Source organism: Dasypus novemcinctus, chromosome 10 (genome assembly GCF_030445035.2).
Source record: "Dasypus novemcinctus isolate mDasNov1 chromosome 10, mDasNov1.1.hap2, whole genome shotgun sequence".
NCBI classification, from domain to species: domain Eukaryota; kingdom Metazoa; phylum Chordata; class Mammalia; order Cingulata; family Dasypodidae; genus Dasypus; species Dasypus novemcinctus.
The window spans coordinates 96,300,176-96,372,264 of NC_080682.1; the positions used below are offsets into that span (position 1 = coordinate 96,300,176).

The 72,089-nt window shown below is 37.8% G+C and overlaps 2 protein-coding genes and 1 pseudogene across 2 annotated transcripts; 1 reads left to right on the forward strand and 2 right to left on the reverse strand.

Moving 5' to 3' along the window:
- Window positions 1–5,182: 5,182 nt before the first annotated feature.
- LOC101437634 (olfactory receptor 52P1-like) lies at window positions 5,183–6,136 on the forward strand. Its single transcript, XM_004450594.1, has one exon. It carries the CDS (start codon window positions 5,183–5,185, stop codon window positions 6,134–6,136), a length of 954 nt encoding a protein of 317 aa, XP_004450651.1.
- An 8,493-nt stretch (window positions 6,137–14,629) lies between these two features.
- On the reverse strand, window positions 14,630–15,573 carry LOC101435090 (olfactory receptor 52A5-like; annotated as a pseudogene).
- Window positions 15,574–29,574: 14,001 nt separating this feature from the next.
- On the reverse strand, window positions 29,575–30,510 carry LOC131280314 (olfactory receptor 52A5-like). Its single transcript, XM_058306426.1, has one exon. It carries the CDS (start codon window positions 30,508–30,510, stop codon window positions 29,575–29,577), a length of 936 nt encoding a protein of 311 aa, XP_058162409.1.
- Window positions 30,511–72,089: the final 41,579 nt, after the last annotated feature.

The window sequence follows — 72,089 nt, forward strand, 5'->3', positions numbered from 1 at the left end:
GTGTTATATTATAGTGGAAGGGTTATATTAATAATTCCTACAATTACAGTGCTTATTTAGAGTATACTGAGAGTTGTAATATACAATATTTTTACTGATTTAAAAAAAATGACCTAAAACATAAATAAAAAGGTACAGTTCAAAATCAACAGAGGAGATACACATAGTTTTTAAAGAATACTTGGATAACCCAAGAATATAGGAAATATAAAAGAGGTCCCCATGGTAAAATTGAAGTAATTGGAGGAATAAAATAAGTAATGTAATATAACATTATAGCTACAAGCATAATATAACTATATATGAAACTACAGTAATATGAATAAATAGTTGAATAAATAAGGAATGGGAGAGAAGAGACAATTTTCCTTTGTGATGAATTCCAAATAATTTATACAATTACATCTTCCTCCAGGAGGTGGAGTTTAATTCCTCCCTCCCTTGGTTGTGGTCTTGAATTAATGATTGCTTCCCTTAGACAGAGAGGAAAAGAGAATACAAAGAGAGAGAGAGAGTAACTTTAAAGTGGAATGTGATAGGAAATATTACATTTGCTAGGTGTCTACAATTAACATCATACAAAGGTTAACAGCCTGTACCTTTGATAATCTTTCTTCATTTCTTTAAATCTTTACTACACTTTAACTTTCTAGCTTTTTTCTCATGTAATATGTGGTTTAAGTGTCATCTCATTGTTTTATGTATTGTTTTACTTTGTTTGTACTTCCAACCTTACTAAAGGTTTTGAATATCCATTTGTATGCTGGAGAGTGCTTTGTAATTTTCTTTTTTCCTGTGAATTGGTAGTCAGTTTCGCTGATTTGCAGAAATTCTTAGATATTCTTATCTCAACCTCACTTGCTACAGGCATTGCAAATATCTCCTACCAATTGATCATCTATCCATTACTTTTGTTTACGGTGTTTTTAGTTCTAAAGAGATCCTTAAATTTTACTAAATGCCATCAAAATTTGCAGTCTAGTTGGTACTTCGGGAAATTTTGTTTTCCTTCTCCACTTTACGATTATCCTCCCTCTACTAACTTCATTGCTTTAACTTTGACTTTTTGGTCTTTCATTAGTTTGCAGTCCACCAGTCTATATGATACTATGTATGGAGCATTATATAGGTTCTTTGCATCTATTATTTTTTTAAAATTAAAGCTCTTTCTCTCTTTTGTTCACATTGGATATTTACTATTGATCTATTTTTCAGGAAACTGTCTTTTTCCTCTATTTCAGGGGTTCTTAGCCTTTGCCAGTGTGGTGGAAAACCAGGGTCCTCTTACTAAGTATACACTACACTGTGTATTATTTAATAAATATATCACACACTCACCAACACATCCCCCCAAGAATGCTTTTTTGAATTTCAATTCAAGCTCACAGACCCCTTGTTAGGAACTGCTGTACTCTAGTATTTTTATTTCTACCAGTGGATTTTTCTGTCTTGCTTAATATTGTATTTTTCTTAATATTTCCATTTAATTCTGTACAATATTTTCTATTTCTGTCTTAAGGCTCTTAATTTTTCCATTTGTTAAAATAGTGTTTGTGAATGATGATTGAATGGTTTTATAATAGTTGCTTTGAAGTCTTTCTTAGATAATACCAACCTCTGTTCTTGGTTTTGGCATCTGTTCATTGCTTTTTCCAGTTGGATGAAGAAATTGTGGTTTTTCATATTCAAAGTAATTTTGGATTGAATTCTGGACAATTGCTAATATACATTTTTAATTTTATAATTGTTTCATATTTACAGAAACCTTTCAAACATAGTCCAGAATTCTCATATAAACCTCTTCAAATTTTCCCTATTAGTATCATTTTATGTTATCATGATGCTTTTGTCAAACCTAAGAAATTGACATTTGGATAATGCCATTTACTAATAGTAACAGTAATAGTTTCATCCCCCTTAGAGCCCTTCATACTCATGACTGTGCTTATGAGCCTGTGCACCTGATAAGAACTAGGCCTAGAGCTGCAGGGTGCCTAAGAGTTACCTCCTGCGAGCCTCCATGTCGCTCAAATGTGGCCACTCTCTAAGCCAAACTCAACATGTAAATGCATTACCTTCCCCCCAGTGTGGGACATGACTCCCAGAGGTGAGCATCCCTGGTGCCGAGGGATCACTACCAAACACCAGCTGGTGATGTAACTAGAAAAAGACCTTAAATAAAAGGATCAACTCAGACCAGCAGAATATCTCAGCCTACATGTAATATCAGGTGTTAAAAACTGCTTTTTGACCTTGAATAAAAGGGGGAAATGGAAAGGACAAATGAATTTATGTGACTATGAGTCTTCAAAAAAGAGTCGGGAAATCATCAGAGGGGTCATGCTTATGCATACATCAGCAGGGCCCCTGTCTTATTTTTAAACCATTCCCTCATATACAGATTGTCCTCGATGCTGCAGTGTCAAATGAACATTTGGATTATATTTTATTCACGTCTTACAATGTATCATGGAATATGGGATAGTATTCAATATAAAGCAGGTAAAAGTAAAATGGGAAAAGGTATGTAAATATATAAATTATACTGTACATTTATGAGACTTTTATAAAAATATAATGGGTATTTTGGACTCAAATCATAATATTTCGGGAAGGGCTACAGAAGTATCTGTGACAACACAGTTATATAATTCATGCTAGAAATAATTTTGAAAGAATATAGTCTAAGAAAGATGAGGTGAATGAAAGAATGGAAGACAGTCAGTAACTATGACTGGACTAATCATCTTTGGAGGATCAGATGCTTGAGCAGCAAAATAAAAATCTGTGAAATTCTTAACTGTCTGTAATATGTACAGAGGCATCTAGCTTCCCTCAGAACTTACTGAAAATTATGGTTTCCATTCCTATCTTAAGTGCTCACAGGCTGATTAAGAAGACTGTTATGAAATAAAGAGACAGAAAACGTAAGGTAAGAGATGTGATCGAAATTTAGACTTAAAGGTTGCTTGGTGTACTAGAGATAAAAAGATTCAGGCAGCATGAATAATGTCAAAGTGTTTAATTAAACATTTAATGCTGTCCCAGGTGTAGGCAAAAAAGCCCATTGTGGCAGAAGGAATATGGTGTTTATATGGGTCAGAAGCAGATGGAATGATAGTGCCAACAGAAATTTTGAGAGGTCCAGGCAGGTATACTAACTGCTTTGATAAACTTTCTGCTGAAGAAAACATGAAGAAAGATCTTATTAAAAAAAAAAAAAAAGATTTCTCCATTATTTCACCCAAAATAAGCTTGGGAGGAGAGAGAGTAGACTTTCTGGGGGAGTGGGGTGGGAGTACAAGCAGACCAGACACTGGGGGTTGCTCTTGCAATTTTGGCTATATTTCAAATACCGGTGTCCTGGCAAGAAGTAGCCTGTTGAAGAGGAAGTCACTTTATTTCTTTTTTAGTATACATTAGAAATGTTTTCACCTTGTAAATAAGTTTATTGAAAATTAAAACAGTAAATTTTAGATATTAATGTGTATTTACCAAGAGCAATTATGCTTGTTTGTAATCCTCAGTAGTGTTTCCTAGCTAAAGTTTTTGTACATATTTCTAGGTATGTTACTTTGCTCTTTACCCTGCCAGATTTTTGCCTATAAATAGCCATGTCATTTCCAGCTTCGTGTATGTTTGTTTCTCCCAGAACCAGGTATAGAATGTAACTGGGCTAAACAGGTTTCCAAATAGAAAAGGAATTATTCAAGGATTTTGTAAAATGCAAAAGTTTAATAAATACTTGGAATCCTTTTTTACGTTGAACATTTAATATTTGAAGATTCTGTCCTAAGTTCCTATGTCTGTCTGGGGTTATAGGCTGCATCTTTTATATAGCAATTTCCAAAACCTCTAATTTCTGTGTTCTGGCTGAAGTTAAGTTCTGAACTTTCACTTTTATGATATGTTTCATGATGATTCATATGGCACCTCTCAATTCCTTACAAGAAAACGCCTCAGCTGTTCACTTCACAGGCTGAGGTTAGCATAAGTTTAGTGAGAGCATGCACATATCATAGTCACAAGGTATTTTCTCACACAGATATTATGGAAATCCAGACAATGAGGCATTAAAATTAGAAATATTTATCAATATTTTTTAAGCTTTTACATTAGTGAATATTCAGAAACAAAAATCTAGATGCTGGGAACAGTTAGGTATTAAAAAGCTTGCTATGAATAATGGGGTGCATATTCTAGAATTATGATACTAGTTGGAATATGGGTCATAGAAAGAAAGATCCAGTTTCCTCTGAGACCAAGAGGGATGGGTTGGAGTTGTTTTGCTCTTCACTGATATTTGGCTGGATGGAAGAACACAACCAAAGACAGGGATGTACAGGTAGTACTCAAGAATTTGCTGAAAATAGACTGGGTTTACTTCATCTCATTAACGTATTACGTGCTTATTTTCAGAAATTTTAAATCACATCAAAGTATGAAAAAATAAAATCTTAATTTTTTTTTTCTGTTTTCAGCAGTTCTTTTCACTGTTTCCTATATGGCTGTACAACTTGTCCAGCTACATATTTCCCTAGGGAGTTAGTCTGAAATCGGGGCATATTTGCCCCTGATTGATGATGAGGCATTTATCGTCTTAAATGTGCACATGGTTTGATTTTGTGTTGCAGCTCTTAGGAGACCTTATTCTGAATTCCTGATTATCCATTTGTACCATCTGTGGATAATAGTATTGTTAAATTAGTAATTACATTTGAAGTATCTTGTAATTATTGTTTGAGTGTGTGTTTATGTGTGTGTCTTCATATTTGATCTCAATTTTCTTGAGAAAACAGACCTTGCTTTTTTTCTGATAGTTTACATCACAGAAACCAACACTGACTTAGGCACAAAGATGTGACTATTTTATTATTCATGAGCTCCCTTAGTTAGAAAAAATGGCAGAGAATAATAGAATAAGATTAAGAAATAAGAAAACATCTGAAATATACTACTCATCTTATTTGCAGATGAAGATGCTGGAGCTCAGAATGATGAAGTGACTTATCCAATAAATTACGGATATCTAGGTGAAGGACTAGCTCTTTAAAAAGGCTATTACATTATGCATCTGAGATTTCCACATGCAGGATGGTGGAAGATGCACTCTGTCATTCTTTCTGTCCACCGATTTGTCTGGCAACTTCCCAACTGATCATGCAGCCTCTCCAATTATAACATGGCAGACAATGCTACCCATCACTACATCTCATCTTTCTTCCTGGTTGGTGTTCCTGGTTTGCAAGATTTTCACTGCTGGATTGGCATTCCTGTCTGCCTCCTCTTTGCCCTCACCCTGCTGGGGAACAGTGTAATCATTATTACTGTCCGGCTAGAGCCAAGCCTCCACCAACCTATGTACTTCTTCCTTTGCATGCTGGCAATGAACGACATGGCTCTTTCATCTTCCACAGCTCCCCAAATGCTTGGGATCTTCTGGTTCGATGCTCACAGGTTTGACTTTAATATCTGCCTCGTACAAATGTATTTTATCCACACATTTTGCATTATCGAGTCAGCCCTTCTAGTTGCCATGGCCTTTGACCGCTATGTGGCTATTTGTATCCCACTACGTTATACAACCATCCTCACAACACCCGTGGTCCTCAGGATGGGTCTAGCTGGTATGACTCGAGCTATCCTTATGGTTTTACCCTGCCCTCTTCTCATTAAGAGGCTACCATATTATACGAAATATATCATCAACCACGCCTATTGTGAGCACATGGCTGTGGTAAAACTGGCCAGTGCAAACACACTTATTAACAGAGCATATGGCATCTCTGTGGCCCTTTCAGTGATGGTTTTGGACCTAGGACTCATAGCCACATCATATATCAAAATTCTCCAGGCAGTGTTTCGGCTCTCATCTCAGAATGCCCGCTCTAAAGCACTGGGCACCTGTGCTGCCCATGTCTGCACTATACTTGTTTCCTACACACCTGCACTATTTAGTTTCTTAACACACCGCGTTGGCAAGAAGGTACCCCCAAGTGTGCACATAATCTTTGCAAGTCTGTATCTTCTCGTGCCCCCCACAGTCAATCCCTTTGTGTATGGTGTCAAGACCAAGCAGATCCGCGACCAAGTTGTGGGTCTCTTCTTCCCAAGCAGAAAGGTTTCTCAAAACTAATATATTTAAATACCACCCTGTATTGGATGAGCTAGGTTTATGCAGTCATAGTACATTAATGAATAGTTGTAACCTTGTTCTCAAAATGTTACTGCTCAATTTAGTTATGACTTGCTGCAGGAATAGGTGATATTCTGCATTTATTTGTCCCCCACCTCCCATAAAATTTTCATGTTTTCAGTTTTTATTTTAGAAGTAAAACAATGCCTCACTTTTTATTTATTTAAACTTTCAATTGATATTTTTAATTATTTGCTACTGGCATCATTTTGTCATACCATCTATTTATGATTATTTTATGCCCACATGACTAAGCCCACTGTTTTAAGAATTTAGAAAATCTCAATAATTTGGTAAATGCAATTTTTGAAAATATCTTCTTGTCCAATTCAAACTGTCAAAAAATATAGATTGAATGCTCCCTTGAGTAAAATAACATTATTTTAAAGTTTTTTTTTCACTTACTATAAAAATAACAATAATAGTATAACACTCAAATAATGAGTACTGTAAGCCTTACCATTTTCTAAGCCTTTTAAATGTATTCACTCATGTAATCCACAAAGTTACCCTGTGAAATATATTTTAGCATGTTCTCATTGTACCAATTAAGAAATGGGGCACAGACAGGTTCTATGCATTATAAAAGGCAACAAAACCAAGGACTGTGGCTTTAAAATGTGTGCTCTTAATTATTATGCAATAATATCCACCATGATGGCGTCTTCACCATATTATACATTTATGAATATGGAAGTTTATTCCACTATTTTATATTTTCTTTCCTTTACATCTACTCTTCTAGATATTGCTGTGTATTATTTGAGCCTCCCTCAAAGTTTTTGTGTCCAGTAAATTCTATTACCATCATTTGATAAACATCAAAAAAGAACTACTATTTTATTGGAGACATACCCCATCAATGCAGTCTGTTAACATTATGATGATGCTTTCCAGGCTTGAGAAAAAACTGAGGAGTCTGAAAATCTTACTCACATGAAGTTCTCTTTTCTTCTATCCTCAGTCAATATCATTTTTATTTTTGTCACTTCCGTGAAGTATTGAAATCAAAAACACACCTTTATATTCAGCTGAACAATTCATTACTTATTCAATTCAGAACTTTATTTTATTACATATGGTGTACAGAAAGTACCTTCAGATCTTCAGAGCATCTATAAATGCTCTGTCCAAAATGCCGTTTCGCTTTTAGACCATTTTCATGGGATAAGGGTCCTTGAAGTTGGAAATTAATGATTTTTGGTCAAGATTATATATTTTTTCAAGTGCATCATGAACATTTGTCTGTTCTTAAAATGAATAAGTTGTTCATCCTTTGGTATTAGTGTATTTCTGCAATAGTCATATACTTAATTATTTATTATATTTATTATATTAACTTTCTTGCATGAATTAGAAACTACTGGTGTCTTAAACTGCCCTGCTCTGCATCATATGTTAAAACAAATTCTTCAGGGAGAAGGAAAATGATATAGATAGAAACACTTTTACATAAATAGAGAGCATCAGAAAAGAATAAATGAAGGGAAAACAAATTATTTTTTATTTACTTAATAAACGTTTGTTTAAAGTAACAGAAGTAACAATATCTTGGATAATTTCATCATATGGATACACGAAATAAATAGCAACAATCTTATTAGGGATGGAAGGGATTGCGAATACTCTGTTACAAGCACTATCTGAGAAGTTCTATCATGTTATTTGGAAGGGGGTGTGGATTAGTTTTAAATGTATATTGACAATTCTAGGGCAACCAAAAAATTATAAGATGAAGTATAATTGAAATGTTACTATATGAAATTAAATTGAATCATATCAATTGCTCAATTAAAACCAGTGAAGGCAGAAAATGATGGGAAGGAAACAAAACAAAACAAAACAAAAAGGCAAGGAACAAGAGTGACAATAGAAAACAGTTAAAAATATAGTAGATATAAATCTAATTATAGCAATACTCACTTTCCCTGTGAATGGTTTAAATAGACCAATCAAAAGACAGGGATTTTCAGAGTGTGAAAATAAACGAACAAGACAGGACTTGACTATACATTGTCTACAAGAAAATTGCTTTAGATATAAATACACAGGCACCCTGTCTATGGGCCTTATTTTGGAAAAAATATGCTCCCCAATATAACAGAGCTAGACTCATTTATAATTTCCCTACAGATGGCTCTTCTACTTCTTTTATTTGAACCTAATATTAGCACTATATTTCTTAAATACATGTGCCAGAGACTTAAATCTTTGGTCTATTCATATGCTGGTTGAGTCCTGGATCTCAGCAGAATTGCAACTCTTACTCTTCAGTTCATTGGACTCACCCAAGACAACTGAAAAAAGGATGATGATGGGCAATGCACATCCCCCAAAACAGAGAGGGTGTGCAACTGCAAGCAAGACTGTTCTGTCCATCTACCCCATGAGATCAAAGTGCCCTCTCTATTGGAGGTGGGGTGGACATCACCACCCCAAAATCTTCAAGGTTATGGAATGAACAAACATAAGTGGGGAATGCACATATGAGCTAAAGTAGACATTATTATTCTAGTAATGGAAGAACTTGTAACATTGATTTAATGATAATGGGCACCAGAGTTTTTGAGGGGAAGAAAAGGGAAGAACAGTTTTAACATGGGGGCATTTTTTGGACATTGGATTTGTCCTGCATGACTTTGCAGTGATGGATATGGGCCATTATGCATTTTGTCAAAACCCATAAAATTATGTGGAGCAAAGTATAAACTAAAATGTAAATATAGTCCATGGTTGTAGCAATGCATCAATATGTGTTCATCAACTACAACAAATGTACGACACTAATGAAAGATGTTTTTAAGGTGGAAAAGTGTGGAAGGGGGAGGGGTATGTTGAAATCTACTACATTTTTGATGTAATATTTATGTAATCTAAATCTTCTTTAAAAAAATAAAGGAATGGAAAAATATATACTATGCTAACACAAATCAAAAGAATGCTGGAGTAGCTGTATTTTAGAGCAAGAAAAAATATCGGGGACAAAGAGGGTAATTAAATAATAATGATGAAGTCAATTATCTAAATTACAAAATGTGTGAGTCTAAAAACAGAGCATCAAAATTTGAGGGAAATACTGAAAGAAATACAAGAAGAAACAGGCATATTCACTATTATAGTCGGAGACATCTGCACACCTCTATTAGTAACTGACAGATCACACAGACAGAAAAATCAATAAGGATATACTTCACCTGAATAGCACCATTAATCAACTTGATCTAATTGATATTTATAAACTATTCCATCCAACAACATAATAATAAATATTTTTCTCAAGTTCACATGAAATAATCACCAAGATGGATTATTTCTGTATACACCAAGATGGATACATTCTAGACCAAAGAAAAACCTTAACACATTCTCCAAATGAAAAATAATACAAAGAATGTTTTCAGACATAAATGGAATTAAAAGAAATATCAAGAACAGAAATAGAACTGTAAAATCTATAAATATTTGAAGATTAAACAGTATACTTCTGAATAACACATTATTTTTCAAAGAAGTATCTGGAGAAAACACATTTTTCAAGTATTTTGGTCTAATGAAAAACAAAATTTTCAAGTATTTTGATCTAATGAAAATGAAAATATAACTTATGAAAATTTGTGGAATACATGGAAAGCAGTCTTAAAGGTAAAATTATAGCATTGCACCCATATGTTAGAAGAGAAGAAAGAGCTAAAAATCAATGATATAAGCTTCCATTTTAGGACACTAGAGAAATATGAGCAAGCATAAGAAAATACATAATAAAAATTAAAACAGATACATTGAATTTAAAAGTAGAAAAATAATAGAGAAAATCAAAGACTACAAATCTATTTCCCTTAAAAGATAAATAAAATTGATAAAATTTTATCCAAGCTGACCAAGAAAAAATTACTAATATCAAAATTGATGCAGTATCATCACTACTGATCTCATGGACATTAAGAGGAAATTAAAAGGATACTATAACAACTCTACTTAGATGAAGTGGACAAATACCTTGAAAGAAACAAACTGCCAAAACTCACACAAAGAGAAAGAGATATTCTGAATTGGTATGCATCTTTTAACAAATTTGAATCAATAATCAATAACCTTTCATAAAAGAAAGGATCAGTCTCTTTTTTCACTGGTGAATTATCCAAAACACTTGTGGAAGAAATAATACAAATTTTCTACCATCTTTTCCAGAACATAGAAGCAGAGGGAACCCTTCATAACTCATTCTCTGAGATTAGTGATACCCTAATAACAAAATCAGATGAATATACTACACAAAAGGGAAACTAGACAGATATATCTCAATACAATAAATGTAAAAATCCACAAAAAATATTTAACAAATCATACCCAACAATGTTTATAGCAGTTTAATAGAGATATTTATGAATTCCAAAAATCGATATTGGATTATGTTTTTAAACTGGTCTGTACCTGGGCATAATTAAATTATGATTAGGACTTTGATTGGCCATGTTAGTAGGGTAGGGACTCACAGATAAAAGACATGGTGAAGGATAGAGTTGGAGGTTTTTGATGTTGGGTCTTTAATGCTGGAGTCTTGAGCTAGAGCCCTGGGAAGTAAACACACAAAGGAGCTTGATTTTGAGGAAAGAGAAGCAAGCCCTGGGAAGAGAGGAACCCTGAGCCTGGAACACAGCAAAACCTAGGAAGAGAGGAACCCAAGAAGCCTGAATTCTTGTCAGATGCTGGCAGCCGCCTTGCCTCAACATGTGGCAAGAGACTTTGGTGAGGGAAGTAACTTATGCCTATGGCCTGTTAACTGTAAACTTCTAACCCAAATAAATAACTTTATAAAAGCCAGCAGATTTCTGGTATTTTGAATCAGCACCCCTTTGGCTGACTAATAGAATGTTAAAAAGAATTATATGTCACAGTCAATGGAGGTGATACAGAGAAACTTCTACAACTTGATAAAGAATATCTGTGAAAATAAAAACAAAAACTACATTTAACATCATATTAATACTTAGTGATGAGAAACTGATGCTTTCCTCCTAAGATTGGGAAAAGGCAGGAATTCCCCCTCTCACTGAACTTATTCAACATCACTTAGAAGTCCCACTTAGTAGAATAACACAAGAAAAGGAAAATACACAGACCTGAAAGGAAGAAATAAAACTTTGTTCATAGATAAATAGGTAAAACCCAGGGGATTTTTATGTTACTGAAATTATTCTGTATGAAACTGTCATAGTAGATATTTGACATTTTGCATTTGTAAAAACTGAATGAGCATTACAGAACAATAAGTGAAACTTAATGTATACAAATTAAAAAATCTTTTAGAAGGTTAGAGGATTCAAAGAAGAAATAAACACTCTGGATATTTAGAGGTAAGCAATGGAAGGAGGCAATAAATGCCATATAGTAATGGATAAGAGTTGGAAACATCTGATATTGTTATTAAGGTATCACTAACCTCAGAGAATGAGTTATAAAGTCTTCCCTCTGCTTCTATGTTCTGGAAAAGATGGTAGCAAATTTTTATTATTTCTTCCACAAGTGTTTTGGATAATTCACCAGTGAAAAAAGAGACTGATCTTTTCTTTTATGAAAGGTTATTAATTATTGATTCAAATTTGTTAAAAGATGCATACCAATTCAGAATATCTCTTTCTCTTTGTGTGAGTTCTGGCAGTTTGTTTCTTTCAATGTCTGATTAGCTTAATTCAGATACAGTTACACAAATAAATATTTATAGATGTGTGTATATATATACATGGATTAGGAGGCATACATATGCTTTCTTGCTTCCTCAGCTGCAGGAAGCTTAAATAAACTACATCCAATAAGAATAATCACGCTAAAGGCCTGGATCTTAGTTTCTAACACCATTCACCCAAACCAAGTCTTCTTTTACAAATGGCTAATTCTAGGACTAGGGCAGGAAAGATACAAGAAGAACGTGAAGCATCTCAGTACCGTAAAGTAGGATGTGTTCAAACACAAATACAAATACATGTGCAGACATGCATACTCATAGATATAAATAATGAAGTATGTCAAAGGGAAACAGGAATAACTGAGAGTGCTCCCAACGGCCAAACTGGAATACTCTTAATAATGAAATAAAGTAGTTTTGGATTATAAGCCAAAGTATAAAGTAAATACCCATGTATCCATACTAATATAAATGAATTATTGAAGAAATAATTAAATGGGGATGATAATCTCCCATGTAGATGAAGTACAAATAATTTATTTAGATACTCTGCCCTCTTAGAGGAGGAACATAAATCCCAACTTCTTAAGTATTGTCTGTATATAGTGATTTCCTTTCAAAGACTACAATATGGAATTAGGGATTTAAAAAAAAATTGCAATGAGAAACTTGACATACTCTCCCCCAGACAGGGATCAAGTTCAAAATCGGAGTGATAAATGAAGTCGATAGTCCGTACCTATGATATGATGTGAAAAAAATGGTACTTTACTGCTGTGATTTTCCTCCCCAAATCCCATAACCCTAATCTCATCATGAAAAAGAACATTAGACAAATTCCAATAGAAGGGCATCTTACAAAATACCTGAGCTGTACTCCTTAAAAATGTCAAGGTCATCAGAAGCAAAGAAAGGCTCAAAAACTATCAACGATAAGAAACTAAGGAGACAGGAAACTAAACACAATGTGTTATCCTAGGAGTTATCTAAAAACATAAACAGTACATTAGGTAAAAGCTAAGAAAATCTGAGTAAAATAAAGATTTTAATTATTAAGTGTCAATATTAGTTCATTAACTGTTACAAATATAACTATTTGTGTAGGTTGAATCATGAACCCCAGAATAATATATCCTTAATCTTAATCCACTCCTCTGGATGTGAACCCACTGAAAATAGGACCTTTTGAAGGTGTTTTTTTAATTAACTTGTGACCCACTTATACAGGATGGCTCTTAATCTCACTACTAGAGGCTTTATAGAGAAGGGAGAAATCCACAGGGAGAAATCCACAGGGAGGTGTAGAAGCAGTAAATCTATGCAATCCGTCAGAAAGAAAGGAGAGGACACCACCGTTTGATCAGCAAGCCAAGGAACCCAAAGATTTCCAGTCACCCAGAATGCTCCAACCCCTAGGAGGAAGCAGGCCTTTAACCTTTAAAACCATGAACCAATCACTTCTTGTTGCTAAACCAAACCATTTTGGTTTTTTTTTGGTTTTGGTTTTTTTTTGGTTTTTGTTTTTTTGTTTTTTTTTTAAAGATTTATTTATTTTATTTATTTCTCTCCCCTACCCACCCAACCCAGTTGTCTGTTCTCTGTGTCTATTTGCTGCATGTTCTTCTTTGTCTGCTTCTGTTGTCAGCAGCATGGGAATCTGTGTTTCTTTTTGTTGCGTCATCTTGTTGTGTCAGCTCTCTGTGTGTGCAGCACCATTCCTGGGCAGGCTGCACTAGCATGGGAATCTGTGTTTCTTTTTGTTGCGTCATCTTGTTGTGTCAGCTCTCTGTGTGTGCGGCACCATTCCTGGGCAGGCTGCACTTTCTTTTGCACTGGGCGGCTCCCCTACAGGGCATACTCCTTGCGTGTGGGGCTCCTCTATGCGGGTGACACCCCTGTGTGGCACGGCACTTCTTGCGCGCATCAGCACTGTGCATGGGCCAGCTCCACACGGGTTAAGGAGGCACGGGGTTTGAACCGCGGACCTCCCATGTGGTAGACAGATGCCCTAACCACTGGGCCAAGTCCACTTCCAACCAAACCATTTTGTGATAATTGTCACAGCAGCTGGGAAAATAAGACACCAGACTAGTGTTGGATTTTACTATAGAAAAACTGGATGTGGGTTATAAGGGTGATCTTTTTACTATTTTTAAAAAATTTGTAAATCTAAGTATGTTCTAAAAGATAAAGGGCATGAAAAACATTTTAATGCATTATTAAACATCTCAAACTTCTTAGTGCTCAGATCATTGTAAGATAGAAGAAAATGTAAGATCTAAAGGGTGATGATAATAATAGGGGTGATGATGATAATCATTATTACAATCATAATTTAGAGCCAAAAAAAGAGTTGGTTCACTATCATTGGAATTACTAACCTTTAGACTGAACTTTTTCTATATTAAAGAATCCCTATTTTTAATATTTTAATCAGAGGCTATACACATAAACGTATGTGTGATTTTAAGGAATTAAATACTTTGAAAGCTAAATGGTCTATGTACAAATATTCACAATTTGTGCCACTTATATCATCTATTGAATAAATGTGATTAGCTCATTATATTCCAAATATTCTCTACCATAAAATTGAAATTGTTAATTAGGAATCAGAGCCTTACTTTATTACATGCAAACATTTAAGTGTCAGTACACAAGGAAATTGAGAAAGTACAGATTCTCACAATGAACAGTATGTTTCTCAAAGTGATTTTTTGTTATCTGAGAAGAAGTAAGTTGAAAGGAAATTAAGAAGTGTCCTTTAAGAGTAGAAGCTTGGACACTTGATCTTGAATCTCTTTGGTCTTCACCCCATAAACAAGAGGTTTGAGCAAAGGTGGAAGAAGCAGGTAAATGATGGACAGAAGAACATGGATGTAGGATGGGATCTGGAATCCAAGCCTGTGTGTGAAGAAGAAGAAAGCCAGGAGATAAACCTCGAGGAAGACACAAATGTGGGCAATAAATGTGTTAAAGGCCTTGAGCCTGGCTTCCTTTTGAGGCAGGTTGAAGACAGTTATAAATATTCAGGTATAAGAAAGTGTGATGGAGATGATATCGAATCCAAGTATACTGAAAGCCATAAACAGTCCATAGATCTTGATTCGAACATCCTCTGCTGCCAACTTCATGGCAGCCATGGGCTCACAGTATGAATGGGAGACCACAGTGGTCCAGTAAAATTTGAGCCGGCATTTGATAAGAATGATACATGGAGTGACAAGAAGGGCAAATCTGAGTGTCACCCCAAACCCAATCTGAGTAAGAAGTTGGTGTGTAAAAATAGTTTGATGTCTCAGGGGATCACAGATTTCCACATAGTGGTCCAGGGCCATGGCCAGCAGAATACCTGACTCAATACACTGAAAGGTGTGGATGAACCACATCTGCAAGAGACAGGCTTCAAAATAGATCTCTGCTAGATGGAACCAGAAGATGCCTAGCATTTTAGGTAGGATACATGTGCTGAGAGCAATGTCTGTTGCTCCAAGCATTGCCTAGAGGAGATATGTAGGCACATGGAGGCTGCACTCAGATTTGATGATGACCAGGAACAAGGAATTCCCAATCAGAACAAAGATGTACACAGTACAGAAAGGAATCCCAATTCGGAACTGCACAGACTCCAAACCAGGGATTCCAAGCAGGGTCAGCGAGGAGGGACGAAGATTTTGCCATTGAGCTTGAACATGTTGACACAGAGCTGCTGATTAAGGCTAGCAGAATTTTTCAGTTTATTCTCTTCTATTTCCTGTTTTCACCTGGATTTATAAAATCAGAGTTTGAATGTGGCTTCAAAACGCATGTTGGCAAACATGATTACTTACTGGTCGGGCAATTAAAGTAAGTTCTGGAATATAGGTATGGGCTCCCAGAAAGGATCTTCTCTGCACGACTCCTCTCCTCCCTTTACCCTAGCAAACATACACACACATGCACATGCGCGCACACACACATGCTCATCTACTCTTGGGCAATCCCAGACTCACTACTGAGAGAAGACACAGTCACTTCTAGTTCATATCAGTACATGTGGTTTGTATATAATCATTTGAAACATCTGTTTGGTTTCTAAGTTAACAGGATTTGGGGAGTTAAGTAATGTACCCTGCGGCGGCTTGCTCGGTCGGTAGAGGTGGGGTCTGGCTGTGGATGAGGGGTCGGTCCAGCTTAGGATGAGGGGTCGGTCCCACTTGGGACGAGGGGTCAGTCCCACTTGGGACGAGAGGTCGGTCCGGCAGCAGACGAGGGGTCGGTCTCACAAGGGTTGCGCGGTTTGGCTGACGGGGTCGCCCGGCAAAGCCGGCAATGAAGGGGTTGCCCCGAGAAGCAGGCGACGAACTGGGGACAAGGGAGGCCAGGCCCTTGTCGGGGGCTCTCAGGACTGGAGGGCGCAGGGCAGAAGAACTACCGTGGAGACAAGGTAAACACGCAAGTCCACTTTATTGAGGGAGAGGCAACAGTTTTATAGGGGCTGGGGAAGGCTGATTGGTGGAAGCCACGCCCTGTTCTGATTGGTTGCCGGAGAAAGGTCAGTGGGCGGTACTGGACGGGGGAGGGGTGGTGATTAGGGATTGGCTGTTGCTGTTGCTGGGGGAAGTGGCAGGGTTTAGTGATTGGTGGCTGCTGTTGCTGGGGTAGAGGGCAGACTGGAGTTTCCCGCCCACGCCTGGCTGTTGCTGCTGTCGGGGGGAGGGAAAAGGGCAGACTGGATTTTTCCACTCACGCATGGCTGTTGCTGCTGTCGGGGGAGGGGAAAAGGGCAGACTGGAATTTTCCGCCCTGCGCCTGCGCAAGGAGAAAGAAGAAGAAGGGTGCCGCCCCACAGGCATTGTGTGGCGCCATCCGGGAGGAGGGGCGGCCGCGGAAGCATGGCTGCCGAGAAGGGGAGACCCGAGGGCACTCTGTGCCCATGCCGAGCTCCCTTCAGGGGTGGCGGTGAGTCTGACCAGCCACCCTATTATGGGGGCAGCGGCTTGGCCTGCCGCGGCTGCTCCCCCGCCAGGCCAGCAAACCACACTTCAGCCCGAGGGGTGACCACATTTCCCCCTTCTTTTCAAATAAGGGCCAGGATGGCAGCAGCAACAAGTAGCCGAGGCCCAAGAGGCAGTAAGCAATGAGGGAAGCGGGGCTGAAGAGGGAGGTGAGTATGATGGGGATATAAATGTACAATTTAGGGGGTGGTATCTTGCCGTTGCAAGCAAGGGTGGCCAATGTCCAATTCTTGTTGATCTCGGTGGCTATAAGACCCATCTGCTGTTAAAAGTCCAGGGTGACCGCGCGTTACAGGTAGTTGATCTCTTCTTGGCAGCGAAGAGCGGCAGAGGCAGACTGTGTGATGGTGTGGAGGATCGCAGCTGTGAGGACAAGTCGCGTCAGGGCACCAGCAGCGGTGGTGGCGGCAGCGTCGGGAGTGGTGGAGACGTAGGCGAGGACAACAGGAAGGCCAAAGTCTCCACCGGCGCGAGAGAGGCCGATGTTAACAGGGCGGGCCGACATGAGGCGGCCCAATCTGCAATGCAATGGGGGTTCAAGCAAAAAAGGAGGGGGGCAGGGGACGATAAAGGACACTTTGGATGGCTGAGAAGAGGAGTGAGGTCGAGACAGGAGGAAGCTCCGCAGAAGTATGGGGAGGCAAGAGTAGAAATGTTATTGGATGCTAGAAAGCAGGCCGCAGGCCGGGTAAAGCGGGTTGCGGGCCGCTTAGCGGGGCTGGAGCTGCTTGAGAGCGATGGCAGGCATGGGGGGCCGCGGTTACAGAAGACTTGGGGCTGTTTCAAAGAGATCTTACACCAGTGAGTGTCTAGGAGACCAGCGAGGGCCCGAACTTGTGGGGCTTGCTTAGCAGATAGGATGTTACCCATTGCTAATGGCCTTTTGGAGCCGATAAGAAAAGGGGCCCTTACCTTGAGTGCGCGGCGATGGGAGCCGAGGTGCGCGGTGAGACGAGGGGTCGGAGCCGGTGGGGCTGCGATGGTGGTCGCAGGCCAAGAGAAGGCCCCGACGAGGGGAGGGCGGAACGACGAGCAGTGGAGCAAGGCAAAGGGGAGCAAGCACAGAGGGGAGGAGGCAGAGGTGAAGGCAGGGGTGGAGGTGCTCAGGCACGCGCTCCTGAGAGTTTTATTGGTGCCTCTTAATCATAGCAGGTCGGTATTAGCCCCCGACATGGAAGGAGAAAGCCATCCAGCGATTCTCCCAGACCGCCGTGGATCGTATGAGGTCACCAAGGTTCAGGAGCAGCAATGCAGAGTGAAAAGATAGGGGTGAGAAGAGAGGAGGGCATAGGGCTGTGGTAGGGTTACTTCAGACGTGCAAGCACGCGCTCCCGAGAAATCCAAGGCTCCTCTTAATCATAGCAGGTCGGTATAAGCCCCCGACATGGAAGGAGAAAGCCATCCAGCGATTCTCCCAGACCGCTGTGGATCGTATGAGGTAGCCAAGGCTCAGGTAGCAGCAATGTTGCACAAGAGAAGTCCCAAGGTGAGAAGAGAGGAGGGGGGGGCCGCCAGGTTATGGAGTGAGGCTGTGGTGGAGTTGCCTTGCCCCACGTTGGGCGCCAGCTGCGGCGGCTTGCTCGGTCGGTAGAGGTGGTGTCTGGCTGCGGACGAGGGGTCGGTCCAGCTTTGGACGAGGGGTCGGTCCCACTTGGGACGAGGGGTCGGTCCGGCAGCAGACGAGGGGTCGGTCTCACAGGGGTTGCGCAGTTTGGCTGACGGGGTCGCCTGGCAAAGCCGGCAACGAAGGGCTCGCCCAGAGAAGCAGGCGACGAACTGGGGACAAGGGAGGCCAGGCCCTTGTCGGGGGCTCTCAGGACTGGAGGGCGCAGGGCAGAAGAACTACCGTGGAGACAAGGTAAACACGCAAGTCCACTTTATTGAGGGAGAGGCAACAGTTTTATAGGGGCTGGGGAAGGCTGATTGGTGGAAGCCACGCCCTGTTCTGATTGGTTGCCGGAGAAAGGTCAGTGGGCGGTACTGGACGGGGGAGGGGTGGTGATTAGGGATTGGCTGTTGCTGTTGCTGGGGGAAGTGGCAGGGTTTAGTGATTGGTGGCTGCTGTTGCTGGGGTAGAGGGCAGACTGGAGTTTCCCGCCCACGCCTGGCTGTTGCTGCTGTCGGGGGGAGGGAAAAGGGCAGACTGGATTTTTCCACTCACGCATGGCTGTTGCTGCTGTCGGGGGAGGGGAAAAGGGCAGACTGGAATTTTCCGCCCTGCGCCTGCGCAAGGAGAAAGAAGAAGAAGGGTGCCGCCCCACAGGCATTGTGTGGCGCCATCCGGGAGGAGGGGCGGCCGCGGAAGCATGGCTGCCGAGAAGGGGAGACCCGAGGGCACTCTGTGCCCATGCCGAGCTCCCTTCAGGGGTGGCGGTGAGTCTGACCAGCCACCCTATTATGGGGGCAGCGGCTTGGCCTGCCGCGGCTGCTCCCCCGCCAGGCCAGCAAACCACACTTCAGCCCGAGGGGTGACCGCAGTACCCCAAATATCTATTTTCCAGTGTTTTTAGCCATGAAGCATTTATTCATTTAGTCAGTCAGCTAGGTAGATGGAAAGAAAGAATACTCCCTATTTCAGGAGCTTTTTAAGTCAATGAGAAAATAAGAAGTTATACAATAGGGTCTTTAACCTCAAGAAAGCCAAGGATTTATTTGAGGCAGAGTCACAGTATAAGCCTAAAAATGTACATATGTGGCATGCAGAAGAGCTTGTAACAGAATATATTAAACAGGACTTTACCTCATAGTTGGATTCTAATGAAATTTTGTCCAGAAATCTGGATAAAACAAAATATTTTAGAGATAATAAATAAATAAAATCAGAAGGCCAAAGGTTGAGCAAGGCAAATTTAGATATGAGGAAAACTTGATACTTGAATCATATCATCTTATAAAAACTTGAACCTGCAAATTTTTTAGTTAATGGAATAATGGCTAAGAATTAAAACTTGCTATGCAATGAATTTCTCCTGAAGAAATTTCCATTAACAAAAGCTCATCAATAAATAATTAAAAAAAAATGTGTACACGAAGTAGCTAATCTTAGTTAATTTAGTTAAATAAATCAAATAATAAAATGAGAAACAAAAATACCTCCAAGGTATGATACAATATTGAAAAGGACACTGTATTTTTTAATGGGATTCTGTTTATAATATGATTTCTTGACAAAAATCACCCTGATTTCATATATTCTTCTTAAGATGGTTATTATTCTTCATTTAAATGGGGTGTGTAAAGTGTCTTGAATTCCAGATCCTCATTTAACCCAGCTTGGCAGACAATAAAGGATAAAGTTTGGCTGTACAAGGTAATGGGTAAATATGTTCAATAAAATGATGCAAATTTAAAGTTTTTGAGGTTGACCCCTTAATGACAGTGTGATATTTTCACAAAATGCTAATCCATATCTTTCCCATTTTATCTCCCCTTCTCCTTTCTTTTTCTATATAAACCACCCTTAGAAATATTACAAGCTTAGGCTCTGGTTTGGTGTCATTTATTCTGTTAATGGATGTGTTAGTATTTGCGCCAATTTATACATTTTCTTGCAATTCCCTTTTATGATATATTATAATCCCCTGGAAATTTACTTTTCTGTCTTACATTGAAATTTACCACACTATTAATATAGAATTCAGTTAAGTTCTCCATCCTTTCATTGACTATAATATGTATACTGTGAGAGGGCTGGGTTAACAAAAATTAAGATGCAAAAATTGAGGCTGTTCTCTTTTGACTCCTTTATTTTGCAGCTCCATTTTAACCCCAGAACTTTGGCCTTATGATTTTACCACACCATGTGTGGATAAATCATGTATATGCTACATATATATCATTAAACTAATAATAATTCTGTTGCTCTATACATACATGTTGGACACTAGCTTTTATTTTTTTATTTATAATGATCAATCTTGATAAAATTAGACAATTTCTATTTCTTTGGGTCTTCACTTTGCTCAAGGTAATTCTTCTCCAAGAAGTTCCATGCCAGATATAGCTATATGAGGCACTCACAAATTGCCCCCTATTTAATTTCAGTATAAACTGAATACTATATCTGAAGACATACTTCTTTGAAAGAACATGAAATTATGTGTATGCAAAAGTTAGATGATCTCCTCCTAGATCATCTTTGTGTTGAAGGATCAATTAAATGAAAATATTAATTCTTTAATGCCCTAACATTTGCTTAGGATGCTTAATAGAGAATCCAAGACTGAGAAACTATGTACTCATTGATACATAGAGTTAACATTAGCTTCTCTGTCAGATAGTCTCTAAATCTCCATGGACCCAAAAGATATGCTGACTCACTGGGCTGATCTAATCATTCTCTTCCTCTTCTCTAGTTATTTCTCTGATTCACTCATTCTGCCCTAATCATACCTACTCCATTGATGGAGGGGGAGAGGGGGAGGGGGAGAGGGAGAGAAGGAGGGCTGAGAGAGAGAGAGACTCCTAAAACCTTAGGCACTTCAGGGGAGTAAATCCAAAATTTTTGGTACTGTATGCAGTATCAACAGAACACTGTCAGTGAGGTAGGAGCTTTTCTGTAGGTCCTCCATCATATCCATATACAACAACAAGAAAAGAAACAGACAAACTCAAATTTTCTCTACCTTCAAGATGTTTTCCTTTTGGTTGGAGAAGGATGAAACAGCTACAAGGAAGTTGGCATACGTCAACTGTATAGTTGTACAGAAGTCTGCTTATAAGTAAACAATTTCAAACAAATGGGGTCAAATATAGCCAACCAACCTTGTTTTAGCATATCCCTGCCTCACCCTTACACAATTTCCATGGAAACCATAATAAAGATGCTTATTCAGTTCCCTGTGCATACTCTGCCTCATGACTGCCCCTTGATCTTTCCTCATGTCTCAAAGATGGCATGCTGCATTTTCCCCATGGAACTGTGAGTATAATAAATCTTTAAAACTCTTCTGGTCTCTCTCTTTAGAACTGCACATGGTTTTACCAATATAGTTGGTGCAGTAAGCATAGTAGACTAGTCTCAGACAGGAGAGAGGTGTCATTAGGTGTCTCTTGGCTTCTTAATTGGATTTGCCAGATGTCAGAAGAGGACTGGGAATGTATAGCTGACTTCTGGAATGAAATGCTTGCTCTTTATCTGCTATGTGCTTCAAGTTTTGCCATTACCTTCCATCCTAAATTATGAAACTCAAAATCAAGAGTACTACAAGTTTCCACTGCTTGCACACGAGTTGGAGGCCTCACCTAGCCCTGGTACCTTAGCATCCGAGAGTGAGAACCTCAACCAATAAGCTCATGAATGTCTTCCCCAAAGGGAACAGAGCTATACTTCCTCCTGTACCATGGCACGGGCCTGATCAACAGCAACAGCAAGTGGCTGGATACTTCTGAGTCATAATTTTGTGAGGCTCAGGTGGCACGTGGTTTGATATGGAGCACCTCCTTCACTGGGATGACTCTCTTTTAAAAGCAGTATGGCTAGGGCCAATGGCCTCTGCAATTTTGTGTGTGTGTGGGGATATGGTTTTTATTTTTTTCTGCTTTATTTTCTTTAAATGTTACATTCAGAAAATATGAGGTCCCCATATACCCCCCCCACCCCTCTCACCCCACCCCTTCCAACAACCTCTTCCATTGTTGTGGCACATTCACTGCATCTGGAGAATACATTCTGGAGCACCACTGCTCCACAAAGACAGTGGTCCACATTGTAGTGCACACTCCTTGTGTCTATTGCACATCATCCCTCAGCCTGATGTACTATCAAGGTATACATCTTTGGAGACTACCGGCATAAAACTCCTAAGGACATTTCGATATCACCTGATAATATAAATCTCTCAGTCTTTCAATTGGGCTCTTAATGATCTGGCCTAGTGACATGCAAAGGATCACTTAGGCCAAAACAAAAGCCACCTGGATGCTGATCCCAACCCTCTCCAAGGTAGACTGGGACCCTAGAAAGAAGAGCTGCTAACACTCCCTGGCATTTATCTGGTGAATACATAAAGGGTAGAGACAGTGGGGGATAAGCAGGAGAACAAAACCAAAACTAGCAATTTTACTCATATAGAGATACAGTCCATTTTAAGGGATTTTGCACAGAGATAATGAGAAGGGGGCAGATTGGATTCTTTAAGATAGGGTCAGAGTTATAGGGGTCAGTGGAAGAGATGCACCAGTTACGTGGTAAAACATGAAATAAAAATAAAATATATTATAATACACTGAGGAATCTATAAAATTTACATGCTCAATTTTTACATAAAATTGATATATTCACTGTTCAAAATGGCTGCTCTTACAAGAAAAAAGGGAAGATTAAAGGGAATGTTAAAATAAAAATTGAAGAGAGTTGAAAGTCTTTTATAAATAAGTTTACTGAATCATTTCTCTTATTACATGGGATATTAGCTGCTTGGAAAAAGTTTTACCCCATGGTGGTAGTTATAAGTGCCAAAGCAGACAACGTGTAAAAGACCCTTGATGAAGCTTGGCCTCTCCTCCATAAAATTGGCAAGTTTCCTTGGGTCTATCAGTTTGCTGAACACCCTAACTCTAAGCATCCCAAGGTTATTACCAACTCAGAAGCCACACCTTTTGACTCAGAATCTAATGATTTATTTTTGTAAGAGCACCATTGTGTGGAAGTGAACCCTATGATTAGTAGGACCCTATAGTAAGAGAAGTCGTGGATGGAGTTGATTTGGTATCACAACACAAAGGCAAAAGCAAAAGTCCTTGTTTATCAATAACCTCCAAAAGATAGACAAAGGATGAGGCTCCAGGGTCTCTATCCTCAAATGGCAGTCAAGAGACCTTGGGTTACCTAATGAGTTAAACACTAGACAGTGCAATTGGAAATTAAAACTCAAGGAGGTGTTATATGTTTTGTAAGCAAAACCTATGCAGGGGTCTCCCAGTGGGGGAACACCTACTCCTAATACGGCACTTACTTCCAATATGTAGGCATCTCCCCTACCATCTGAAGTGTTGAATGAGATCCCTTATTCTGATCCCTACCTAGGGATTTAATGGTTCCCCAGTGTATGTCCCAATTGACTATATATGACCTTGTTGGGGCACTGGGGCCCGTGTATTAATCAACTCAATCACTGTTAATTCCAGTCAAGCCTTCCCTATTTAAAATGGAGTTCTTTTTTTTTAATTTTTTTATTTTTTATTGACTTTGTAATAATATTACATTAAAAATATATATGTGAGGTCCCATTCAACCCCACCCCCCCACCCCCCCTCTCCCCCCCGCCAATAACACTCGTTCCCATCGTCATGACACATCCATTGGATTTGGTAAGTACATCTTTGGGCACCTCTGCACCTCATATACATTGGTTCACATCATGGCCCATACTCTCCTCTATTCCATCATGTAGGCCCTGTGAGGATTTACAATGTCCGGTGATTACCTCTGAAGCACCATCCAGGGCAGCTCCATGTCCTGAAGACGCCTCCACCTCTCATCTCTTCCTGCCTTTCCCCATACCCTTTGTCCATTATGTCCACTTTTCCCAATCCAATGCCACCTCTTCTATGTGGACACTGGATTGGTTGTGTCCATTGCACCTTTATGTCAAGAGGAGGCTCAGATTCCACCTGGATGCTGGATGCAATCCTCCCATTTTCAGTTGTAATCACTCTAGGCTCCATGGTGTGGTGGTTGTCCTTCTTCACCTCCATCTTAGCTGAGTGTGGTAAGTCCAATAAATCAGATTGTAGGTGCTGGAGTCTGTTGAGGCTCAGGATCTGGCTATCACATTGTCAGTCCAGAGATTCAAATCCCCTAAATATATCTTAAACCCCAACATTAACTGCACCTCCAGCACATTAGCATGAAAGTCTTATGAAGGGAGATCCCATCTGAGTCCAGATTCATCACACATAAACACCATTTCCAAAGAGGGGCCATCTGCCCTGGTAGTTAACCCCATCGGCCATGACCATAACTCCCATGGGTCTCTTTAGCAAAATGGAGTTCTTTTTAACCTACAAGGTATTTTCAGACAAACCATTAATGGGTGTGGGAGGCCCATTTACTACCATTGGCACAATTAAATTAGCATTGCTGTCATTCGTGGAGCCCCCTTTTCCTAGGAATAGATGCCATTGCTAGTAATGTGCTTAAGTGGAACAAGATCATATCTTAGGTAGAGCTAGTGGGAGGTACAAAATAAGAGCCTTTTTGAGTTACAACTGGTATAAAGATCGTTAACTCGCTGCAATATCATATAAGAAAAGGTCTGAGGTACTGCAGCCCATAATAAAGATTTATTAACTGAATGTGTTATCAAATTATTTCTTCTATCAACTAACTTTTTATGGCAGTTTTAAAGGCAGACAAAAATATGGGGACATTCAGTTAATTGCTGTAACTTGAATAACGTTCTTTCACCCCTAAAGGATCCCATTGCCTAACATTATTGAGATTATTGGCCGTGGATACAAGTGTCTGTGGACTGACCACACATACACAAAGAAACTGAACAAAAGGCCTCGGTCTGGAAAGGAGACAGAAATTTCAAGAGAGATACATCATCTAAAGATGGGTAGGAGACAGGACTGGCTCAAGTGAACTGAATCCAGACATATTTATATTTATTCACATAGTTTAAAAACACCTTGACTATTGTTTCAATCCTCATCATGATTGGTGTAAGCTGAGAAGAGCTGACCCCAGATACTATGGGTTATCATGTGCATTTAGTTCTTTGAATGTGATGAAGTGAATGAAGCAGAGAAAGGATGGGCACCCAGAGGACTTAGTGGTGTTTTTCTGTGGTTAATATAGCTAATAATTTTATTCGGTTACCATTTCTAAATCTTCCCAACTACAATTTGATTTCACTTTTGAGGGCACTCAATATACATTTACCTGGCTCTTCATGGCATAGCTCAGTGGTTCAAGAATGACCCACAATCACTGCCATCAAGATTTAACGTCACTCTCCTTCAAAGACTAGATTTTGGCATTATGTTGATATTTTAAGGCCTTACTCAAGAAAAGGTAGGTCAAGATTTGTAGTCCTTGACCTACCTAGAATATCTTGAAAGTTCTGTGAAGTTTATGGGTGTGACGTGGTCATCAGAGGGTAAAACAATTCAGGAGGCCACTAAACAACTTTTACTATTACAGCCCCCTCAAACTTTAAAAGCAAGCTCATTATCTTATCTTTTAGAGACAACAGAATCCCAATTTGTCTATTTTACTCCAACCACTTTATCACCATACTCACAAATTCTGCAGTGAAAGGTTTCTTAGCAGGGAGTACTACAATTTTTTAACAGGCCATGAACAGGCCTTCACTCTGGTGCCATCTGGGTCTTTTGGTTGAGGCCCTGTCCACCATGGACTATACCTCTTGGACTCTATGGGTCCCCATGGGGGCTATGGATTAAGTGGCTACCACAAGCCAGCTTGAGATATTCTCCCATAAAGAGACAAATGCTTGCTGCATACTGGGCCCTATTGGAGTGTCAGCCGAAGGACACAAATTCCTATCATGCCATGGGTCCGAGAACCCCAGATTAGGCATCTTTGCCTGGACTGAAGACTTTCTGGACAAATGGAAATGGTATGTTCAGGATAGGACTAAATATGACACTGGGAGTTTTTCCAAATTCAAGGAGAATGTGCCTTCTACCATACTCAGCTCCCTTCCCAAAGACACCACAGAGTTTGCTCCCTTAGCAAATTGAAGAGTCCCTTGAAAGGAACTGTTTTACCTGGAAAGGGAACTGGTCTAGTCCACTGATTGGAGCACCACCATTAAATGGAAATGAGTGTCCCAGTGGGTAGTGGCATTCCATACCTCGTTGGGTACATCTTTAGTTTGAGATGGATCCCAGGGTTAGGCACAGTGGCTGGATTAGAAGCAGTCCACTTGGTCCTCAAAGATGTGCTTAAAAGACTCTAATTCAGGTTTGTGTTTTTACTAACTTACGGGTGGTAGCTAATAGGCTAGATATTTGGTCAAGACTATTAATGAAGGACAAATTTTATAACAAGTTAAGCTACTCTGGGACATCCACATTTGGTAGGCTTCACAGATTTTATATTTCTTATTTGTATTAGTGAGGGTTCTCTAGAGAAACAGAATCAATAAGAGATATGTGTCAGTAGTATGCAATTCTGTAAGAGTCTGTCATGCAGCTCTGGGGATGCACAAGTCCAGGTCCACAGACAGACCAGAACCAGGGGCTGCAATGAAAGTCCAATGAAAGTTCTTGACAAGTTCTGGGAGATGTTGACTGTCCAAAGACAAGCTGAGAAATTACCTCTCAACGCTGGAATCACTTCCCTTTTTTAGGGATTTAATTGATTGGGTTTAGTGTCACACATTGCTAATGGCAATATCCCTGATGTAACTTTAACCAGCTATCTATGATTTATCACTGTAGTAAAGCCAATGGTGACTAAAGTTCATAAATGCCCTTGTAGTACAGTTAGTCCAGTGCTTGCTTGGCCAAGCAGCTGGGCACAATTACCTGGCCAAGTTGACACAATAGCCTAACCATCACAAGATTCGAGTTACGCACATTTCTGTATACACCCCCACTCAGGAGGTCTGCATTAATACTATCACTGGTCATTTTCCAGGATACAAGTTAAAGACCCGATAGACCCGAATCTTAATGACAATATAAGAAGCCTGGTCCTACAAACTCTCCAAATAAACCTTTACAAGTTGCTTTCTGACCATCTTAAACTTCAGAACCCTGGGGTGTACTGGCCCTAACAGATTGTGCCTGGCAGTGGGATCTGCCCCTAGGGTCCTCATTGACTGAAAGAACAGTCGATAATTGTTTCCTATGTAACAAACCCAAACTCTGGGTATTTACTAGATGGGGCTCAACTTCCCATGTCCATTTACCTTATTCTAGATGACAGGTTGATTATAGGGTCCCATACCTCCCTCCTATGGTGCCATTGGATATGTTCTTATCATGGCAGATACCCATAAAAATTAATGATAGCATATCTGACCAAGCATGCTAATGGGGACCCCACTATTCATGACTTTACTAAGCCATTTTGGTTCCCTTGGTATTTCTGTTATAACTGACTCTAACCAAGGTTCCCACTTTGCCTCTCAAACTATTCAAGCCTATACATTAAAGAAAGAACTACATTGGAATTGCCACCTGCCCTACCATCCCCATGCAGCAGGTTTGATTGAGAGACATGATGGCCTTCTCAAAGAATTACTTTTCAAATTCCAAATAGGCAAATGTTTCCCAAAATGGATCTTCTTTCTCCAGATATTATTTTGTTAAATTCTAGACAATTGGGCCTTAAGACCTCCCACAAAAATGTCCTTAATCACCCACATCTCCCTTTCTTGTGGTCAAGGAAATACTTAAAGGCTTTCATGTCCATGATAATTCCAATTCCAATTTAAACACCTCCACTCCCTCTCATTTCTTCTTCCAATTTTTGTTCATTTTGCCCTCCCATAGAGTCTGGTGACTTAATCTCTCTCTTTTTCTTGATCTGCATATGACCATACCATACTAATGGTGAGAGTGAAACACTAGTGAAGAGGAGTATATACAATGAAAGACAGGTTCCAAATCCACATCTCTGAATATTCTAAACACTATTATTTGCAATCAGTTGGCTACATTATTAGACCATAGTCACTAATTTCCCTGGAGTTGTCTTCATCAAACTGCTCTTTAGATTTAAACCTTCTATTTAAGATTTAAAAAAGAATTTTCATTTTTAAAGCCATGAAATATTTAAAGCAAAACTTATTTTAAGACATAGGTCTAAAAAACACTTTATATGCACATTTCCTATATATGCACATTTACCTATGGGTAATAATTTTAAGATGTTAGATTCAGGGAAACACAAAATTAACAATAAAACCATGAATATAAATTGAAAAAATAGTCTCCTTTGCAAAACTAATTGTGTCTCCTTCCATTATATTTTAAAAGTTGTTTCTTTAAATTTATTTTACTTTCATATCAGATGGAAGGATAAACCAAATAACTATTCTAACCACTAATCATTCCATATTCACTTCATCCTTTGTTTGACAATTCTTATTTCCCTAATGAGTTTTAAATATATGTTAACCTTATATAGGTATATTTGTTTTATGCTGTGTGAAATATGTTGTGGAAAATGTAATTATAAATGCATTTCTGCATGATAAAATCTCAATCCACATAGTGGATCACAAAGTAAAGGTCATTAGAACATCAAGGGTGATGATAATGATGGTGATACACATGAACTGAAATGATAGTGAAAATTATTTTGATTCATATACATCAGAATTATAATACATTAGATTGAGTTTCTTATGTAGAAACAAGAGTACCAATGATATTTTTAAGAGAACCTAAAATGTAAACATTCAATCGTGCTTCTAACAAACTTACTTCAATGAAAAGTGATTGAACTACAAACAAATCTCATGATTTCTGACTATTTTGTCATCTATTAACAAATTTGATTAGCTTTCTATAGTCAAAACAATTCTCTATCCATAAAAATTAAAATTGTTTAAGAAAAAATCAATGCCTTACTGTTTTAAATGCAAATCTACAGCTTCAGATTTTAGTACAATATTAGAAAGCACATATTCTAAGGGGAAAAAAGGTGTTTCTCATAGTTAGTTTTGTTATGTGAGAAGAAATAAGTTGAAAGGAAATTAAGAAGGGTTTTTTTAGTGGAAAACCTTGGACACTCGATCTCTAATCTGTTTGGTCTTTACCCCATAAACAAGAGGATTGAGAAAAGGTGGGAGAAGCAGATAAAGGATTGACAAAAGAATATGGATGTAGGATGGGATCTGGAATCCAAACCTGTGTGTAAAGAAGGAGAAGAAAGCCAGGAGATAAAACTCAAGGAAGACACAAATGTGGGCAATACATGTGTTAAAGGCCTTGAGCCTTGCTTCCTTTTGAGGCAGATTGAAGACAGCTATAAATATTTGGATATAAGAAAGTATGATGAAGATGATGTCGAATCCAAGTATACTGAAAGCCACAAATAATCCAAAGATCTTATTTATCCGAACATCATCGGCTGCCAACTTCACGACAGCCATGTGCTCACAGTATGAATGGAAGACCACAGTGGTCCAGTAAAATTTGACCCGGCATTTGATGAGGATGATACATGGAGTGGCAAGAAGGGCAGCTCTGAGTGTCACCCCAACCCCAATCTGAGTAAGAAGTTGGTGTGTAAAAATGGTTGCATGTCTCAGGGGATCACAGATTGCCACATAGCGGTCCAGGGCCATGGCCAGCAGAATACCTGACTCAATACCCTGAAAGGTGTGGATGAACCACATCTGCAAGAGACAGGCTTCAAAATAGATCTCTGCTAGATGGAACCAGAAGATGCCTAGCATTTTAGGTACGATGCATGTGCTGAGAGCAATGTCTGTTGCTCCAAGCATTGCCAGGAAGAGATACATCGGCTCATGGAGGCTGCGCTCAGATTTGATGATGACCAGGAGCAAGGAATTCCCAAATAGAGCAAAGATGTACACAGTACAGAAAGGAATCCCAATCCAGAACTGCACAGACTCCAAGCCAGGGATTCCAATCAGGGTCAGCAAGGAGGGCATGAAGACTGTGCCATTGAGCTTGAACATGCTGGTTTACAGTTAATTTTTAAAGCTGTCAGTATATATTAGGCCTCTTTCTTCTGTTTGCTGATCTTACCTAGATTTAGAAAATCAGAGGTTGATTGCGGTTTCAAAGGACATTTGTCCAGCATAACTTTTATTGGGGGGACAATTAAATGTATAAAAGTTTTAATATAGGAACTCCCAAAATATTTTGGTTTCTTTGTCTCCTTCTCCCTGTCTCCATGCCCACACTCTTAAGACACACAAAGGCAAACACTTAACACACATGTCAACACACATGCACACCCTCACTATGGAGGAAAGAAACTCATACTTAGTGAGAAAGTATGTTTAGTGGGTCATCACTTAAAAACCTATCTCAATGAGTATCATCTTGTTTTCTAAGTTAATAGAATTTGGAGATGTAGCTGATGTTCTACATAAATTTCTTCTTTGTGTGCTTGCTCTAAAACATGCATTCATTCATTAAGGCAGAAAGGTAGAAGGAAAAAAAAAATTACAAAAGGAACACATTATTTCGGGAACTATTCCAGGTACTGGGAAATAAGTTGTAAAGAAGGGCCTCAATGAGTCAAATGCTTTAACTGTGCACATTATAAAGCTCATTTCTAAAAGATATGCATGTGGGGCAGACAAATGAGGTTGTAAGAGAATATTTAAAGCAGGCCTTTATGTTTGAGTTTAAATCTAAGGAAATCCTTTAATTAAATTGTGGGGACCCAAGGCCCCCTCTAAGTCCTCAGCAGGTAGATGCCTAAGTGACCTAGGCTTAAGTTAAAGTTTAGTAATGCTGGGAGGTGGGGGAGAGAATGTCTTAAAACAAATCTCCTCTAAGCAGTAAAACTTCCTTCCTGAGATACATCACCAGACAGCCTGTTTGTGCAACTCATGTAACTTTCGCAGAAATTCTGGATGTCTTTGTCCTGAAACCTCTTATAATCCCCCTCCTTTTCCCACTTCTTTGCAGAGTGCTAACTTCATTCATACTTTGACCCACCACTGTCAAAGATTCTCTCCTGTCAGCAAGTCCCAATAAAGCTTATGACTGACTAAATGCCAGGTGTGTCCTTTTTGTTTCTCAGCCTCATCATCCTGTGCCCTTCAGAAGTTGGGCTGTAACATAAAACTTCACATTAGCTATACATTTCTCTGTCAGACTAAAACATGGACATGGATATCACCTTGAAATATTCTGCATCTCATACTATCATATACAAGTTACTTATCATAAACGTGTGACCTGACAAATCTCTCATTCTGATATCTAGAATATTGTCTTTTAATGTACCTGACATATTTTTTTTCCAATGCCATTGCACATTCTTCCTGATTTACACCCTGCTCTCATTTTACATCCATTAGCTACTCTATTGCCACTTGATACAATATCTCTGCTTCTTTAACTATGTTTCCTTTCCTAAAATACTGATCTTTTGAGAATATATTCAACATTTCAAACAGGGATAGTCAACTCTGAAAAAGGGTGCCACTAACATTTATGGTATTCTGAATCTCCCTAATATCCAGCCATTTTTATTAAAAACTTCATCTCATTCTTCTAACTCTCTATAATTATACCCTCTCTCAGACATAAAATAATAATTATAACTTTAGAATCTCTCAACTCCTTTCCTCCCCACACCCCGCCCCCCAACCCCCTATTACCAGAAACAAATGACTCTCTTCTCCTTTTACTCGTTAATTTTTCCTAGTTATATTCTGATTTTTTGTTTGTTTATTGACTTTTGCTCACACTCATGTATTTTAAGGATATATAGTATAATTATTGCTTACCTACTGACAAATATTTTTACATATTTTATGTGCATTTTGTTTTACCAAAAGTTGTGCTCTCCTCCTGATAACATTCTCTATCACCTCTTTTATTTATGGTTATAATTCTGACATGAGTCACTTAAATTAGCCAAATTTATGATTTTTCAAATTGAAACAGTAAGCATTTTGCCTCCACTTTACTGGGAAAAAATCAAGCTCTATTAACCAAACAAAATAAACCTTTAAGGGTTCTTCTTAATTGATATCCTTACATTGTTGGACATTATTTTCTCTTTAAATTAATGCTTTGTTTTTGTTACCACATTCTGTTCTAGTAGTCTTCCTGTCTCAAAATGGCCTTTCTTGCTTTATCTGACTCCTTTTACCTTTTTGACATCATAAAGTCCATTGACAACTATGTTCATCTCTGTGTTTCTCTTTCTGCTCATTTATTATGTTCTCTAGTAATATTGGCCAGTCCTATAGTTTCACTAACCGCTAATTATAGATAAATGAATATTGCCTCTCCATTAATACACCCTGATCACAGGACAAATATAGCAAGGTGTTAAAGAGTTATACCTTGATGGGAAACAAAAATGGGTTGTCTTTCTACTTCTAATGATAGATGGTGGAAAACCTCATTTTTGACTGACTATGCCAGTTTGGGAAAATCCCTCATCTTCAGGGAAAAGGAGTATAAAAATTGATTTGGGCCTGAGATTCAAGTATCCCTTTCCATTCATGCAGTCACTGTATCACAGTAGGTTTGGTACTATTACACAGAGATCCTTTATCATGTATAATTACATATGAAAAACATGAAAAAGAAAACAAAACAAAAACACCTCAATTGCTCTTTAAAAAGTGGATAATGTGCCATTCTCTAAAATGCAGTCATATATTCATAGAAACAAATTTAGTATGTGTTATTAACATTATTGCTATTTTTACCTTTTACTTAAGCAGCTTTATGACTTACCACTTACAAGGAAATGTAACTTAGAGTTCTGCAAATTCTATTAGAATTTTCTACCTTTTCTTTTATACTTTTCTCTGCTTATAATATTGTTTCTTTTAGATACTTTTCATGCTCCCATATCTTTACCATCATTCAACTCTCAGCTCAAACACTGCTTATTCTATGAAGCATCTCCTATTAGCATTAGGCATAATTCAAAATTCCTCCTTTCTGCCATAAGTGTAAGACAATGACTGCTTATTAAATGTATGCTAGTGGCAACTAATTATTTAATCTGCATTTTATTATTCTACAACAAAAATGTTCATTCAAATACAATTTTTCTGTTGCCAGGTATATATCTGCACAAAGAAGGAAAATAAGTATTAGGAAAAATAAAGAAGTAGTCTAGGAAAAATTCTAATAATCTTAATATCTTGAAGTATAAACGTCCTGTTTTTCATTGCAGCATTGCTTTCATACACTCACCTGAGTTAGAATACATACATATTTTTGTAAAAGATCTGATGAGATTCTCCAAGGGTGAGAGAAGAAAAATGGTGAAAAATGCTCACAAAACCAGAAAGAAATCAGTACTACTTGTTCACACTCCTATGTCCTACATCAAATCCTGATACCTGAAGTATTGTTTTCCCTTTAAGAAACTTCTCAAAATGGCTCTTTTTGCAAAATTAGAATGGGTAATTTTATACACTCCCCTTAGATACTTTCTAAACATTTATCTATCTTGATCTTAAAGGCATCTTAAATCTTCAACCCTTTTATGTGCATACACTGACATATTAGTATAACAATACATACAGTTATAAAGAAAGCCTTTCCAGTGAGACAAATATAGGACAAACATAGAACCTGCAGTTGGTCAAGACTATGATGCAATTCTCATGAGAAATGGAAGAGTGATGAATCATCTTTTCTGTAGTCCAAACACTTTAATCTCTCTCCTACCACCTTAAAAATTTTGATATGGGGATGAATATATAAAAATAAATCTAAGGCCCCTTGGGCTCCATTTGAAATCTCTTTGACTCTTATTCCTCCGCTCAGTTTCAGCAGAAGAAATACTGACCTTGGGCTACCCTTTAGGCTTGAGTTAATAACAAATGGGCTAAGAGATGCCATTATAAACTAAAGAAAATATATTTTTGAATTTGAAGTTAATGAATGAAGAGGAGTTCAACTCCACTTCCAAAATATTCAGAGATTCGTAATTCAATTTCATGATTCTGAGAGAGGGAAGTGGAAACAGAATATCCTTCCCAACAAGACCTGATCTAAAACCCTTCATCTATCTCCTTGAACCCATGGAATTTTACACATATGTCTTTTAGTTACAGAAATCAATCTGGTGGTGGTCAATTTTGAGCAACTGATATTAGACAAGTCCCAATATCTAGAACTGACTACTCAGTCTTCCATATGAACTGGCTGAAACATTTTTATTGTGGTTATAACACAAAATATATGTGGATGGAATTCAACTATCTGGAAACTTCTTACCTTTCACTTTTATCATTTAACACTCTAAATTTCTAAAAAGGTGATCTAATGAATATAATGAATCATTGAAAAAAATATATAACCCTTTTGGATTTCATTTTACCTTCAAAAATATTATACTCATTTGTCAATTTTTCACGTAAGTCTAGCCAAAATTTGTTTTTGCAATATTTTCGTATTTCTAGATATGACCTTTCTTGCATAAACTACATCAAAAAGTCAGTGCCTAAAATTTTCTGTCTCCACTTCTTTATAGTGCAGTAAGAAATTAAAGACACTCTGAAAGAAGGTACTGGATCCTGCCAGGGTTTTTTGACTGATTTCCTAATCAAAGTAATATCCCTGAGGTAAATGCAGCTGCAAAAGCAAAACAAATTAATTTAGTGCTATATTTAATGTTTTCTAAAATCAATTTTTATAATGCAGGTACATATATAGGATTTTTATAATGCAATTGCATTTATTTATTTCTACATATATCACAGTTTATATACTATTTACTATATGGTCTTATAAAATACAAGAATAATACATACATATATGTGTGTGTGTGTGTGTCACTGATGAGCTTAGATTTCATCTGGAAGAAACAAATGTGTCGGTAGCATGCATATAATAAAGAGGAACTTAAAGCCTTAAATTGCTAGTGTACTGTGGGATTCTAGGAATATATTTGATCTGTTAAACGAAAAACATTCTTTGTTTTTTCTCGTAGTCAATATGCAGTATCAAAGTACTATGTCTTTGCTTAAAATGTTTATCTAACTGAAACAAATTTTCACTTTTCCATGGGTAAAAATCATTCCCCTTAGACTTAACATTGTAACATTGTCTATAAAATGTTTTTACTTACTTTCCCATTGCCACCTTAGTAAACTACCAATAAATAAAAGTATGAAAATTATAATTTATAATATTTCCTGTTAACATCATCCAATTTACAGTTTGTCAGTATGGCCATAAATCCACCAAGCCACGACTTGAGCAACAACCAATGATTCTATAATATATACCTCTCTGAAAGAATGCCATGTACATACCACCCAGGACATTTGGGAAACTGGAAGTTTAGGCAGTGTTTTGAGTTGATCATTATATCTGGGAATGTTTTTGCATAAATCAAAAACATTATAAAAAAGAAAAATCTATAATAATATTTAGATGAGATAGCATTTAAAGTTGTGGAATAAAACTAGGCATTATAAATCAGAATTAGTATAATCCAGAATTTTTGAAATCATGTTATCTTAAGGCTCCCACCAAGGAAGAGGAAAACTCATTTGAAGAGGTACAAGTTTCTGGGTTGGCAAGATTAGCTCTATAGGGTTTGTTTTATCATTTGAAGATAGTGTGAGAGTTGGAGAACCAGGACCGTTAAGAGATTACAGCAAATTCTGGAAATAGAGCACACTGTCAGTGAGAGGGTCCTTTTCAATGAGAATTCCATTATTGGGTTCTAAAGCATTGTGAAAACAGATGCTTCAGATCTTGTCTTCTTCTTCTTCTTCTTCTTCTTCTTCTTCTTCTTCTTCTTCTTCTTCTTCTTCTTCTTCTTCTTCTTTTCTTTTAATGCTACATTAAAAAAATATGAGATCCCTATATACCCCCCACCCCACCCATCCCACCCCTCCCACATCAACAACCTTTTCCATCATCACAGCACATCCACTGCACCTGGTGAATACATACTGGAGCACCACTGCACCAAATGTACAGTGGTCCACATTGTAGTCCACACTCTCCCCCCAATGGGCCACGGCAGGACACACAATGGCTGGCATCTGTCCCTTCAGTACCACCCAGGACAACTCCAAATCCTGAAAATGCCCCACACCATATCTCTTTTTCGATCTCCCTACCATCAGCAGCCATTGTGGCCACCCTCTCCACATCACTACTACAATTTCTTCCCTTATTAATCACAATAGTTCCCCAGCAGAACATCAGTAAGTTCACTGCAATCCTTATTCTATTCCTCCAGCCTGTGAACCCTGGGATGGTTATGTCCAGTCCCCCTTGACATCAAGTGGGGGCTTAGATTCCACATGGATGATGGATGCAGTTCTCCTGCTCGCAGCTGTAGGCACTCTTGGTTTCCTGGTGTGGTGGTTGATGCTTTTCATCTCCTTGTCAGCTGGCCAATGTAAGTCCAACAAACCAGAGGGTAAGAGCCACAAGTCTGCTAAGGCCCAGGGCCTGGCCATCACATGGACAGTCTGGAGATTCAGGTCTCCCTGAGTATACACCAACCCAAATGTCAACCAAAGGTCTGGTAAAAGTAACAGAAGAGGCATGTGTATAAAGGTTATATCTGAGTCCAACTCCATCACACTCAGGAACACAAACTCCAAAGTAGGGCCAACTGACATGGCCCTGAACTCCAGAGCCATCTGCCATGGCCACAGAACCTGTGGGTCTCTGCAGCCCTCAGGAGAACCAGCATCTGGGTTTCCATCTACCTTGGCTGTCTCTGGTACGCTGCTGAAGTGTGCATAAGTGCAACCCTTCTGATGACCACCCAACTCTTTTTTGGAGACTCATAGCCATAGAAACTCACTTGTCTTTTCCATTTCTCCCTTTTATCCAAAGTCAAAAAGCAGTTTTTAACACCTGATATTACATGGAGGCTGAGATATTCTGCTGGTCTGAGTTGACCCTTTTATTCAAGGTTGTTTTCTAGTTATATCACCAGTTGGTGCTTGGTAGTAATCCCTCAGCACCAGGAAGGCTCATCCCCGGGAGTCATGTCCCATGCTGGGGGGAAGGCAATGCATCTACATGCTGAGTTTGGCTTAGACAGTGGCCACATTTGAGCAACATGGAGGCTCTCAGGAAATAACTCTTTACCTCAAAGTGGTTTCCATCTAGTTGGAGGCCAATGATACAGACACAAAGAAAGTGCACAATACTAAGGCCTTAAATTCAGGGGGGGAGGGGGGAAATCAGCTGATAAACTCAAGATCACTGAAATGGAAACTGAAACATCTGTTGACCCATAGAATTGAGGTTGTAGACCAAATCCTTTCTGCTACTTGATTGTATTTAGAGTTTCTTATTCTGTATTAACCAGTGTCAGCACTATTCCAGGCATTGGAAATATGAAGATGAATTAGATAAGTTCCTTTTCTTAGATCCCTATTTGTAGCTTCCAACAGGATATCTGTAATAGGAAGTCCTATTTTCCTAATAAAATATTTTCTAAGTGGATGTTCTTGCACTTATTTCTCCACCCAGACAATTCCTGAAAACTCCTTAGCTTAGTGAGTAATATACCGACTCACTGAAACCAATAAGAGAGTCATTTCAAGTCATAGAGTATTTACTAAGAAACATATGTATGCTAAAATATACAAGAAATTAAGGGATAAATTATTAGTTACTAAACATCCAGTATAAGTCCCCAATACTACTGAAGGAAACAAGCCAAATGTCTATAAACTAATGAACAGATAAATAAAATGTGGCATATCCATGTGCTGCAGTTTGATACGGTTATGAATTCCAAAAATAGATGTTGGATTATGTTTGTAATCTGATCTGTCCCCACCTAGGGGTGGGCACTCACCAATAAAAGGCATGACAAAAGACAGAATTAGGGGTTTTTGATGTTGGAGTTTGATGCTGAAGCTTTAAGCAGGAGCCCTGAAAAGTAAGCTCACTGAGGAAAAAGAGGCAAGCCCCAGTAAGTCTGAACTCTTGCAGACATAGGCATCCATCTTGCTCCAACACGTTAAAATAGACTTTGGAGAGGGAAGTAGCTTATACTTTATGGCCTGGTATCTGTAAGCTCCTACCCCAAATAAATACCTTTTATAAAAACCAGTCAATTTCTGGTATTTTGCATCAGCACCCCTTTGGCTGACTAATACACCATGCAAGGACGTACTATTCAGCAATAAAAAGGAATGAAATATAGATACATCTACAAAAGGGATGAGCATCAAAAACATTATGGTCAACTAAAGAAGTGAGACACAAAGGAACACAATCTTATAATTCTACTTGTATAATATATTCAGATTGGAAAATATATGAAGACAGAAAATAGTTGATTGGGATGGGAATAGAGAGTTATTACAAATGAGTTTCTTTTTTGGGTGATGGAAATGTTTTAAAATTAAATTATTGTGATGTTTTCAAAACTGTGAAAATATACATAAAATATGTGACTATTTTGTTATCTTAATTATACCTCAGTAAATTTCAAGGATAGAAGGAAAAAAGCAAGGTAATTCTATCATGAGCTGTTTTGCTACATCTCAAGCCTTTACAAAGGTTTATTATAGAAGTGAGATAAAGTTCCTGATTGTAGATTCCTGTGTGAGAAAATTACCTATGCTAAGGAAATGCTTTTTAAAATATTTATTGATAATTGCTCTCAAACTTCACAGAAAAGAAAATGGGTATAAAAGAAGTATAAAATGTGATATGGGACATGGAAATTCCTTGTTTTTTGTGGTTTTTTTTTGAACTTTTTCTGAAAGTAAAGAAGTTTACAATTATTTTAAAATAAAAATTTTAAATAGTCAATCGAAATAGAAGGAGATAAATCACATTGTAAATATCAGTGTTCGTTTTCCTCATTGTTATCTATTATGGCTCATGAATTCACTTTTCCCACTGTCTCTTAATCAAAGTGCAGAATCCTTATTTCATCTACTGAATGGACTTTTACTAAGTCACCAATGGGGAAAAAAGAATAGAGTGAAGGGAAGGCTCAGCATAAGAGTTTCATATGATACTAACTTCTCTTCTAAGAATGAGGAAAGTTCAATTTTCTACTATTATATATTCTGATAAAAAATCATTATTTCAATAATCTAACCAAAAGGCATATATCCAAAATTTTGAGAAGAAGTGTGTCTAGGCATGCAGATGGAATGAAAGAATTAAGAATTGAGACTCAGTATGATATGAATTTAATGTTTCATAAACATTTCAAGAAAATTTAAAGACTCTTATTGCCATGTATATAATATCTATGACTGTAATCTTTAAATCAATCATTACAATTTCATTGCCCTATTAATTGAATTTGACAATGTATTAGACTTCATTTTTGAAGAAGTTTTGAATCACAGGGGGGTTCAACTATGGCAGGGGAGGAACACTGATGTGGACTGTCATTGATGGGGGATGCATGGGTGGGCAGGAGTTCTCCAGAGCATGCATATAGTTTATAAAGATATGTTCGGATGTTCATTGGGTATTGAAGCAGGCAGAGTATCACATGACAACTAAGGGAGTGCTGAGTTCCCATTGCAGGAAACTCTGTTGCAATCTCCAATCCCCCAAGTACAAGGGAAAAGACCAGAGAAAGATGGTCCAGTGATGGGTCCTTGATACTGATGACTATGCTTATGAGCCTGTGTGCTTTAAATTTCAACTTGTGCTAGAGCTGCAGGGTGCCTAAGAGTTAGCTCCTGAGAACCTCCATGTTGCTTAAATGTGGCTACTCTCTAAGCCAAACTCAGCATGTAGATGCATTATCTTCCCCCCAGCTTGGAACATGACTCTTAGGGATGAACCTCCCTGGTGCCGAGGGATTACTGTTGAGCACCAGCTGGTAATGCAGCTAGAAAAAGACCTTGAATAAAATGGGGAAAAGGTAAAGACAAATGAGTTTATATGGCTAAGAAACTTCAAAATGAGTCGGGAGGTCATCAGAGGGGCCGTGCTTATGCACATCTCAGCAGGATCTCAGAGATAGCCAAAATAGGTACAACCCCAAATAGTGATGCTCCTGAGGGCTATGGAGATACCCAGGCCCTATGGTTATGACAGATGGTTCTGAAGTTCATTGCCTTGAAAGGGTCCTACTTTGGAGTTTGTGCTCCTGAGTGGGATGGAGTTGGAGTCATGCATGACCTCTCTACTCATGCCTCTTCTGTCACTTTTACTGAACCTGTAGTTGGCACTGGGGTTGGTGAATGCACAGGAGACTTGAATCTCTGAGCTGTCTATGTGCCATCTGGACCCTGAGCCTCAGCAGATTTATAATTCTTACTCTCCGGTTTGTTGGACTTACCCATGTCAGCTAACATGGAGGTGAGGATGGTCAACCACCACACAAGGGAACCAAGATAGTCTATAGCTGCAAGCAGAAGAATTTCATCCATCAGCCATGTGGGATCTAAGCCCCTCTCGATTTGAAGTGAAGTGAATATTGCCATCCTAGGGTCCTTAGGATGGAAGAAAAAATATGGATTAGAGTAGACTTACTGGTATTCTACTATAGAATTATTGGGACTCTAGCAATAGAAGAAATTATATCATTGATGTGGAGACAGTGGCCTTGGGAGTTCCTGAAGGCAGGGAGAAGGAAAAAGAGATATGATATTGGGATGTTTTCAGCATGTGGAGTTGTTCTGAATGATATTGCAGGGTTAGATGCAGGACATTATATACCTTCCATAACTCACTGAATGGACTGAGTGTAAGATACAGCATAAACTATAATCCATGCTATGCAGCAATGCTTCAAAATGTACACAAAATGAGAGAGTATAATATACAGCATAAACTATAATCCATGCTATGTAGCAATGCTCCAAAATGTACACATCAAATGCAATAAATGTACCACACTAATGAAGGAAGTTGTCGATGTGGAAGGAGTGGGGAATGTGGGGAGTGGGGTATATGGGAACCTCTTATATATTTTTTTGTAACATTTTGTATGATTTATGTATCTTAAAAAATAAAAAATTGTAATAAAAAAATTTCAGAAACCATTTGGGGAACATACATGAGCAAAATTTAGTTCAATTACTTCTCTTGCATTAGCAGGCCAAAATAATTATAATCTGGTCTGGATAAAAGTACAAAAAGTTACAGAAAGTATTATTTAAATTTTAAATTGCTGAAATTTATTATTTTGATTTTAAAGTATTCTTAATGGTGACTTTCAAGGGTTTCATTAAATTTCAGGAAAAAAAGACTTCGTCATCCTACTTCAAATTTACTGGGTATTTATATGTAGATGATTGCTTTCACCAGGTGTGGAAAAATAATGTATGTCCTTATATATGCCCATAAGGGCATGAAACAAATGTGTGAAATGCTTTCCAAAGCATTGTATCATAGTAAGACTAATTATGGGAAAACAGAAAATCAAACCTGCACAAATGTGGGAAACAGATCTGCAAAGACTTGAGGTTCTCCTCCCAAGACTCAATTCCAGCACTGTACACAGGAAGAAAATATAGGAAATGAGAATAAGGACAACATTCAACAACAAGGTACAAATCACCAGAGCCAGGGTATTGAAAGCTGTTGAATCAAATGCCAGAGCAGAACAGCTAGAATAGGTCCTGGTGCAAGGAGAAAGAGTGGGAAAGGAGGTGAGGGTGACAATAATGAATAAACGTCCAATGAATGATGACAAGAAGAATGGACACGACACTTTTTGTCAGAATGGTCATCATGAAATGAATGATTCTACTATTAGTAAAGACAGATGTATATCTCATAGGACTGCAAATTGGTGTGAAGTGATCAAGGGCCATGGCAGGTAGGATTCCAGACCCAAAGCAAGAGCAACCATGAATAAAATAAATCTGGGTTCCAGACCAATTTCCTGACTGAACCCTAGCACCATGTGCACTGATGACAACCCCATTCACAGGTCTGCAAGAGCTAGCAAAGCTAGAAAGTAGAACATGCAGGCTTGATTCAGTGAGGATAATAGGAAGCTCTATGCAGTTTCTCAAGAACACAAAGGCATATATTGAGGACAAGGTACTTGATAACCAGGGATACTACTGTTCCAAAGCCAGGGAACTCCATGAGGATAAATGTTGAGGAATTGATAATGGAAGCAGAAGAAGCAGACATGAATATTTGAAGGTAATTTTCCAGATGAGATAAATATTATTTAAAGTTTTGCTTAAACCTTCTATTACCTTTCAGTTAAGCGAATATAACAGCACAGTAAAGCTAACTCCCTGCAGAATTCCAGGGAAGCTGCAGTATGACATGACTTTACAGGGCCTTGGTATTAGGTCTCAGAAGTTATGGAAGCAAATCAGTGCCCTGACCATTTTTAGGTTAATTAGATCATTAATTGCATCCACTGTTAGTCTCTCTGAGCCACTTGTCTACCCATACCAGGTAACTGGAACTAAAGTTATTGAGAGCATAAGACAGCTTCTGAGTTAGACTCTGAACCCTTTCTGCTTTACCAGGCCTTGAAGCACATGCAGTCAAGTGCTCTGTTTTAATAGAATTAGTAAGAAGGGTTCTGTGAGTCAGGTCAAACCTGGCTCTGGCAGACTCCCAATTCCTGTTGGCAGATGCTGCAGGTAAGGTTCCTGATGGGCCTCTTCCAGGTTAGAAGTTCCCTGGGATTGTAAAGAATGGAAAAATGGCAACATTTATCCTCCAGTCAATAGCCTTTTTCCAATTTTAGAGGCATAAAGGTTCACTGTGTTGATTAAAAATTTAAAACTTGCTCAGAAAGAAAAGGTGAAATATAAATACCCAACAGGAAGAGATAGTTTCAGAATTCTGAAGAATTTTCCTGTTTAAGTCTCCTTTTATTCCAATACCAGGGAAACTGTTTAAATAAGGTTATTTGTTACTTCTCCTTAAACTTCACTTTGATTTTTCACTCAAACCCTCGGTAAACTTTCTCCCTTTTTCCTACCCCAGAAAATTAGTCTCCTTATGACAGGCAAAATATAAAAATAAATATATATAAAAAGGTTTTGTAATGGCATAAAAAGTGAAATCCATTATATTGTTAGAACATTGAATTCTATATTTTAATCAATTTTTCACAGTTAATTATGTACTTTTCTGTGAACTGCTTATAATATTTGTTCTCATCTTCATATGTATACAATCATTGAACAGTGCTATACAGAAATTGTTAGGTAATGACTATTTTATTCAAATCCCAATTTCTCTTTCCTCTGACACATTTTCAACAAATCTTTTCTTACAGAAAAGTTTTAAGTATTGCACAAATAACTTTTATCTTACATCGTTTGCCCATGTCATACCCTATCATTGACCCCAATTTCTTTAGTGTGTATTTCCTACAAACAAGGACTTTCCACTACATAAATACAATATAACCATCCATCAGAAGAGTAATACTGACACACTACTACCATCTAATTTTCAGACCACACAACTCTCTATAGTTGTGTTATAAATGCAATATATAGCATAAGAATCCATTTCAGAAATGTGCATTTTGTATTCCTGTCTTTTAGTTTCCTTCCCTTTGGAAGTTACTCAGACTTTTCTTGTCTTATATGACTGAGTGTTTTTGAAAATTACAGGCCAGGTAATTTGTAGAATATCCATCAGTTTGGGTTTGTTTGATGTTTTCTCATGATTAGATGCCAATTATGCAGGAATGGATATGAGGCTCTGTTCATCTCATGCACCCATTCAGGTTGTGCATGATTTGAATTTTTCCTCTCCTATTGACATTTACTGTGATTATTTGATTAAGTTGGTGTCTGCCAAGAGTCTTCACTATAAAGTCACTCCTTTTTCTTTTGAATTTAATGAGTATTTTGATAGAAACTGAAACTATGTAAATAGCCTATATTTACTGTTTCCTACTTCATGCAATAGGTAAGAGTTACCAGTAGTTTTTTAATGTTCGATTTGTTCTAGATTGGGCCTGTGGGAAATCAGTAAAAGATGAAAATGTCTTAAAAATAAAGGGCTTTTTCTTTCTTTGCACTTCTTTGTTCACTCTCCTGAGCATTTCCATGTTTTTCAGTAAAACATAACATGCAATGCTCATTTTGTACTTTCCTTGGCCTAGCCCTGATATCTTCTTTTTTGTCAAAGGAGCTGTGGCCCTTATTATTGTATCATTGATGTGGAGACAGTGGGCAAGGTAGTTGCTGAGGGCAGGGAGAGGGAACAAGAGATGTGATGTGGGGGTATTTCTGGGACTTGGAGTTTTCTTAAATGACATTGCAGGGACAGATATAGGAATTATATATCCTACTATAACCCACTGAAAGTACTGAAGGAGAGCGTAAACTAGAATGTAAACTCTAATCCATGTGGTGCAGCAATGCTCCAAAATGTATTCACCAAACGTAATGAATGTGCCACAATGATGAAAGAGCTTGTTGATGTGGGAGGAGTAGGGGGTGGGGGTTGGGGCATATGGGACCCTATTATATGTATCTTAAAAAAAAGACAATTAAACATTAATTAAAAAAATAAACCAAACAAAACAGATTATTATTTCAGAAGCTAAGATTTGTATGTTACATTGATCATTTCTACCATGGAATTACTATTCCCAGCAGTCTCAGTGGACATAACTAGGATATTATATATATATATTTATTTCTCTACATTCATAGTTTGAAAACCAATTGTACACACTGATAATTTCAATTCCATTAAAAAAGCAAACACACAGGTTTAATTCTAGTGTCTGCCTTTTGGTGAGATCAGAAACTTCTGTCTCCAATTGTAAGAAACCCCCCTCCCATTAATTTTAATATATTTATTTATATGATCAATATCTCTTAATATAACCACTCTTTTGTTCCACACTGAACACTCCTCCATGCAGAGGCCCTCCTCACTCAATAGGGCTTCGACAATGAGCACAGAGCTACCCTACCCATCAGTCGCTCCTCACTCCACTTGGGTACCTGCATTCTCCAGATTAAAATCTCTCTTCGCCTTCCTCAGGCTCTGACCCCTCACAATGACACAGCGCATATGTGAAATGCTTGCTCATCATGCGTGGGCTCCCACTAACCAGGCCAAGACACTCCCCACGTTGATAACTTCCTAAACGCGACACCTCAGCTCCCATTGCTGGGGATGCCCTGTTCATGCTACCTGAACTCAGCTCTCCCTCTGCTCTCACAAACACCCCACATTCTGTTCAAATCCTTATAACTCACCCTTGCTTCCACTTCATATGAACACCACTCTCAAGTAATTCAGATCATCTTACTAATTTTCTGGTCCATTTTTTATCCCTTTCTCCAACACACTCAAGCTCACACACATACACTGGAAAACACACCATAAGATTATAAAAGTATACCTCAGAGATATTGCAGATTTGCTTCCAGAGCACTGCAATAAAGCGAATATCACAATAAAGCAAGTCACACCATTTTTTTGGTTTTCCCAATGCATAAAGAAGTTATGTTTACACTCTACTGTACTATATTAAGTATGCAATAGCATTTTCTCTTAAGAAAACAACATACATGCCTTAAGTAAAATGTGACAGAGCCATGAAGTAAGCACATGCTTTGAAAAATATGGTGCCTGTAGACGGCTCTAGGAGGATGTCACAAACCTTCAGTTTGTAAAAGACAGCCAAGAAAAAAAAACAACAAACAAACCAACAAAAATCTGTGCCCTACTTCCCCTTTGAACTCTTTTGATACATTTTGAAATTGGAAATCTACACCAAAGCAGATGACCCAGATAGCCAATCAAGCCCCTGTTTTATTATATTAGACCCAATACAAAATCAAGCCCACCTGGCTTAAGCCTGTCCCCAAAAGATGGACATACCCTTGTCCAATCAGTGGAATTCAAACTAGCTTCTTTTTTTACATCTATAAAAAGTTTGCTTTCCTAGAGACCAGAAGTTACTTCTACTGTTGCAAGTGATCTGGCTTCCTTTGCTTGGTATCCTGAATAAAATGCTATAGTCTACAGACTCCACTCTGAATGTCCTTCAAAAGCATGAAGGCCCCAGTGAGATATGGAAGGTGTACTAAGGGGCGGTGGGATCTGGCAACTGGGCAAGTGAGGTGCCTGCAAAAGCACCCTTTTTGTCTGCTGCCCCAATTGTGGAGAATCCGCATCCTCCAGGTAACCTCTTCCTGTATTTCAATTTACATCAAATTCAATTGCCTTTTCTCCATGACTGTTATGTCCCTTTGGTTTGCCTTTGCTTTTCAGTTCTGTATCAGACCTTCATTTGGTTTCACTTCAATTCTACCTCCAGTTCTCTATTTTTTTCTCTTTCGCAGACACATGGTGTTTGGGAATCCACAAGGCCCGCTAAATGACTCCCAATCTGGACAATATGGTGAGCACCTTGTCCGTCCTTGCTCTCAGGTGTAATGAGCCTCTTTCTCCACCCATAATGCTCCCTGCATTCAGGTCCAGACACTTCCACTCCCGGGGGGATACTGCTAAGGTCAGAGCAGTCTCAGAGTGGCTGGGGTGGGGTTGGGGATACAAGATTGGGAGTTGAAGGCTGCTAGAGGACAATCTGCCTCCACAACAGCTTCACTTAAAGGTTCATTAGATAAAGAAAAGGCCAAAAACAGAACATAGGTGAACGAATGCAAAACCAAACCTATAAGGAATATCTCCAGCTTCCTGTAACCAGCTCTTCCCCCAAACTTTCCTAATGGTTTCTCTTGACCACCTGAGAAAAGAGGACCTAGTACAGGCTCCTTAAAAGATTAAGCCTGGCACTCCACTAGGGCAGAATTTAAACCTAGGACTAGAACCAGTTAAGAGCTATAAGTAAAGATTTCCCCAAATAAGACCAGCTGTTAGAGAAAAATTCAGAACTGTTTTGGGTACAAATGGTATAGGATTTTCTGACCTATATTGGCTTGTACACATGTTAGTCAGAACTTCAGACGCTAAATCTTAGATGGCAAAGACTGGATGAACTGGACCAGAAAAGAAAGTTATGACATGCAAGATCCCACATTCCACAATCAATCTGAGAGTCAGATAGACCTGAGAAATACCCAATCTCTATCCCCAATAATATCCTTCTTTCACCTACCAATACCTTTGATCTCCTCTTGCTGTATTTTGTCCTATGTACTCCTACCGTGAACAAAATTCTTTCATGTTTCTGGCACACCATATAAGAAATGAAACTAATCTGAGTAACTATTGGGTCTGTGTACATGTCCAATTAGTCCCAAAACACAGATTGCTGTAATAAGCATTCCCTTTCACTTGTAGACTTGCCCCTGACATAAAACTTGAGATTTACCCAATTGGATAGATGTCCTTTCAAGAATGACTCTAGGCTGCACCTTAAAAATTCCCAAGGCTGGGATTACAGTGTGTTCTCTCTAGTGTTTTTACTGGAAACAAGACAGACAAAAATGCACCCCCCCCCCGATAAGGCATATATTCCCATATTCTGTATTCCATTTATTTTATGAGTCAGGAGCACACTGTAGGGGTCAGATCCCCGTTTCAAAACAGCATTCTCCAAGCACCCCAAAGTTTTAATAACACAAGAATTAATTTCACTCAAGGCACACATTTCTGGTGGGCTGAAAGGCAAAGGAAGCTGTTACTTAAATAGGACTAAGATATCAGATAACAATGAAGCTGACGATGTTTATAATTCTCCTTTTGGAGTTTACAACAAATTAGTGCTGCATAAGAGCATGCCATATCCAACTCTGTCAGATTTATTAACTCCCCTTTCTCAGGGTTATTCAGGCACTTAGGTGTACATTGAGGATAATAAATTTTGTATAATTAAACTTTTTCTTATATTTTTAATTATTACATTCTTTCTTTAAAAAAATCACTCACTTCTAGGATTAGTTTCCAATTACTCAAATCTACAAACAATTTTGGTAGTCTTCTTTAAACCGCCATTTGTATTCTGAAATCACCAAATTATTCCTACAAGACTTAATAATTCATGGTCTTTCTTAACCAAAGGAACTTATGTCATATTATTTTTATCTACATAACAAGGGAGAGGTGCTGAAAGTGTTGGGCAGTGCTCATAGATCCCTGGCACTCTTATCTTTGCCACTATCTGGGTGTTATGAAAGTTATTGCATGCTTAATAAACTAATTCTATTCTGCTGTTACACAACTAAGAAGATCATTGATAAAATAGATAATATCAATTAACGGTTTAATAATTTCCCATTTTAATGCATGTCATTTATGTTACCCATGCATGAAAAATATGAGATAAAAAAAATATTGAGGTTCAGAAAATCCAGAAATCTCATACAGCAGAAATGAGACACAAAATAGAGAAGAAAAATAAAGAAAAGTGTGGTTTAAATAGTTTGGAGAGAAACTAAATAATGTAGCTCTGATTAAACTTAGTTCATTAAGTTCATTAAGTTTTCTTTTGGTTAAATTTTATGTTCTGCAAAGCTAGATTACTTTAACTATTCACATTTCCTTTGCGAACTTAGGAGCCTTTGGGAGCAGTATCATGAAAAATTACAGTACCCAAGAGGAAAATTACCCATCTGTTATGTATTTTCCTGAAGGTACTGCCAGCCATGGTAGTGGTAGACACCTGCAATCCTACATTATCTTCCTTCGGGAATAAACAAAGACTCTCAAAATTTCATCCCCAAATCCAATTTCTCTTTCTGTAAAAAACTCCTTAATTTTCTGACATCTCTAGTCACTACCGCTGAAAAATCATGTCTGGATAAGGGATATTTTCTTTGTGTGTGTTCAAGAATAAAGAATCAGATTTCTATTTTGCTGAGTTTATAACATATAAGGAAATTGTATTATATTTTATTTCTTCTCAAAAGCAGGTAAACATTACTAGAAATTTGGAGACTGTAAACCCATCTCATTTACATCTCTTGAAATATTTTCAGTCCTCTTCTAATGTCTACCACCTCAGTCTCCAATGTCAATATTTCCATCTTTGTTCTCACTGGTTTTCCTGGCCTAGAAGTTGACTATCTGGCTCTACATCCCTTTCTCCTCCATCTATGCCATGGTATTTCTAGGAAATCACATGGTCTTCCATGTGACCTGGACTGAGCCAAGCCTACACCAGCCCATGTTCTACTTTGTGGCCATGCTGGCACTCATCAACATGTGCATGGGGCTATCAAGCGAGCACACAGTGCTGGAGATCCTGTGAGGAATAATTCAAGAGATCAGCCTGGATTCCTGCTTTGCCAAGTCCTACTTTATCCATGGTCCATACTTCATGAAGTCCTCTGTCCTTCTTGCAATGGCCTTTGACCACTACATTGCCATTTGTAATCCACTGTGCTACTCTTCCATCCAAATATTTTCATGACAAAATCATGAAAATTTGGATGACCATCCTAGGTAGGAGTTCTGTACTTATTCCTTCAGTTATCCACTTGAAGTTCCTAAGTTATTGCTGTCCCCATATCCTGTCTCACTGTTTCTGCCTGCACTAAGACTTAATTCGAATGTCTTGTTCCCACATTCTCTTCAACAGCATCTATGATCTGGCCTTCGTGGTTAGCAACTGGTTATTGAATGCAGTACTTGGACTTACCTCCTTTATCATGATATTGCATACAGATTTAGCCGTTGCATCCCAGGAGGAGAGGATCAAGTCCTTGCAGACCTGTGTATCTCACATCTGGGCTGTTTTGGTTTTCTATACCTAATCATTGGTCTGACTATGGTGCATCATTTGAGAAACACCTCTCGCCTTTAGTTCATGTCCTCATGGGCAATGTCTATATCCTTTTCTACCCTCAATGAATCCCATTATTTACAGTATCAAGATTCAGCAGAAACAAAGGAGAATCCAGAGATTGTGCTTCTTGAATGTAGCCTCAGTACCTTGAGACCAAATGAGACTTAATTTAAAGTCACCAAATTTAGTTCAAAAGGGTAAGAGTCACTATATTATTAAAAATATATTTAATAATTTCTGTTTGTATAACATTGTACATTTTATACATGCTTTCCTTTCCATTTTTCAACAACCTTTATAAATGAATTAAATTGACATAAATAATATTGCAATCAATTTTATAAATTATAAAAATGTAAATGCAATGTGCTGAATGTCAAAATAATGTTTGAGATAAATTAGCTTAAATTCTATATGTCTTACTCTGGCCAGTTCAGTAGGATAATTTGGGAGCAAGCCATTATGGAAAAGGTATATTTTGCTGATTACAGTTCTAAGTAATTTTTAAAACATCAACCATTATCTTAGTCCATTTTCACTACTCTAGGCAATGTTCTTGTTTATTGTTTAAACATGTCCTTCTTTACCTAGTTTAGCCACATGGCCATTTAGTGGCTTAAACACCATAGGGAGGCTGGACTGTACATGTATAGTTTGATGAGTTTTGGAAAGCAATTACAGTCGTGGAACCACCACCACCGCAATCAAGATACAGCATTTTACGTCATCTTGAAAAGTTTCCTTATATTCCTTTGTGATCAGTCACCTCCCACAACCCTAAATCTTTGGCAAGTACGAATGTAATTTCTGTCTTATAATTTTGTTTTTTAGAGAAAGTCATATACACTAAATCATTAGCAATGTAGTCTTTTATATCTGGATTATGTCACTTAACAATAATGCAATTGAGATTTGTTCTTGTTGCATGTATCCATAGTTCATTTATTTTTATGGCTCAGTCCTAGTGTACCATATCACACAAAAAATTGTTTAATATTCATCAGCGGATTGGAACTTTGATTTTTTGTTTTGGTTATGAATAAACCTGTTATAAACTTTCACACCATATGAGTACAAAAATATTGCATCAGAATTGTTACTTTTACTTTTATTATTTTATTTCAACACTATTAACACAATCACTGCAGTAATAATAATACTTTGTTTATATGTATCAGGTGCCTGTTATTTCAGGCACCATGGACACACTATGTAAGGATTCTCTCTATTAATCATCAGAGCAAATATATGAGATAAATCCTAATTTTTCCATTTTGCATAAGAGGAAATTGAGGTAAAGGGATTTAAATTACTAAAAAATAAGGGGTTGAGCATTTTGACTTTGCATTTAGCATTTCTTACCACTGCTACTACTGTTTATACATCACATTTATTTCCCTTTGGCTCTGTGTTTTTGTTTTGCTTTTGCTTTGTTTTTGTTTCTCAAAGGATAAGGGTTTTAAATTGTACATGGATGTGATTGTGTGTTTTCAAATGAGTTATTAATGATAACAATTATTGAATTGTCCATTCTTTCTTTAGACAATAATATGATTATGATCTATTAATTTCCTATGTAATAGGTTTTGCACTTTATATTCTAAAACAAGGATGTGTGCTCATGTGCTCCAAGAGACCACGTTCATTCTAAAGATTGTATATGTCTGAAACACCAACCTAAAGTTCAATTAGTGTGTTTGAGTTTAAAAAATATCTTTTCTGACCAGGGGAGTTGATTTTCCCTGCTGCAGTGTTTCATTCCTCCATAGGTCTCTGCCCACCCACACTTTTATTCACACTCCTACCCAATTTGGTTTTCTTCTACATTAAAGGGGAAGCCAACATGGCCCTGAGGAATAGGGTGAAAGAATTTTTTAAGCAATTCTCAATTAGTATTGGTCTAATTGCTATAAAACTTGGCTGACCCAGAACCAGCAAGATAATGGTGGAGTAAGGAGCTCCTAAAGTCAGCTCCTGCTACAGGGCAGTTAGCAAATACCCAGAGCAATTCTCAATTATTATTGGTCTAATAGCTGTAAAACTTGGCTGACCCAGAAACTCTGGCAGGGAAGAGGCTGAGGAGCCCTGCACTAGCCTATACAGGTAACCTGTAGGTAACTTTGTCTGGCAAAGACTGAAAATCAGAAGTCACCAGGGCAACTGCAATTGTCTTGGACCTGCACTGCATAGATCGCTGCCCACACTTACAGCTCTATCCCCGCCCCAGGCAGGGAAGAAAGGGATGTGAAGCTTCATCAGTCTCTCTGGCAACTACAGTCTAGGCCTGCCCTTGGATTATTCCCCACAGCTGTTACTCTGTTCCTACCCCTGGCAAAGGAGAAAGTTGCAAGAAGCTTCATTTGTCCCTGGCACAATGAGGGCAACTTGAGGCTCCACAGCTTACAGTCACAACTACATGCTTGGCTCCTACTGCACAACCAGCAAGGGAGAAAGGATAGGAAGACTTTTTTTAAAAAAGATTTATTTATTTCTCTCCCCTTCCCCCCCCCACCCTCACCCCGTTTGTCTGTTCTCTGTGTCTATTTGCTGCGTCTTCTTTGTCCATTGTTGTCAGCTGCATGGGAATCTGCATTTCTTTTCGTTGCCTCATCTTGTTGTATCAGCTCTCCAGGTGTGTGGCACCATTCCTGGGCAGGCTGCACTTTCTTTTGCGCTGGGCGGCTCTCCTCATGGGGCGCACTCCTTGAGCGTGGATCTCCCCTACGCGGGAGACACCCCTTTATGGCATGGCACTCCTTGCGCACATCAGCACTGCACAAGGGCCAGCTCCTCACAGGTCAAGGAGGCCCAGGGGTTTGAACCGCAGACCTCCCATGTGGTAGACAGACGCCCTAACCACTGGGCCAAGTAAGGCACCAGGATAGGCAGCCTTAAACTAAAGAGAAAAACTTTACCCAGAAAAAATACTCTAGTAAGTCAGATGCAAAGATACCAACAAAATATTACAATCCACACCAAGAAACAGGAAGCTAAGACTAAGTGAAAGGAACAAGATAAGCCTCCGGGTGATATAAAGGATTTGAGACAACTAATCATAGATGTTCAAACAAATCTCTTTAATAAATTCAATAAGATGGCTAAAGAGATTAGGGATATTAAGAAGACATTGGATGAGTACAAAAAAGAATTTGAAAGCATACATAGAAAAATAGCAGATCTTGTGGGAATGAAAGATATAATAAATGAAAATTTTAAAAAAACATTGGAATCTTATAGTAGCAGATTTGAGGAGGCAGAAGAAAGAATTGGTGAACTTGAAGAAATGGCCTCTGAAAATGAACATACAAAAGAACAGAAGAAAACAATAGAAAAAAAGAACAAGGTCTTTGGGAACTAATGACAGCAAGAGGCATGCGAACATACATGTCATGGGTGTCCTAGAAGGAGGAGAGAAGGGAAAAGGGGTGGAAGGAATATTTGAAGATATACTGTTAGAAAATTTCTAAACCCTATTGCAGGATATAGATATCACTGTCCAAGAAGCACAATGTACCCACATCTGAAAAAATCCAAACAGACCAACTCTGAGACACATAATCATCAGATTGTCAAATGCCAAAGACAAAGAGAGAATTCTGAGCAGCAAGAAGAAAGCAATGCATAACATATAAGAGCTATCCAATAAGATTAAGAGCTGATTTGTCACCAGAAACCATGGAGGCCAGAATACAGTGGTCTGATATATTTAAGATACTACAAGAGAAAAACTTCCAGCCAAGAAACTATATCCAGCAAGACTGTCTTTCAAAAATCAGGGTGAAATTAGAATATTCACAGATAAACAGAAACTGAGAGAATTTCTAAGTAAGTGAACAGATTTTCAGGAAATACTAAAAGGAAATACTAAAAGGCTAGAGCTTGAAAAGAAAAGACAGGAAAGAGGCGCCTGGAAAAGAGTCTAGAAATGAAGATTATTTCAATAAAAGTAACTAAAAGTGTCAAAAGCCTGGTGAAAATAAAATATGACAGATAAACTCAAATAGTAAGGGATAAACCTAACCAACGATGTATGGCACTTGTATTCAGAAAACTGCAATGCAATCCTAAAAGAAATTTAAAAAGTCCTAAATAACAGGACAAACATTCCATGCTAATGCATTGGAAGACTAAATGTTATTAAGATGTCAATTCTACTCAAATTGATATACAGATTTAATGCAATCCCAATAAAAATTCCACCAGCATTAAAGAAAAAAATTGAAAACATGATCATTAAATTTATTTGGAAGCGTAAGGAGTCCTGAATAGCCAGAAACATCATAAAAAGGAAAAGTGAACCCTCATCTCCAGACTTTAAATCATAATACCTACCTATAGTGGTAAAAACAGCATGTACTGGCCTAAAGTCAGACACAATAGACTCTTGGAACCCAATTTATGGTTCAGAAACAGACACTTACAGGTATGGTTAAGTGATTTTTGACTGGCTTGTCAAACTCACACAGCTTAGGCAAAACAATCATTTCAGCAAATGGTGCTGAAAGAATTGGATGTCCATAGCTGAAAGAAGGAAAGAGGACCCCTATCTCACACCTTATACAAAAATTAACTCAAAATGATCAAAAACCTAAAAATAAAAGCAAGAACCATAAAGTTTTTAGAAGAAATTATTGGAAAATGTCTTCAAGACCTGGTGGCCTGTGGTGGATTCTTAAAGGAGATAAGAGGAGGACTGAGTGGACTATTGATGTTTAATGTATGTTGAAGTTTTAATTAGCTTTACTGTAAAAGTGTGAAAATGTATAGAGTGGATGGTAACACACAATGTGTAGCAGCTAGTTTATAAATGGGGATGTAACTGAAAATGGATGTCTAGGTATGTAAATGCCAATTGACAGAATGCTAGAGAATAATCTAGGAATTGAATAGCACAGTAAACCAAGAGATGGATGAGAATTGCGGTTGATGGTACAGACACAAGAGTGTCCTTTGTTAGCTAGAGCAAATGTACATCACTACTCCGGGGTGTTGGGAATGTGGAAAAACGTGGGAAAAATACCGCTGGAGTGACCTATGACCTGTGGTTAGTAATAATAATATAATCATCTTACATCTATGCAAAAGATGTACTATGTTCATACTGAGGCAGGATGGAAAATGTGAGCCAAATGTACACTATGGACATGGTAACAATCAGATGATATTATTTTATCTGTAGCAAATGTTGATGGAGGGCGTTGTTTGGGAATTCTGCATATGTGCATGATTGCTTTATAAGTTTACAATTTCCGTCATAAAAAATTTATTTAAAAAATAATAATAGGGTGGGTTGGAGGAAAAACACAACAAATGTAAGATAAGGACTATCATTAGTAGTAAGATTTTGACAATGTCTTTTCATAATTTGTGACAAATGTCTCATACCAATGCAAAATGTTGGTGGAGGGTTGATGTATGGGACCCCCTGTATGATGTCATGCAGGTTTGCTTTGTAAGTTCACAGCTTTTACTATACACTTAATTGTTTATGTATGTTCATATATAAATAACATAAAGATAATAATAATAGGATTGGTTTGGGGAAAATACTTTGTTTAGTAGTAATATTTTGACAATACTCTTTAATCATTAGTTAAAAAGGTTTAATAGCAATGCAAGTTATTGGTGGTAGGGTGAGTTATGAGAATCCTGAATGTTGTTATGTATGTTTTGTTTTGTAAGTTCACAACTATTATGAAACACTTATTGTTTATGCATGTTTATGTATGCATGATATTCTTCAATAAATTAAAAGAAATATTGGCTGACCCTTTTCAAAGGATGTCTCATCTTGTCTCCTTTCTCTGTTTGGGACTCTGTCCTTTCCTCAACATCAGCTGAATTTTGACTGTTTTCTCTTGGAATCAAATAGCGACCCATGCATAATGTGGCTCTTACTGGACAAGTCCAGAGACTTGACTTGTTTTCTTTCACTCTCCTGATGTCAGCATTTTTTTCCTGTGGCCTTTGATTAGAGTCATTTGCTCCTAATAGTGGCATCTCCTTGACAGTTTAACTATCCAGCATTCCTCATAATTTTGTGTCCTTGCAGAATCCCTGTATCATTTACTAATTTGTGGAAGAGAAGAAAACCACAGGATACTCTTTCAAGTTCTCCTCTAACCGAACACAGACATTTCTACTCTAATGCTCTGCCTCATGATGACATAAGACATCTTACAAAGCAATCTCCATCACTGTCCAAGTTGGAAATAGGGTACTAATCTCCATTTGCTTAGCTTCCTCTTCAAAATACTTAGGTTTCTATCCTCTTGTACCCTGACTCTTTGAAAGTGGCCCTGAAATTTTGCAGGAGAAACTGATTCCTTGAGGAGCATATCTTCCCGTTCTCTTTTCCCTCTGTCTGTCCCTGTTGGAAGTTTCATGCTCCTGTTTTGCATCTGGAAGGGATTTCCTCTTTACCCAACCACCTTCCTTCCTATCTTGTTTTTTTTTTTTTTACACCTTTTAAAATTAAAGTTAACAGATCACAAAGAATGTTAGTTTAAAAAACATAAAAAGAAACATAAAACACAAGAAGTTCCCATATACCCCACTCCCCACCCCATCATTTTTTTAATTGTATTTTTTTGAAGATATAAGCATCACACACAAAAAATGTTACATTAAAAAATAAGAGGTTCCCATACCCCTCATCCTCCCACCCCATTCCCCCCACCCCAACAACCTCCTCCATCATTGTGGCACATTCATCACATTTGGTGAACACATTTGGGAACACCGCTGCACCACATAGATAATAGTTTACCCTGTAGTTCACATTCTCCTCCAGTACATTCAGTAGGCTATGGCAGGATACATAAAGTCCAGTATCTGACCCTGCAATATCATTTAGGACAACTCAAAGCCCCAAAAATGCCCCCACATCACATCTCTTCTTCCCTCTCCCTGCCCTCAGCAACTACCGTGGTCACTTTTTCTACCTCAGTGCTACAATTTCTTCTTTTACTAGTCATAGTAGTTTTATAGTAGAATCAGTAAGTCCACTCTAAACCATGGTTTATTCCTTCATTCTGTGGACTCTGGGATGGTGATGTCCACTCCATCTCTAGATCAAGAGGGGGCTTAGATTCCACAAGGATGATGGGTGAAATTCTTTTGCTTGCAGTTGTTGACATCTTGATTCCCTGGCATGGTGGTTGACCATCTTCACCTCCCTGTTAGCTGACCTGCATAAGTCCAATGAACCAGAGAGTAGGAGTCGCAACTCAGCTGAGGCTCAGGACCCAGCTGGCACATGGGCAGTCCAGAAATTCAAGTCCTCTGAGTATGCACCATCTCTAACACCAACCACAGGTTCAGTAAAAGTGACAGAAGAGGCATGCATAGGAAGGCCACATCTGAGTCCAGCTCCATCACACTCAGAATCACAAATTTCAAAGTAGGTCCCTCTGATATGGCAAAGAACTCCAAATCCATCTGCCATGACCATATACCCTGTGGATCTCCATAGATTCAGGAGAACAAGCACCTAGGATTGTATCTACTTTGGCTGTCTCTGGGGTCCTGCTGAGTTGTGCGTAAGCATGACCCCTCTGATGACCTCCTAACTCTTTTTGGAAGACTCTCAGCCATATAAACTCATTTGTCTTTGCCATTTCCTCCTTTTATTCAAGGTCAAAAAGCAGTTTTTAACACTTGATCCAATATGTAGGCTGAGATATTCTGCTGGTCTGAGTTGACCCTTTTATTCAAGGTCTCTTTCTAATTGCATCACCAGTTAGTGATTGGTAGTAATCCCTCAGCCCTAGGGAGGCTCATCCCCAAGAGTCATGCCCCACGCTGGGGAGAAGGCAATGCATTTACATGCTGAGTTAAGCTTAGAGATTGGCCACATTTCAGCATCATGGAGGCCTTCAGGAGTTAACTCTTAGGCACCCTGCAGCTCTAGGTTTAGTTCATATTTCAGGCACACAGGCTCATAAGCATAGTCATCAATATCAAGGGCTCATTATTTATTAGACCCATCCTTCCTTGTTGGTCTTTGCTGTTGCACTTGGGGGATTATTGTTGTTCCATTGGGGAATGTGACAGAGCTCCCCTGGGCAGGAACACCCTCAGTTGATGTTTGTAATTGTAACTACTATAAAAATACCCAACATATATCAGAACATTTTTATGCCCCCTATATACATACCCTGGAGAACTCTCCCCCACTCATGTGCCTCCCATCAATAACACCCCACACCAGTGTTCCTTACCTGCCATAGTTGAACCTCTCTGTAGTCCAAAACTTCTTCAGCAATGAAGCCTAATATATTGCCAAATTCAATTAATAGGAAATTGAAATATACTGATGAGTTTAGAGTTTAGAAATAAAATACATAATAATTTAGAAATACAAAATGAAGTAAAAATAAATTGCTGCATTAATAAAATGAAAAATATTATAAAGCTTTGTTCCAAACATTTTGCCTTTCATCACTGTAATAGGTGTTGCCATGTATGTACAGTGGCAAGATACTTTTTTTCATTTCTTCCTCAGTGTCTACATCCTTTTTTATTTCTAATTTTTAATTTTGTCTTCAAAAAAGATTTAGATCACAATAATTCACATACACAATATAGGGAACTCCCATATATCCAACATCAAACCTTTTTCCCCTTTCACCAGCAATGATCTTTTTACATGTTCATATTATATTTCCTGCAGCTGATGTACAGATTTTGAAACATAGCTATCAGACATGGTTCCATTTTGGTTTACATTATGGTTTATATTTTAGACTGCACAAATTTCTAAGTTTTCAGCTTCCTTATGTTTTACATTTATAGTTTACATTTTAGCTTATAGACTTTTATACACTTTTGGTGTAAGTTAATATGCCCTATATCCATCATAGCATGATCTAGTGGAGCACTTCCATTGCCCCACATTTGCCCTGCTTCCATCTATTCTACACCTCTTTCTGCCTCTCGTCAGGGCCCACAATGACAATCAATCTTCACTGCTTGAGGGACCAGATTTACAGATAGTGCAATGATGCTGAAGGTTTGACATACTAGACTGTCCTGCCCCAGTGGGAGGCACTGATTCTCTCGAGAGACACAATTCCCTCTATTTGGGAACATCAGGTTTCCCCAGGATGGGAGTACACCTTCACACTCATTGTATAGGTCTCCACCCAATGATATAACACATGATGACAAAATGAACACTCATACACTCCCTAGAAGCTTGCCCCTGTACCAGAACCCTCCCCCCACTTTAAGGGCCTTGAACATGTAATCCTCCCTTATTATATTTTCTAAAGAATTTTCTCAACATTACAGCTTCAAACATATACCTGACATTCTCCCATATTCAATTGTTCCCCCACCCCTCTCCCCAATTCCTTGGGTCATCTGACCCATCCTCCCAATCCTAGTCCCCATCAAGCCCACAAAGCCCCACCCAAAGGTATCCCTATGCCCCCATCTTATCCCTTCTACTATCATCTGGCAGAAGCACTTAAAAGCAGTAGAACTCTAGTGAAAGAAAAGAAAACTCAAGAATATTCAAAAGGCAAAATACCTTGGTAGTTCAAAAAAAGTCCCCCAATTAATTGTATGTACTATTTCCTTATGTAATAATGAATCTGTGGTAATTCCTAACCTTTATAAAATCTTTATAATCCAGCATGGTAGTATGTCGTAATTTAATGAACTCTTTTCTTGTGGTAAAACAGCCCAATTTTAGCAGCTTCTATTTATATAAAATAATGCTAATGTGACACCTTTTGCACAAATTAAGCTTTATTCCACTATACCACATTTAAATAACTCCCAACCCTGTGTGCAAATATACAAAATAAATTATATTACTATTATCAAAGAAAAAATTGCATTGGACAATGTTAAACATGCAAGGATAACTTTATTCAGGGACTGTTATAGCAGAAAAGGAGTAAAAGAACTCAGCTGCCTGGAAACAGAGGACAGCCAGCTTCTTAACTGCTGGAAGTGGTTTGGAGGAAAAACACCAGGAGATAGCAAGGGGGAGCTGGTGGTTAGGAGCTCTTCATTCTTAATGTTTTCCTTTGTGGTAGTTAGGCTGTGTGGACACAGTAGACTGGGAGAGAAGAAGGAAGAGAAAATAAACTACTGGTTTAGGTCCTCTCAGATGCCTGGTAGCCTGGGTGAGAGGAATAGGACAGGGGAACGTCAGGGTCAACTTTGGTATTTAAAATAGTTACAATCTGAGGTGTTTGTTTGTTTGTTTCTTTATCCCTTTGCAGTCCCAGTTGTTTTTCTCTGCAGTTCCACAACTAGTTTCAAGGTAGTCAGGACAGGGGAAGAAAACAGTGTTCATCATGATCCTTATAGATAATTACTAACATTTATTGTGCAGTTTACTATGTTCCAGGCACTATTTTTAAAAATAGCTATATAAATAGCATAATTTTCTTAAGATTTTATAATTAAAGATAGTGGAGCAGCTATTTGATTCCTGGTGATTTGACTCCATAGATAGTCCACATAGTCATGAGTTTATACTGTATCCTTATTCCAAAAATGTGTATTTCTTGATTAATTATAAGAAATTGTAAGAAAATTATTTCATTCAATTCAATCATTTAAGTTCCACATTTTTCCATCCTTATATTATAATCCTGTACTTTTTCTACACTATTCTGCCTTATAATGTCCAGTCACAATTATAATTTTTTAACTTTATTCTTGTATTGACAGTTCTTTTTCTGGAATAATTTACCCAATTTATTCCTAACATATCTGATGCATATTTTAAACATATTAAATGGTCATCCTCCAGTCTTTTGCCAGTACCACCTCTGTTTTCTATTTTGTGCCATTCTATAATCTGGGGAAGATGCTAAGTCCATGGAAAAGGCCTGGTCAGATCTTAAACCCAGAAACTGGAAACAAGCAGCCCCAGATGCTTATCAGAAGAACAGTTCTCAGTGGCAGGGTCCCTATTCCCCCATGGTGGTTTGAAGCTATAAGTATCTAAAATAAAAACATGTGCTTAAATTTAATTCAGTCCTATGGGTGTGGATCCATTGTAAGTAGGGCCTTTTGATGAGGCTACTTCAGCTAAGATGTGTCCCGCTTCAATCAGGATGAATTTTAATACCATTACTTGAATCCTATATTAGCAGAATGAAATTCAGAGAGAGAGAGAGAGAGAGAGAGAGAGAGAGAGAGAGAGAGAGAGAGAGAGAGAAGCCACAGGAAGCAAGAAGCTAAATGGAACCCAGAAGAGAATGAAGAAACCAAGAGATGCCACCATATGCCAGAAAAATCAAGGACCACTGCTGTCTGTCCCAGAATGCCACAGTTCTCAGGGAGAAAGCGTCACCTTAATGAAGTCTTCATTAGGACATTTTTGTGGCCTCAAAACAATGAGCAAATAAATTCCCATTGTTAAGTCAAACCCATGTCATTGTATTGTTTTAGCAGCCTGGATTACTAAAACACCCATCCACACCACCTCCACCAGGTGGATGAAAACCATACTCAAAACAATATAAATTGGTCTCGTCTCCAGCACAAATTGGGGCATTCAGAGCTGTCATCTACTGACCCTACATTGGAGCAATTTTTGTCACCCCAGGTGACCAACTGTGATGGGAACTCTTCTCCTGCCCAATACAAAAAAAAATAGGCTCTTTGTGCTGAGTAAGTGACAAAGATTATTTGCTCTTTCTGTAATCTCTATTCCGTGCAAGTGATAAAGGGATCATACGCTGGAAGTTTCTGTTATGCCCTCAACATGTGCTTCCATGCTGTACCAGTATAGTGATTCATACCACAGATACCCATGTGGTAGTGGATGTAAGGGTGGGAGCTTGTCATGGGGAGTTGGATTCTAAATATGGTCTTAATGGAGGGGAGTTTTAGTGCAGAGAACCAGAATCTGAGCAGAGTGAAGAGGGCAAGAGGGTGTTCTTGAAGTGAGTTATCAGAAACAGTGAGGAGGGAAGGGTGTTCTGTCATGTGGCATGGCCACATTACAGGCAGTGCAATAACCTAAGCATGGTGAAGAGTCACCCACAGGTGGGGCATCCTTATGCAGATATCAGACTCCAACTTGAGTAAGGAGGGAATCTGTACCAGGAAGAGTGTATTGGCAATGAAAGATTGCTTACATGCAGGAAGATTGAACAGATAAGGAAATTTATCAAAGCTAATTAGTGCTAGTTATTTCACTGATGAGCAAATTAAAATATCAAAGGGTTTGATTTGGAATGAGGAGGTGACATACGTCTGCACTCATGATTTTCAATACACAAATTTACCTCATTCTGATTATTTGTATATCTCTATCTATCTGTCTATCTATCATGTCATTTGTCCTCTAATACCTCTCTATGTATATATATATATTGCCTGGCTCTGTCCACTGAGATACCCAGGGAACAGTGATATTACCATAATAATGAGCCTAACTACTAACCAGATTGGTTTTTTACATGCTCTTCTCTTCTAAATATAACCAGAGCTTTTGAGGAAAAGGGTGTCATTTAAAACATTTAAAGAGGCCACACCAACTCAAACAGACTAAAATAAATGGTGCTATATGTCCCCAAAAATCTAGTGTTACATTGCTGTAAAACAATGTAAAAATGAACATTCATAGCAATGAAAGAGGTAATTTCCAATCCTTATCTTCTTAAAAAAAAATGTAGAGAATTACATTTCAAAATGATTTACTTCAAAATAATCCAAACCAAGTTTGATATTTAAAAGTTGAGTTCACTCATGATAAATAATCATTTCTAAATAATAGCTCATCAAATGATTGTGGTGTACAGTAGAGATTCAACTGGTTTAATGCATGAATGTATGATTAATTATAAGTGCTCTGGAGTTTCAAGGAAGGCAATTTTGCATGGCCTTGATTTCAAGTAATTTGTTTTTGTGGTATATCATGAGTAGCATGTTGAGGCTTTCTCATGGGAATATTTTTATAACTGACTTCAGGCCATTTCCTCTAAAAGACTTTACTTGTCACAATAAATAACTCTAGATGTCATCTCTCTAAGAGGTTTGTAGTATCTCAGAAGAAAGTATCCATTCTCTGCTATGCCAAGGAGGTTGAGACTGATGGAGAAGAACTGTGCTGCTAAACTCACTTGTTAATCTTCACAGGGAAGTGCTGGTTCCAAGGTGAGGAGATAGCACATACAAAAAATTGTTGAATTTGCTTTCATTAAAAGAATACAGATGGGACACCATCTTTTGGGATTGCATAGCTGAAGGTTTCCTTAGGCATGAAAAATGAAACTTCACGGAAATTCAGTGTTCTTAAATATGGAAGAGAAAAGAGCAATACAGAAGTCTATTTGAAGGACCAAGTAAAGGATTATAGGAATTTAAGCTTAACTGATGGAGATTCATAGTTTGTGAGAGATTAAGGTACTGTTTTGGACTCTGAGGGCAGAAAGACAGGAGAAGTCATGTGTTAATAATAATAATAATAAAATAGTGATGTCCCCAGGAGATTTAAAGGCGACATAAGATTTTCGAGAGGTTCGATATTGACCATAGTTAACTGGAGAAGTTAAACACCTTTTGAATCTCTAGGAATAGCCTGTGGAGCACCTGTTTTGGTCAGATGAGTAATCCAACAGACAGATAAATATAAGTGCCAAACAAGGATAATTGGAAATCAAGCAGTCTGAGAGATAGGTATTCTCTACCTGATGGAGCACCTCTTCTCTTCTTTCAAGTTTAGTGAGCTTCACCGGGGAAGATGACCCTCAAATCTTTTCTTGCATGGAAGTTTAAATGGAGCCTGAATCACTGCTACACCGCAGTAGGAACTAGTGAACTAGTAATTTATTTGTTTTAATAAAATTTACTGTGTGCATTCTATGTCCTAACAGTGTCAGACTATCCTTACTGAGAGATATGAAAGATGCACTCTAAATCTTAAAGTCATTTAAAATGAATTTAGGTAAGGAAAACTCATTTAGATAACAATTGGAAGGTAATAGAAACTATGTGTGCTAATTGCCAAATATAGGGGAAATAAAAACAACCATCATACATTTTGTAGGGGTTTAAAGTGATAGGATTTCTTGTCATGGGAAGTTATAGGAGTTTGGGGAAACTTTTTATAAAATTCTGGATATAAGCTCATTTTTAGACAGTGGATTTAATGACCCTAAGTTGAGATAAGTCATGATCACTTGGCAATTTGCCTAGAAGTTATATAAATATTTGAGATGGTAATGAGTATGTCATATATGTTCATATAAGGAACCAGTTTGACCAAAGTGGAGAAAGTCTAGATAAAAATCTTAATTGAAACCAAAGGCTTTCTCACTGGATAGGTTCAAGAAGATAGGTACGAGGGGTATTAAGAAATGAAATACTCAACAGTCTGGACTATGTAGTTAATTGGGTTTTGCAGTGGTGGTCATAGTGTTGTTGATGGTATTGATACAGGTGATATTGACAGTGATTTAATAAGTGGTAAAAGAGAAGGATAAAATGAAGATAAAGGAAAGGAGAATGAATTCTATGATATTTTGTAAGGTAGCTGAAGCAAAGGGAGGAAAGGTAGTTATATATGTATAAGTGAACCTATAGAATGCACTTGTGCATATTTAAATGAGGTATGTGGAGTGTTGTTTAGGTCAGAATATTATGTTTATGAGAGAGAGTTTTGTCTTTGTGTGATGTCAAAAATGGAAATGATTTGAGTGCCTGTGACAGTAGGTATTCTACACGGAGGGATTGGTTTCCCCAGCTCATTATGCAATACACTTGTTTTTTTTCAATACCAGTAACCTTGTTATTCCATACATACAGCTGAAAAATTTGTATAAAGGTAATATTTCATTACTATTCTAACCCCCTAGAAAGGCTTTTTGTGACTCAGTCTCTCAAGTAAGAGCACAAGATTTGTAGAGAAAAACTTATCAGTCATCCCATGAAAAATATAGCAGGATATAGTAGGTACTTGGTGTCAATAATATGTGTATAAAAAACTGAACAGGCATAGATCTACACATCATTGGATGGATGGAAATACATAGATTGTAATTTAGCTGAGATTTGGTGTTCACTGATAATTATATCTATAAAAATATAGTAATTTTATACATTTACATGAATATAATTTAAAAATAGTACAGAATTTCTAATTTTGGCTGAGACCAAAAAACAGTAATCTGTTTCTCCCATCTTTCCAGTCTCTAGCTCTGCTCCTCAGAAATCACTAATTTCTATCTGAAATTTTTCTTCTAGCCCAGTTATTACATCTTTACTCTCTACCCATCCCTATCAAAATGTAGTTACATTACTATTTTTTATTTCTGCATGATTAAGTTCTTAATTTAAAGAAAATATTTAAATATAAATGTATTCAACCCGTCCTAGATTATAGTTCTTCCTACAGCTACTTAGAAGATAAGGGTATATAAGTTAATACCTTGTCTTCTAACTATGCTGTTATAAGATGTTTACTGAAGAACAGGCTGCTTATGATTTTATATGTTTTATTGATATTTTGAAAAATAAATTTCAAAATTTGTTTAAAAATTTTCAACTGGTGTTTGAAACTGTTCTAACACCATTTAAAAAATAATGGCCATATCTATTTTGATGATTGTCACTTGCTAATACTTTGATGAATATTTTATTTTGAAAGGTCAATATATTTAAAAAAGAAGCAGCAAACAACCTAGGAATTAGTTTTAAGAATGAATGGTATCTCATGTAAATTATTTTAAAAACTTGGAGTTTAAATGGGTTATGCAATATACTGTATTTCTGCAGGTAGAAGAAATACCTTGTAAAAAGTGCATGTGTTATCAGATACATGGATATTTATAGGTATGACTTTGATGGGGGGAAAAGTGCAGGAATTTCTTTTTGAGTTTTTGCAAAGGTGACTGAAAATAAAAGTGATGCCAAAATAATTTCATAAACTAAATTACCAAAGAATAGGAAACAGTCTGAGAATAAAATTTCTCTTGATAATTTATGAGTGGATAAAGATGGATGATTTCCAGTCGGTGGCTGATGGCTACAAAATAGTCAAGTCCTAGTAAGTAGGATTCTTGAGCCCTTGGAGGAAAAGGTGTGAATAAAGAAGAGACATTTGTGGACTCCTTCCATTAGGAATAAAAATCTGTACAAATTTTAAAATATGCATGGTGGAGGTGGGGCAAGATGGCATTGAAGTAAATGCACCCACATCATCTCTCCTTACAAAAAGATGGCTGAGTGGAGACGAAATCCTGCTTGAGTGAGCTGTTTAGGGAACCCACAAAACAGGAGACTTCTGGACATGGATGGGCAGAGAGTGTGAAAAAGAGTTTGTTCAAGGTAAAATCGCAGGTTTCTGGTGCTAGTGGCTAGAGCTGTGGGAAGGCTAAGCCCCTCCCTTAGGGTTCCCGAACCACATTCCCCAAACATGGTGTTTCCAGAACCCTGAATCCCAGCTTTCCCTACCCCTCTGGTCTTGGACAAACTCCTGAGAGAGGGAGGATTATGATAAAGTGTGCAGGGGGCTCTGATGAGTGTGTATTCAATTGTCTAAACCCCCCTGTTTGAGCTTTGAGGAGCATAACAGCGGACTTGAGGAGAAACTAGGAAGGGGTGAGAGGTGAATCTGCTGAGGCTGCCTGATTTACCTAAGCGTCCTGCGAATGGAAAAATTGCTATGGGAAAAGTCGGAGTCAGGCAATTAACTAGCCCAGTGTAACACACTTAAGGGCAGGGGATAGTAGGAAGCTCTTCCTAGGCTTCTAAGAACATATTTAGAGTTCCTGGGAAGGTGTGGGTGCTCTCTCTCAAAGAGACTGAGAGTCATTATTTTCTGATTTGGCTCACCAGAGTCCCATTTGAATCTCAAAGGGGAGGTCTTACACATGTTTCCTGCTTCCATGGGAGATAGGGAAGTGAGGAAGGGAGAAAGGGGGATGGACAGATTTCTAATCAATTTATTCAATTGTAAAGAGTTGATTCTGCCTGGGAAATGGGACTCTTTTTGAGGAACAGATCGACCCAGAAGAAGGGTTTCACTCAGTGGAGGAATTTCAGCCTTGACTGTGCAATGTCTCTGGTTCAGCTCCAATTAGAGTAGTGACCCACTGGAATATTAAACATCTAGCTGATATGTTGAGGCAGGGTAAACATAGACATTATCCTTATATTTGCTTCCCTTGGGTCTCTTATTTTTCCAAAAAAAAAAAAAAATACATTTGTTACATAATTTGACTTAGTTTACTCAGTAAAACCCACTTCAAAATCTGCAGTGAGAAAACTACAGGGTAATTGATTGATAAATACCAGCAGCCTGACAAGCTCTACAAGGGGGTAAGATGGAAGTCTGGTTTTTCTTAATGTTTGGTTAACTACTTGCTTGACGGCTTGTCTGTTTTTTGGGGTCTCGTTTTATTGTTTTTTGGGTGTTTTTTTATTTTTTATTTTTTGCCTTTCCTTCCTCTTTATTTTCCAACCGTTTTTTTCCTTTATTTTCTTTCTTTCTATTAGGGGCTGCTGGCTTGTTTCTTGTTTGCCGTATCTCCTCATCCACAATTTCCTCTTTTCTGTGTGTACTGATTTTGGCTACCAACATGCTCTCCTTTCCTTCTTACATCTTTCTATCTTCCATTTTCTGTTGTTGTTTTTATATTCCACCTCTCTTTTGTTTAGCCCCCAATTTTTCTGGCTTTTTATTTCTAACACTTTTATTCTGTTTTCTGTGTTTTATTAACTCTTTAGATTATTGTCCTTTCTTTTCTCTCTCTCTCTCTGTCCTGGTCATGCTGGCCTTTTAATTCATAGTATATTCTTTTCCATATACAGTTTCCCATTTCCTTGTAGGTACTCCATTTCTTTATTCTTATAGCTCTACATTGCTTACATGAGTTTAATATTCATTCTTCTAGGTCTTATAGGATTCTTCTGCTAACATTTACTATCAATACTACTATTACACTTTTTCTTTTCTTACCTCTTTTTTTTTCCCTGGCCCTTATCTTTTTCTTCAAGGGAATTTAGACAAGAACAAGGAAATAGAATAAGAACAAAGTGTCAAAGAAAAACCTTAATACACACATACAAAATAGCACCTAAATAAAACCTGAGACTAGACAAAGAAACTAAACACCTGAACAAACCCATCAAGATAAAATGATGACCAGATAGCAACAAAAAATTACAAACCATACCAATAGTCAGGGAGACATGGCCCAAAGCAAAAAACAAACTAAAAATCAGGAAGAAGAGCAGAACAGTGAACAATTAATCAAAGCTCTCCAAACAAATATCATGGATCAACTTAATGAAGTAAAGGAAAAGATTAAAGATTTTAAGAAAACACATGAAGAGCATACTGAAGAAACTGTAAGCATACACAAAAAGATAGTGGATATGATGGTGATGAATTGTATAATCCAAGAAATCAAAAATACATTCTCAGCAATAACAGGAGATTTGAAGAGGCAGAGGAAAGAATTAGTGCTATGGAAGATAGCATACCTGAAATCAAACAGACAGTAGAATTGCTAGATTAAAAAGATAGAAAAAATCCAGCAGGGTTTTAAGGACTGGAATGATGACTCAAAATGTACAAACATATGCATTATAGGCATCCCAGAAAGAGATGAGAAGGGAAATGGGACAGAAGGAGTGTTAGAGGAAATAATGACTAAAAAATTCCCGAACCTATTGAGGGAGAAGGATGTACATATCTAGTAAATGCAATACACCCCAAACCGTATAAATACCAACAGCACTACCCCAAGACATATACTTGTCAAATTACCCAATTCTTAAGACAAAGAGAAAATACTGAAGTCAGCAAGAGAAAACAGAGCCATTGCATACAGGGGAAGCTCAATAAGTGCTGATTTCTCATCTGAAACCATAGAGGCAAGAAGGCACTGAGTGGTATGACATAGTCAAGGTACTAAAAGAAAAATTTCCATCCAAGAATACTCTGTCCAGCAAAGCTCACATTCAGAAATAATGGAGAGTTCAAAATATTCAGAGATAAACAGAAACTAAGAGAGTATGCCAATAAGATATCTACTCTTCAAGAAATACTAAAGGGAGTTCTGCAGGTTGAAAGAGAAAAACAGGAGAAACAGAGTTGGAGGAAAGTGTAAAAACAACTAAAAAGACAAAGAAAATATAAAAAAATATGACATACACAAATCTAAAGAAAATATGGCTAATGCTAGTAATTCCTTGAGAGTAATAACACTGATTATTAGTGGATTAAACTCACCTGTCAAGAGATAAAGATTGGCAGAATGGATCCGGAAATATGATGCATCTATACACTGTCTAAAAGAAACCCACGTTAGACACAGGGATTCAAGGAGGTTGAAGGAGAATGGCTGGAGCACAATCTTACTAGCAAACAGGGAAAAAAGGGCCATCGTAGCTATACTAATATCGGGCTTAATAGACTTTAAATTCAAAACTATTGTGAGAGACAAAGATGGACACTATATAAAAGGGAGTTATATTTCAAGAAAAAAGAACAATTGAAAAACATTTATGCATGTAACCAAGGAGCTTCAATATATGTGAGACAAACATTAGAAAAACAAAGTGCAGGAATTGATGCCTCTAAAATTATAGTGGAGGACATTAATACACTATTATCACCATTAAACAGAACATCTCAACAGAGAATTAATAAAGAAACAAAGAACTTGAATAATATATTGAAGGATCTGGACCTAATAGACATATACAGAACACTACACTCCAGTACAGCAGGATATACATTCTTCTCAAGTGTACATGGATCATTCTCCAAGATAGACCACATGCTAGGCCACAGAGAAAGTCTCAATGAATTTAAAAAGATTGAAATAATATAAAATGATTTCTCATATGACAATGGAATAAAGCTAGAAATCTGCAAGGGACAGAGAACTAGAATATGCACAAATATATTGATGTTAAGCAGCACTCTCTTAGACAAACAGTGTGTCAAGGAAGAAATCTCAAAAGAAATCATTAATAGCCTTGAAACAATTGAAAATGATAATACAACATACCAAAACTTACAGTATGCAGCAAAATCTGTACCGAGAGGGAAATTCACAGCCATAAATTCACATTCAAAAAAGAAGAAAGAGCTAAATTAGTAAAAAAAAAAAAAAAAAAAACAAAAAACTAATCCCAAAAGAAGAAAGAAAGAAAGAACAAAAATCAGAGCAGAATTAAATGAAATAGAAAATAAGAAAGCACTAGAAAAAATAAGACACAACTGGTTCTTCAAGAAGAAAATACAATTGGCAAACCCTTAGTTAGACTGACAAAGAAAAATAGAGAGAAGATGCAAATGCACAAAATACGATGAGAAGGAGGATAACATCATTAACCTCACAGAAATAAAGTGTATCATAAGAGAATATTTTGAAAACCTGTATGCCAATAAGAAGGAAAATTTAGAGGAAATGGAAAAATTCCTAGAAAGACTTAAGCGCCTTACATCAACAAAAGAAGAAATGATCTCAACAAACCAATCACAACTAAAGAGATAAAACCAGTCATTAAAACTCTTCAAACTAAGAAGAGCCACAGGCCAAATGGTTTCACAGGTGAATTATACCAAACATTCTGGCAAGAAGTAACATCAATATTGCTTAAAATCTTCCAAAAAAAAAAATTGAAATAGAAGGAAGATTGCTAACATTCTATGATGCCAACATTACCCTAATACCAAAGACAAAGGAGACACCACAAGAAAGGAAAATTACAGACCAATCTCTATAATGAACCTAGATGCTAATTCTTCAACAAAATACTTGCTAATCAAATTCAACAACACATTAAATGAATTACACACCATGACCAAGTGGGTTTCATCCACAGTATGCAAGGATGGTTCAATATAAGGAAATCAATCGATGTAATACACCACATAAATAGATCAAAAGGAAAAAAACACAAGGTCTTATCTATAAACATAGAAAAAAACATTTGACAAAACACAAAATCCTGATAAAAAACACTGCAAATATAGGAATAGAAAAATTTTCTGAACATGATAAAGGGTATATATGAAAAAAACCCCACAGCTAACATCATATATGATGGTAAAATCATAATAACTTTCCCCCTAAGATCAGGAAAAAGACAAGGATGTTCACTATGCATGTTGTGTTGGAATTACTTGCTTGAGCCTTGAGGCAAGAAACAGATATAAAAGTCATCCAAATTAGAAAAGAAGAAGTCAAAATTTCAATATATGCACACTTCATGATCCTATACTTAGTAAGCTCTCAGAAACCTACAACAAAGCTTCCAGAAAGTACAAATTAATTAAATAAAGTCGCAGGTTATAAGATCAGTGCACAAAAATAAGTAGCATTTCTGTACACCAATAATGAGTAATCTGAGGAGGAAATCAAGAAAAAATGATCATTTACAATAGTAAATTTAAAAAAATCAAATACCTAGGAATAAATTTAACTAAAGATGTAAATGTCTTATACAGAAAACTACACAACACTGTTAAAGGAAATTTAAAAAAGACTTATGTATTCATTCCTTTGAGGGCTAAAGAGACCCATGGGTTCTATGGTCATGGCAAATGGGGTTTACTGCCATATCAGATGGCCCTTCTTTGGAGCTGGTGTTTCTGCGTGATGGAGCTGGACTCAGATGGGATCTCTTTGCACAAGACTTTCATGCTACTTTACTGGAATTGTAGTTGGTGTTGGGGTTTAAGATATATTTAGGGGATTTGAATCTCTCGACTGACAATATGATAGCCAGGCCCTGAGCCCCAACAGACTTCAGCTCCTACAATCTGATTTATTGGACTCACCTCACTCAGCTAAGATGGAGTTGAAGAAGGACAACCACCACACCATGGAGTCTAGAGGGCCTACAACTGAAAGCAAGAGGATTGCATCCAGTATCCATGTGGAATCTGAGCCTCCTCTTGACATAGAGGTGCAACGGACACAACCAAACCAA

Excerpts from the sequence above, each read along its gene's own strand:
- LOC131280314 (XM_058306426.1), bottom strand. The coding sequence starts at position 30,510 with ATGTTCAAGCTCAATGGCACAGTCTTCATGCCCTCCTTGCTGACCCTG.
- LOC101437634 (XM_004450594.1), top strand. The coding sequence starts at position 5,183 with ATGGCAGACAATGCTACCCATCACTACATCTCATCTTTCTTCCTGGTT.